Raw genomic sequence first — 72,089 nt, 5'->3', positions numbered from 1 at the left:
ATTGTTTAATTTTTTGAGTTCTTTGTATATTTGAAAGGAAACTGTACAAGACCCCTTACCCCTTGAATCATGTGAGGCCACAGACAACCATCTCTGAACCAGGAAATAGGCCATCAACAGATATCAAACCTTGAGAAATAAATTTCTGTTCTTTAAAAGCCCATGTGGACAAAGACAGGAACTGGTTGAAAGAAAGGAGTTACTGAAGAGAAAACAAAAGGAGACTTTGATTGGAAGCTGGCAATAAAGAGAAAACCAGCTTCACCCTAGTTCCCAACATATAACAATTATAGGTTTAATTCAAATTGTTATTAGGCTCAATATTTACATCTGTAAACTTCAAATTGTTGCTAGGATTAAATGAAGCTTTGTAAACTGAAAAGAATTATTTCAGTTTGTGTTCTCTACAACATCATACACATGCATTGAATATATTATGTTTTCAAATGCTTTGCATTCAATAATAAAAACTTTAGACTCTAATTATCTTAGAACTTAAGTTTTCTGGCTTAAAACTCCTGACCTAAAGTTCATGTCTTAAAGCAAACACAGAATTTTAAAGTGATACAAATTTAATGAATTGAGAAGTTCATTTTCCTAACTGTAAATAGACACCATTGGATTTTAGATATGAGCTCTTAGCCCCAGAAGATCCAGGATCATATCTGTCTCACTCAAAATGTAACCTAATGCCTAATGTAGTTTTTTCCACATAGCCAGGGCAAGACAAATATTTATTGAATGGTGTTTGAATTAACAATAGCTGGTTATAGTTATAAATAAAAAAATGTCAATCTATTATTAGTCAAAATTCTTGAAAAGTAGACTAAGTGTATTAAGTCTCTTGAAATAAAACTCTGAGTGTCTAGGTATTTCAAAACCAGCCCCTGGTACCCAATAGTAACAGAAGCAAAAATAACCTATGTCATGAAGTAATAGAGAAATTCTAAAAAAAATTAGACTTTATGCCCAGAATTTCTGTGTATATATGTATTATTCACAGAGTTACTCTTTCTATTCTAATTTAATTTGTCCTGCACTGTACTCAATACCTAAAAAACACAGATTCTTATTCATTGAATTAAAATGACAACTGCATAAGCCCAACCATAACAATTGCTGCAAGCTGCAATTTGCCAACCCTGTAATGTCAATGAGGCATCTGGTTCCTACTCTGTCACTTTCCCCCTAAGGCTTCAAAATGAAAGCTATAGAGGTAAAAGTGGGTCATTATATACATATGGCTAGAACAAGAAGTACACTGTGTAAGTTCTAAAACATATTTCTGCAATTTCATAAATGGCCTTGATTCAATAATAGCTATCAAAACTTTATTAGTTTCATTATAGCTTGGCTATAAATAATTTTGTTTCCTACTAAATCACTCATATCCATATTTTAACTATTTTAGTGGTAGTAATTAACATAATGATGATGGTCTTTCCCTATAACAATTATATTAGAAAAGTTTAGACTATTCATATAACTAATTAATATTTTCAGTAGGAGACAAATTTTTATTTTTTCAAACAAGATTTTTTTTTAATTATCTTGTATTGTTTTGGTTTTGTTTGCCTCTAAGATTAGTAAATCCATTATTCATGGTTTCATTATCAAAGAAGAATTGTCAGCACATACTTCCTACAGAATGCATCCCCTTCCCCAGAACACAAAGTTTTATGTCCCCAATGATTGCATTTCAAAAGACAATACTGGGTAATACTGGAGAAAAGAGCTTAATATATTAGCAATGTAACTTGCTTAATTGACTTAAAAATTTTAAAAACGTAAAATCTAATGTTGAGATTAGTGCTACATTTAAAGTTTGTATCTATTCCTGGTTTACTGAGTTTGTTTACTTAAATAGTATCTATGTCCAGAACTGTGCATATTTGTGATTTGTAGTACATAGAAAATCATTTCCAGTGGAAAAATTGTTTTCTTCTTTAAAGACAAGATGAACATATGTCCCTTTGGTACAATTGTATAATAATATATAACAATCTAGGAAATGCTATTAGATTTTTAATAATGATATCATATAAGTATCCTAAATTGATCAAAATGCCCTCATATATTTCCTTTCCTGTCAGCATATCCAAATGACCATAAAAAATCTAAAAGAAAAGATATTTTAAATAAGTCCCCAAGTCCCTGAACAATAAGTAAAAACTTATTCTGACATGTAATTTATCAAACTGTGAGACACCAGCTATTGTAAACTAAGCAAGACAAAAAATAAAGAAAACATAAAAATAAATGAATACTGTAACTGTAATTTTGGGGAAATTCTTTTGAACAAAACATAACTGAGTATTTCTGCTATTACTCTTGTTATGAATTATAAACCTAGCACATATGTATTAGACTTTGCTTTTTGCTGGTGGAATAAGTAATTTAAAAGCAGTAGTTGGAAACAGTTGCAGTATTTTCAATAAGTGTAAAGAATCAGCTTTTAACCACATATTTATTTAGCTAAATTTTATAAAAAATAATGTTATTTCCAAAAACTTTACAATAAAGCATTAGTACTCCAGTCTTCTGGATATGGACTGACATTGGATTTGAAGTGGAAGGAAATTTGATGATTTTGAGAGGATTATTTTTCTACTATATATGTTTATATTCAGCATGTCAAATATTTCCCTGTTGGTATTTAACCCTTTCTACTGCATAGTCTCTGTTTTAGCTAGATAATCATAGATTAACAGCAACAAAAAAAAAATTCCCCATTTCAATAAATTTGTTATGCAAACCAATAATAACAGACTATTCATGATCAAAGTTTGATCGTGTTTCTGCAGTGTGTGACAAGTGTGAAATTTCAATCTTGGTTTTTGTTTCTTTTAAAACAACTTTTAAATAGTCTTAGCTCTAACTTTAATATCAAAATTTTGCCCTTTCTTCTTGAATTTCCTTGTGATTCCAAATAATAGCATGGAAAGCTGTTATCCATGATAGAGTGTCAGTTGGTTACTACCAACCATGGGGAATTGGCTCCTCACTTCTCAATAATTTAATCTGTTCTCTCCTTCACAAAAAGCACAAATGGGCTAGCAATGAAAGAAAGAAAGAGAGAGAAAGAGAGAAAGAGAGAGAGGAAGGAAGGAAGGAAGGAAGGAAGGAAGGAAGGAAGGAAGGAAGGAAGGAAGGAAGGAAGGAAGGAAGGAAAAAACTTGTAGTAGAGGATTTTTACTAAATGTGTTAGCCTTTTGGTTGAATTGCATTCTGATTATTGAAGTTTCTATAATGTTCAAAGGTCTCCTTGTGGTCATTTAAAATGTTTTGATGAGGCTGCTAATTTTGAGAATGTAAGGGTTCATGATATTTTCCTTGCCTCCATTAGGATCTATTTCATAATGCTTGGGAAAGACTATTATTGACCTTCCATAGTTCAGAATCAGTCCAATGAATATATATGTCACAAAAATTTGAATACTTTACAACCTTTTAATCTGATAAAATAATACTACTGGTTGTACAGATTTCATATTCAGGTTTGGAGAAGAGGTATTAGACGCAGAAATACTTCAGGACTCTCTCCTGCTGTGGCCTATTTTGCACAAAGTCCTAGGTTATAAAGCACAACCTAATTGGTGCAGATGTTTGGAAAAGCTTAAAGAGCCCTCCAGGCTGCGACCCAGGCAAATATTACCAATCTTTTTTTCTCAAGATTTGTAAAACTCACTCTGCATTATATATATTCATGGTTAGAGAGAGAGAGAGAGAAAACAATCAACAGACCACCAAAACCAGTTTCCCATGATGTATTTTTTGTATGAAATGTGCATGTCACATGAATGAGTTGACATTTATTTTTTTTAAAGTTGTTTAATTGTATCAGTTTAGTGAATATGTGCATCCTTATGCAAATACACAAGCAGCTCTTCTTTTAAATGAACAGAATCAGTCCAGCTAACACACATGCCTGAGTCTTATTTTTGAGAGAATCTCATTTCATTGCAAGTTATTCTAAGTAAGCATCAGGCATTGTGGCATGGTGTCTGGCATTACAAAATTCCTTACTTAATAGTAGAACAAGAGAGCATTTGCAGTAAAATATTCATACATTGTCAGCACATCTGTTATTACTGCCCCCAGGGCCACATTTGTTTAAGCCTCCTATTTTCCAGACATTTTTCTATTTTCAAATATACACCATACTTTGATCTGGCACATAACCAATCAAGCTGCCTTTTATAACCTGGCTACACCTGTTTCTGCAGGTGTAGTAACTGAGAGAGGGCACTTTCAGGATAGAGGGAAAGAGCTACCTGGGATTCATTTTGAGCCAGTCATTTCCTCACAGCAGCTCAGCAGGCAGCTTTGGGGAATTTTTCATGAAGCACATCAGTAGGATTTTCCTCTTTTGTATCAGCATGGCTTCACTTAGAGTGAGTGGCTCATCTAATATGTTTTTCAAATGAGTAGCAGTATGAAAATAGCAATTTTGAAAGAATTTTCTAAATTATCTTTTCTTATTTGTAATATTTTGACTTTATTTATACTTTTGACTTAACTTTATTATGTGAATGATATGTATGTAAATGACTTCCACACTATAATACTACTTTATTTTGTAATCCTTCAGTTTTCTATTTGTTTATTTGGTTTTTCTAAGGGTATGTATTCAAGAGTAATAATCATAGTAGAGCAGGGCTGGTTTTACTACATCTCCAATTAATCCATTATCAGGCATTTCTTTCCTACTAGAGAAAATCCTTACAGAAGCTCACCGCACTGACTATCTGTAGTCCTGGCACTTCCTCTACTTTGTGCACCTCTGATTGCATCAGTAGAATTGCAAGAGTCAGAAACATTGTTTCATAAACTTTTATGGTATTGGAATTTCCTATAGCAATTAAGCAGACATACTAATTATTGCATAAGCTGCCCCCCAAAAAACAGGTTGGTATTTTTGACTGTAAAAAATTCAAATGCTTTGGAATAGCCTAATATGTCACAGAACTCTCCAACGCATTATTGAATTTAGATGTGAAGCATGAAATGGTAAATTATTTGTGGGGGAGGATGAGGTGAGTTGGGAATGCAGAGCTGCATTGTTTAATAGCCACTCATCACACTCAGCTCTTGTCAAATTCAGATTAATTAGCATGAAAAATTAAAACTTAAGTTCCTCTGTGATCAATAACCATATGCAGCTCATGGTTACCAAATTTAACAGCACAAATATAAGATATGTCTATACTCATAGAAAGTTCTATTGGACAACCAACGAGAAATTCTACACACAGAGAGCTCTGCAATTGTCTAACTCCTTGTTTCAAGTTAAAGAAATAAAAACTAAAAATTATTGATGAATAAAATATTAGTTATAGAAAATGATTCAAAATTCATATCTATAAATTGGCAAAAGTACACATATATATGTTTTAACTTTGAATATATTTTTATGATTCCCATTGTAACCCATGTTTTAATTAATTTACTTTTGACTGTTCTTGCTTCTATGGGATGAAGAAGTCTTACTCTGATGTGTAGGATAATAATTACACACATCTTCTCCAGAAAGAAATATGATTGTACCATAGCTCATCGTCAATGAACTGTGAAACTTTGAGTAAGTAACTTGAGCTCTCTGAATGTTTGTTTTTTATCTGTAAAATGAAAATATAATAAGAACTTAGCTTTCAGGTTGTTTTAATATGTTAATAATGTTAAAATTAGCCTGTCTGGCCTGAACACATTTGAAGAAAAAAAAGCTTGTTAAATAGTAATAAAATTTGTTATAACAGTGATCAAATAGTTGTGAGACAATTTGCATAATACCATCATGTATATTGTTTCAATCAATTCCTAATAAATTTTCTTATTTTACATAAAAATATAAGTCAGAAAATTATAATGTGAACAGTTTATATGATGAGAGACATTCTCTTGACTTCAAAACTTAATTTTATATCCTTCCTGCATTAACACTTTCCTTCATAAACTATTCAAAAAAACAAATGTGCAATGAAATTAATTTCTTGTAATTTTTTGATGGGTTATTGCTAACTCACAGATTTTATCAGTAATAAAAACCATGGCAAAATGTCCTGATTTGAAAAACTGGTGCCTAACAGAACTCTCTCACTTCATAACTCCAGTCAATTGAGCATCTCATTGTGGCTTGGATAAAAAAAATGGACCAAAATCATTTTCTTCCAAGTGAAAATTCATCAATGAGTTCATATAAACCTATTTCAGATAAATACAAAACAAAAGGAGCTGAATCCATGCATTTTCTTTTTGTCTTTTTTTTTTTTTAATTTTTGGTCTTCATTTTAAACCATATGCTGGTTTTCCACACCAAATCACAGACAGTGAGAGAATAAACAAGATGATAGGAAACTACTATCATGCAAGAATATATTAAATACAATAAGAGATGTGCATGGCACTGTATGCAGTTTGAAAAATATTGAATTTGCTTTGTATTAGGGATATGGCACTTGATTTCTTCTTTGCATACTTTGAAGAAGTATGCAAAAAAAGAAGAAATAGATATAAATGGAAGAGATACGAAAACAATATATCCTCTATCTTTTGGGTAAAGCAAGTTTTTCTTTGGTTGTTTAACATCATTTTTTACATCGCCTAAACTCATCTATTTTCTAAGCTAGAGTCTGAGAAATTAAATTTGTCAGACCCCTATGTCATCAGAATTTGGTTTTGGTTTTGTCAATGAAACACTTATATGAAATTAAAAGGCAGAAGTTAACTTGTTTTGCTTCCAATACCACAGATTGCAGAACAAGGGGGTAAAAAAAGAGTTTGGACTCTCAAAATGACAAGAGCTGACAAATATGGACTCCTGAGCTGTTAATGCAGACTCCACCTGTTAGCAACATAGTAGATCCTATTGCTTCTGCACTGAATAATGCCACCTCATATTTTGGCCCTCTCAACCATTTTGTATCCTAATTTTCTCTTTGCTTGAAATACCCAAGCACATTTATATTTTGTTGATTGAAGAAATATGACTGATTTGCATTTCAAGAAGATCAATCTGCTGCAGTGTAAAATCTCATATAACACAATTCTAACTTATAAAAGCTATACAAGATTTTCTCAGAATTGTTTACATAAAATAGGTTAAAAATTTAAAATAATACCTACCACTTAGCTCAGTGAGCTTATGTCTGAAGGAAAAGACACAATGTGTCATGATCTGATTTTTATGCTTCCCAAAATTCTTATGTTAATATTCTAATTCCCAAGGTTATATTATTAGGTATGAGGTACCTAATATGAGATATCATAAAAGCAAATCCCTGAAGAATGGGACTAGCTTTCTTAGAAAAGAGCAAGGGATTTGTTTCTTACTTTCTCTATATAAAACACATCAAGAAGTCACTATTAATAACCCAGGCCATTGGTCCTTACCAGACTCTGAATCTACCACCTCAGACTTCCCAGTTCCTCAAACTGTGAGAAATAAATTTCTGTTGTTTATAAGCTAAGCTATCTATAGTGTTTTGTTATAGGGACCTGAATGTACTAAGATACAATGCTATTAACAAAGGTTACCATAAAAAAGAAAAAAAGAAAGAAACAATAAAAAGTATGCTTTCTTAATTTTCTTCTAAGAATTATATGGTCACAATATTTTAAATAAAGAAAGACAGAAACTGATAAAAATGTCTATAATGTTGTATATATAAACAGGCTTTCCTAGAGAAAATAAAGATTGAAAGATACCTCCAATAAAAGTTATTTGAAAGGCTTAGAAAACCAAAAATTCACAGTCATCAGAAGAAAGTTGTACTTTTAAACATGGATGTCATTATAGAATTGTTAAATTATGAAACAGCGTATTTAATGCTTTACATAAGACAATAAAACCATAATTTGGGGGATTATATTTTTCTACTGGATAATAATTCAAGCTGTAACTTCACAGTATGTGAGTTCCAATCTACTGGTTAAATAGGAAAACCAAATTTAGATACATTCTCTTGGATAATTAAGCAATCCCAGGATGTGCTGGTAGAATAGTATACAAGAATAATATTAAAAGTATATGCTACACACCCTTTCTGGTTATTTCCAAGTTATGATGTAATTTTTTTATGAAGTAAAGAAAAACCAAAGGGGTAGACCCCCACTGTTAAAAACCCTGGTTGAAGCAGACATTATTTTAATCATGTTTTAGAAAAATGTGATTCATTTCAGAAAAAGCTGTAATACAATTGTCCAAATACAGCTGGTGGAGATGTAACAATATGAAAAACATTAATTTCAGAAAGAGAAAATCAAAATTCTGTGCAGTTGGCACCTAAGTCTTGATATTGGAGAATATCCATTCAAATGATGACAAGACCATAACACAGAAAAAAAGAAAAATTACTGGATGAGGCCAGGAGAGATACTGTCATTAAGTACATATGGATGAGTTGAGCTTTCCTAGGGAATGAGGATTGTTGTTATTAGAGAATCTATTCTGCTTACTATTTTTGTGTACATATTTTCATGCTAAAACTAATTACATAGAAAATTTCTACAGATCATTTGATAATTTATGTATGTGTATTTTTAACATGATTTTCTGTTATAATCAGAACATTAAAAAATTCTCTAGCTACAGTTACAGGCAACATAGTCTTATTCCCCATTACAGATTAGATTCAAATGACCACTATGATACTGTGTAAGACACCGTTCTCAATGTGCCATGTCATATAAATATAAAACATTTGTTTACAAAATGTGTTCTCCCTTAATTTATATAAACTACTATTTGAAATATTGTTTAGATACAAATTAGAATTTGCCTAGTGAGGTACTTCCTTGCATATTTTATTGAACTCATTTTGTCTTAATGCAAAAACATTTTAATAGACAAAAAAGATTTTATTTAATATACTAATAAAGATTGATTCTACGAAATGGAAAAGAACTCTAGACCTCTCAAATAAGAAGAAAATAAAAGTATCTTTACACTTTGCATGTGAACTTCCTTATATCTTTATCCTGCCTGTTGGAAATCTGGCAAGGAACATGATCAAAGCCAGTTAAAATGGAGAAAATAAAGATTGAAAGATACCTCCTATAAAAGTTATTTGAAAGGCTTAGAATTCATTGTTATAGGGCCACTTAAATGTATTAAGGTGATTTTATCCCCAATACTATTGAATAACAAGTCAACAGTTCCTCTAAAATAACATATATACATACATACATACATACATATACATGTGTGTGTATGTGTGTGTGTGTGTGTATTTCATTTAAATGAACCTAGGGCCTACATATTTGTATTACTTTACATAAAAAAAAGAATACTGATTTGCATAAATTTGCATCCACTACCTAAGTATGTAAAATTAATTAATACAACTGAAAACCATGTATTCAGGATTCACATTTAAGGTCATTCAAAGAACTGAGTTCAACTGAGGTTTGCAAACAAAGAAATCTGACTTCACCAGGGTATTTTTCCCAATTAGGAATCATTTTCTAAGTGCTTTGCCTAAAGACAAAAGACTTACTTCCAAGCTGATGACTCTGTAAAAGCAAATTGTAAAAACCAATGTTAAGGTGGGAGTGCCTGAATTCATTTAGACTGCTGTGGACTGCTGTTATATTGACTGCCTTGTGCTCAGATGGTGCATTGTACCAACCATTCTGCTTCCTATAGCTGAGCAGGCCATCAAGTGAGCTGCTTAGGCTGATCAGGCTCCTGATAGGAAGCATTCAGTGCGCTAAAAATGGCAAACAAACTCTGAAAGAATCTTTAAAAACTGTCAGCTCTACTTTAAACTTTAGTAGCTTAAGCAGTTTATAAAAGAGCCTAAAATAAGAAAGTTTTCTGTTTTAAATAAGATAACCTATGAAGTTTTAAAAGGTGCAACATTTGGGGGCATTATATTTTCTTTCCCTGAGTTATGAGGGAACTTTAATAAAAACTGTCAGTAATCTCAAATCCATTTAAACTTGCTTTCTGGGATGTACTGATTTATAGAGCCATGATCTGCCTGTGATGGATCATAGCTGATCAGGTCATTCGCTGATAAACCTATTTCAGAGGATTTTCCTTTCCATTTTCTATTGAAATTTTTATACTGTAATGTTATGTCCTTATAGAGTGTAGTCTGAGTCTCAACTTCTTTTTTCAAGAAAAGTCGATTTTCTGGAAATATAGCTCATCCCTTCAAACTAAACTTGATATTTAAAGTCCTGGGTCCTGTCAAATATAGTACTAAATAGTGAGATAAAAAGTAAGTTTAATCAAGCAAGCAACTTTTTGAGCTCATGGATTTTAAGCTTGGTTGAATGGGAAGGCCATCAACATATTTGTCAGGAACTTTCTTTTGGTGGTGGAAAAGTTTTTGTTGTTGTTGTTGTTGTTGCTTTTTAATTAGTTTTTTTTAAATATTTTTGAACTGTGATTTAAGAGCATATTTTCTGATTTTCTTATGCTTTTGTTTTTAAATGGCCCTTACTCAGCTCATTTTTGGCATTACTGCCAAAGCATTGCATTTATTTTGGTAATAAACAGCTAAATTCTTTAAGAAGGGACTTACTACTCAGTTTATCCAAAGTCCACATTCTGGCACTAGAGGTCCTTTATCTACTGGTCCTATTTAGTCTTTGTGACTTGGCTTTGGTGTTTCCACTATCTAAAACACCTCTACTAATTCTCTCCCTTATCTAACTTTAACCCAAATTTTTAGTATACAGGTCACTTCCCACATTTTTTATAAAAGATTCCCATGACTGCTTTATTTCATTTTCATCCTAACCCATGTCACAAAGCCCAGCTCACATTCCATCTCTTTAATAAAAGATATCTATCTTCCTTTTAACATAATCATCACTGTTAATCAGAAAATCTCTTATTTACTAAATACATATTATACCATTTTACAGATGAAAAACTGATATATCAGGAGATTAAAAAGACATCCAAATCACAAAGTTAGGTTTTTCTGTCTTTTTTTTTCTCTCCAGTACAAAGCCCTTGCCCATGACTTCCTACATTTTATTCAACCATTTTATCTTTACTAAAGTCCTATTTTTATCATTTAATAAATGCCTTATTTAATAATGTAACTTTTGTGCATTTATTATGTGCTTCCTATATTTTCTTTCTCTTTCCTGAAGCTTTGACAAAAAGTGACCCATAAAATTATAATATCTTTATTAAAATTGTGACAAACTAATGATAAGAACAAGAAGAAAAATAAATTGAAGAGTGTTTGAGCCAAATTATAAATTACTAATTGTTACTGTGATACAGTTGTAATTTTTATGTAATTAAAATTAACCAAAAATTTAATAATGCTACCAGAGCAAAATTTCTGACACGACATAACAATGCTTTGATCTTAAAATAAATGTGTTTCCAATTTTTAAGAATATTTCCTACTTAAAAAGTTTTTGAAAAAATAAAGAGATAGTAATTAAGGACAAAATTTACTAATGTTGTGCCTTTTATTTTGACATGTTAGATTTTTTTTGGAAAATAAATTGCACAAAAATATTTCCCCAAAATTGGATGTTATTCACTTACATTTCAAATTCAAAGTTCCCTGATTATCCCTGGTTCTGAGCAGTAACATATCAGCTCATCAAGTGTTTCAAAATAACCTTGAAGAAGAACCTAGTGAAGAAAAATAGCTTAACTCAGCTAACATTTCATTTCATGTAGATAATGACTTCACATGCCTCTGATGCTTATAAAGATGTTAATTTCTTACCAAAATGGACACTACTGAAATACAGATAATCAGAACGTATTTTGAATTTTATACTCTACAAAACAAAAAATCTTGAAGACATCACCAAATTTCTTGAGATATATGACCTACCCAAATTGAATCAGAAGGACATAGAAAACTTTAACAGATTAATTTCAAACAATGAAATAGAAAATGTCATCAACAGCCTACAAATCAAGAAACGCCCATGATCGGATGAATTCTCAGTTGAGTTCTACCATACCTTCACAGAAGGACTAACACCAATTCTCCTCAAATGATTCCATGAAATAGAGAAAAAGGGAACCCTTCCAAACTCATTCTATGAAACTAGTATCACCGAAATACCAAAACCAGACAAAGACTCATCAAGGAAAGAAAATTTCAGACTGATATCTCTGATGAACATAGATGCAAAAATTCTTAATAAAACACTGACAACTCACAAAAACATATTAAAAACACAGTGCACATGATCAAGTGGAGTACATCCCAGGGATGCAAGGTTGGCTCAACATATGGAAATCAATAAACGTAATTCATAGCATCAATAGACTTGAAGACAAGAATCAGATGATTAACTCAATAGGTGCAGAGAAAGCATTTGTCAAAATACAACATCTGTTCATGTTCAAAACCATAGAAAAACTACTGGTAGTAGAAACATATTTCAACATTGTAAAAGCTACATATGCAAACCTCAAGGCCAACGTCATTCTAAATGGAGAAAAATTGAAAGCAATTCCTCTAAAAATTGAACAAGACAGGGACACCCTCTTTTACCAATTCTATTCAACATACTCCTGGAAATTCTAACCAGAGCAAGTAGACAGAAGAAATAAATTAAATGGATACAAATAGGGAAAAAAAAGAGCTCAAATGATCCCTGTTTGCTGATGATCTCATTCTATATTTGAAGAAAAAAAATACCAGAAAACTTCTAGAATGAATATATTAATTCATCAAAGTAGCAGGATATAAAATTAATACCCATAAATCAATTGCATTTCTATACATCAGTGATGGATAAATAGCCTCAAAGAAAATAAAGTATTTGGAAATAAGTCTAACAAAAGAGATGAAAATCCTCTACAATGAAAACTACAGAATACTAAAGAAAGAAATTAAAGACCTCAGAAGATAGAAAGATCGCCCATGTTCTTGGATAGAAAGAATTAATATTTTCAAAATGGCCACGTTATCAAAAGTGCTATACAGATTTATCAAAATTTCTTTTAAGGTTCCATTGATGTTCTTCATAGAAATAGAAAAAGTGGTCACAAAATCCATTTGGAAAAATAAGAGGCCCAGAATAGCCAAAGCAATCTTCAGCAAGAAAAAGGAAGCAGGAGGCATCACAATACCAGACCTTAAATTATACTGCAGAGCTATAGTAACAAAAACAGCATGATATTGTTACCAAAACAGACATGAAGACGGATAGTACAGAATAGAAGATATAGAGACAAAAAACACATAAATAGTAGACAAAGGTGCCATAAACCTCCATTGGAGAAAAGATAGCCTGTTCAACAAATGCTGCTTGAAAATTGGAAATACGTATGTAATAAAATGAAATTAGACCCCTATCTCTCACTCTGCACACAACTCAAGGTGGATCAAGGACCTACGCATTAAACCAAAGATCCTGCACCTACTAGAAGAAAAAGTAGGCCCGAATCTCCATCATGCTAGCTTAGAAACAGAATTCCTCAACAAGGCTTCTAAAGCATAAGAAGTAACATCAAAAATCAATAAATGGAATTGTATCAAACTAAAAAGCTTCTTCACAGCAAAGGAAATAATCGAGAACATGAAGAGAGAGCCTACAGAATGAGATAAAATCTCATGTGTAACTACAAAGAACAAATAAGAAAAGAAGAAAAAAATTATGTTAATTTCTGGGTTCTATATTACTAAACTGTAAAAATAAATTTTACCTTTCCCCTTCAGTGCATAAAATAAAAAAAATTATATAAAAGGGCAAGTGCAGAATATGTATGGCAAACAGAAGCCTAGAACTGGAATTTACACAATGAGACTTGCACTACATTTTATTGGTTAGAGCAAGTTACAAGTCCACAGAAGATGCAGGAGGTAGCAAATGGAAACTAATGTTCTCTCCTAGTAATCTACTGATTCTCATAGTAACTTGCTAATTTTGATACATAAAATCAACCAAATGTCCTTGTGCTTTGTACCAACTGACAGAATATTGTTGAAATGCTATGTTCTTCCAATTTTCTCTAATTCTTTAAATTTTATACCTCCAGCTGGATCTTTGATTTGAGGTATCTGAAAACGCTTCAATTGTGCCTCATTATCTATCAAAACTTTTTCTTTTCTTTTTTTTTTACTTTGATGCCTCCCAAAATATGTTTACTTAAGACTCACGTTCTTGCACTAAGACATATGTTAAATGGCAGTGAGATTTTCCTCCTTTGAAATTAATAAAAAATAAATAAAGTTTTAAAAGCTTTTCATATATGCTCACAGATTTTTCGCTCATCCCTTGAGTCTACTATATTATATTATTCATTATCTTTCCCAATAAACTAGTTCTCATGTTAAGTGGGTATATTTTTCTGGGTAATTGTCTAACTATGGACAACACTAACTCTAGAAATGTCAGCAAATAGCACAATAAATTTTTTTCCCTAATTTGTATGAAAGACTGATGGTTGGTGGGTAGTGTAGAGAATAATTCCAAAATCCTTCTTACTGCTTCATTATATTCTAGGTTTTCTGAGCTCTTTCCATTTATCCAGATAATGAATTAAAGAAAAAAAAAACACAAAGAAAAATGATTACAAACAAGTGAGATGGTCTAGGTCTGGAAATAGCACAAATTCCTTGTCCTTGTTATACTATTGGCAAGAATTAACTTACCCAGCCCCGTCTAGACGAAAGGGTGACTGAAAACTGTGGCCCAGCTATGCACCAAGAGGAAAAGGACAAGGCACTATTTGCCACAGTAGAAAATTAATAACGTGTAATGTGACTGCTCTGTCCTTGTGTTTTTTGTCTGCCTGTTCACCTCAGTGAGAACTTGGTAGACATGAGACTGGATATAATTCTGGCCACAAAGAATTCCCCTTCATCTGTTTCATAGGACTTGTTAAAACAGACACCAGGGGCTGGGATTGTGGTTCAGTGGTAAAAAGCTGGCCCAGCCTAGGATTCGCGGGGCCCTGGGTTCGATCCTCCTCAGCACCACATAAAAATAAAAAAGGAATGGAATAAGGTTAAGAAAAATCAGACTCCAGCTGCTATTCTTTAGCTATAAAGTAAATTTCTCATTAATTCTGCCCCTTTAGCTGCTGACAGGCAATTTGACTGCTTAGAAAACACACTGGGTTTTTATGACCCACACATAGTAATCATAACCAGCCATATGTAAAACCACCAAGCATAAATTGATGGAACTAATACAATTTTAACCAACAATATTAGAGGTTATATTTTAAAACTACAAAATCCCATTTGACACTTAAAGGTGTCCTGTAGAGGTGCACTGGGTTTTACCTTCCTATTGGAAATACATAAACTTTTACTAAATTTTTCCTATTTATTGTTTTCTGTTCAAATTTTATCTTCTCCTTGCAAATATTGTTTTATTTTTAGATAATGTCACTATATATTGGAAGTCTATGTTAATAATATAATATTAAACTTACATATAAATATTTTATATTACTTCAGAAAGCAATATATTAATATACAAATTCATTTTCATGTGCTCATCCAAGGACTATATCTTTATCTATTCTTAGAACAAATAGGAAAATATTTTATAGACATTCATCATTTTAAAAAAGTTGTTCTGAATTAAAGGCATTATTATTAATAGAACACTGCTTTATGCAAATGGTAGTGTATATGTTTCAGAAATACAGTCCATTTTTGAGAAATGAAGTAATATTACATTTGTTAGGTGAAGATCAATTCATTTAAATATTAATATTTACAAGTTATATTGAAGTTTATTATCTAATAGGTGAACTTAGTAAAACATTAGTCATATCTCAAGGAAATTTAATGAAATGTCCAAAATTATCAGATGTATATAAAACTAGGGAATGGCTGATATTTTTTTCAGAACAAATTATTGCTAATTAGCTCTACATTCAGTACAGCTAACAAAAAAAATTCAAAATGTAACAGGGTTTATGTTTCTAATTCAGTTCTAAGATCTGAACAGTATTTACAACTCCTTCATAGACATAATAGGAAATAATGCTATAAAAACAGATACATTAATGAGAAGGGATAAACCACTCAGATCTCTAGAGGCTTGTGATCCTCACAATCAAGCAACTTCATTGGTTTCCTGCTCAAATATCATCAACTCAGAGAGACTTTGCCTTTTCATTATATCAAAATTCCATATATTTACTCTCTATCTCCTCATTGTGTTTATTTCCATAGTAAAGAATAGATTAATGACTGAATTAATAGTTGTTTATTGATGCTTATGTTGATTTAGTTCAGTATATTTATAACAATCAAGAAAGTTTCATATTAAGCTCCACCTAAACCTAAGAAGATCACAATCTGGTTGGAAAAATGAGAGGGTGAATGAAACAGGACAATTCAATTTTTATATATCCAAACCTTGGGTCTCAAAAAGAGAATTGTATACCCATACTCAAAGCAGTACTATTCACAAGATCTGAAAGGCAAAAGCAATACAGATGTCAATACACAAATGAACTTTTACAATGTGGTATCAAGATATTATGGAATATTGTTTGTGCTTAAAATGAAGAAAATTCTGACACATGTTATACCGTGAAGACAATTTGAGGACATTATTAAACAAAAATAAGTTACATAAAGATAAATACTATATGATTCCACTTCTATGAGGTATCTAGAGTAGTCAAGTTTGAAGAAAACAGAAGGATGTGTGCCATGGGTGAAGAGAGGGGAGTGGGGAATGTTCAATAGGATGTTGTTCAGTTTTGTAAGATAAATAATTTCTAGAGATTGGTTGTATGCCAAAATTGAATTTGTCTAAGACAACTGAAAAATATATGATTAAAAATAGCTAAGAAAATAAATTTATTTTATCTTACCACAATTTTTAAAAATGTAGGGTATCAAAAATAAATCTCTATAGATCTTAAAAGAACAGAAATTCCCTTACAGCATTTGCTCTTAGGGAAAAGAGTAGGATTACTGATTATGCAAGCATAATATATCACTCCATGATAGTGTCTATATTAATATCTAAGAAAACCAAAAATTTTCATATCACTTCTAGTGGATTATGCTTATAGTAAAAAAGGAATAATGGAGTTGTATAACTCAGAAACAAATACATTATATGTCCTTAAAATAACCATATTTTATAAAATATTAATGACTATTAAGTTCCCTTCATATTTTTTTAAAAAATCATAGATGAGTAAAATAAAGACCAAGTTGATAAAATTTTTTGAGATTGATCTTAAAAAGTGGATCTCCAGACTCTTGGGTTCTTTCTACTAAACATTACCTTTTCTTAACACTAAAATAAAAGATGAATTAGAAGCTCATGGGCTGGGGATGTGGCTCAAGTGGTAGCGCGCTCGCCTGGCATGCGTGCGGCCCGGGTTCGATCCTCAGCACCACATACAAAACAAAGATGTTGTGTCCGCCAATAACTAAAAAATAAATATTAAAAAATTCTCTCTCTCTCTCTCTCTCTCTCCTCTCTCACTCTCTCTTTAAAAAAAAAAAAAAGAAGTTCATGCCAACAATTGGATCAGTATTTGATATTTGGGATACACAGCTTGCTTATTCATATTTCTGCAGTCACTATTTTGTTTTCCAAACAGACTACTAACATAATATTTTGTGAGAGTTTTTTTTTTTTTTTTTTTTGCTTTATTTATCTTTGTGCTTCAGTTTAAACCAGAGGATCTTTACCACTAAGCTACATTCTCAGTCCTTTTAATTTAATTTATTTAATTTATTTAATTTGCAGGGCTGTACAGGGATTGAACTCCATGTCCTTGACCACTGAGCCACATCCCCAGCCCTATTTTGTATTTTTATTTAGAGACAAGTTCTCACTGAGTTGCTTAGTGCCTTGTTTTTGCTGATGTTGGCTTTGAACCCATGATTCTCCTGCCTCAGCCTCTGGAGCCACTGGCATTACAGGCCTGTGCCACAGTGTCAGGCTCTTTTTTTTTTTGGACACAGGATCTTCCTAAGTTTCCCAGGCTGGCCAGGAGCATGTGATCCTCCTGCCTCAGCCTCCCAACTAGCTGGGATCTCAGCCTTGGACCACTGCACTTGGCATCATATTGTCTTAATTAGACTTAAGACAAACTCTAATAAAACACTTCCAGATATAGTTTTATCTTAGAGACTTTGAAATTGATAAGAATTAAACATAATTGCCTTTATAAAATAATAGTAATAAATAAGAAAATCTAGAGTAAAATGTTTTCCATTGTTATTAGAATTCTAACTAATAGCGTTTAAATCATATCCATACCCAATTATGTATGATTTGCCCGTTGGGTTAATAAAAATATTATCATCTCATAATAAAAGTTTATCTTACAGATTATACATTTTCCTAGTCTCTTCCTTTTGTGTGATTTTTTTTTTCTGTGTTCATTATTTTAAGTCTCCATGAAGAAAAAAGCTAATTGGATGTTCCCCAGAGTACAAATAAGTATAAACATAGACTCATCATGAATATGCAGTAACACTGCATATGAAAGGGGCTGGGCTACAGACCCAGTGCTCCAGCCTCAAGTCTGTCCCCTGAGATTATGGTTATCTCTAACCTATGTTCCACCCACAGAATAAGGTCTTTGCCTTTGTATCAGGAGACAGAAAGCAGCTTAATTCAGAAACTCTATAAGGCTTTCTCTGGTTTTATCTCTACTCTTGAGAAAATCCCATAGGGGAGCAGTCCAGTCAAGAGAGGGATGAATCTAATAAAGATATGTATATTCTCTAGGGAGAAGAGCTTGGTTTGGGCTAGGTTTATTTTACCATAATCAAATGTTACAAAGATTATCTAACGTAAAATTTTTATGAGCCCTTGAAAACTGTTAGGTAAATGCTAAATAAAATTGTCCTTCAATAAATTTCAACTATTCCAAGCACATTTAGGAAGTAGAAATTTTTCTGTTATTTTCTGATCTTCAATAAAATCTGGATTAATCAAGATTGTGTTTTCTGATGATTACAGAAGTTATATCAAATGACTCAGGCCATCATGATTACAGGAGAGAAAAAATCAGGTTGGGAAATGAGAATTTCAAAATCTCATTTACCCAGTCTGGAAAGACTTCAATATTTCTGTTGTCTCATGTTTTCTCTTTTATTTATTTTATAGATGGATAAAACTACTACAAAAACAACAGAAACTGTTTAGAGAATGCAGAAGCAGAGAATTAAAAGCTGAGAGCAGCCCAGGCACAGTGGTACACACCTGTAATCCCTGCAGTTTGGGAGGCTGACGTAGAAGGATTGTGAGTGCAAAGTCAGCCTCACTAGTTTAGCAAAATTCTAAGCAACCTAAGAAGACCCTGTCTCTAAAAGAAAATATAAAATGGGCTGGGATGTGGCTCAGGGATTCTCACCCCTGTGTTTAATCCTTGGTCCCAAAAAGAAAAAAGAGAGAGAGTGAGGTGCAGGCAGATCTTCAGAAATAATGATTTAGTCAACAGTCTTATTATGGTCTCAAATTAAGTACCTGGAATGATAAACAGCAATACTCTAAAATAATATTGCCCCACCTTGCTATAGCATAGCAACACAAAATTACAAAGTTAAGACAGTGAAATTTGCTGTTGTTGAGGTGTCTTAATGAAAGTATTCTGCACTCTACATTTTCGAATTTATATATTGATTTTAATATCAATACAGATCATCACATATACATACAGTATACATTTATATACATACAATGTACATATAGAATAAGCCTTTCAAACACAGCAGTAAGGAGCACTTTACAAGGTGACTTATTATATACAAACATAATTGTGTGCATATGCACACACACACACGTCAATGAAACAAACACTTCATGAATTTGTATGCTACATATAGGCAATGCACATTAACTTCTACTTTATTCTTCTCTTTAAATATCATTTAATGTTGATGGAAATATGCTAAATGATTTCAGTTTACTAATGGACTGTCACAGTAGTTTAAAAGAAGAATGCAAGTATATTCACATGAACCAAATATGCTTTCCCCTCCTAAATCATAGTTAAATCACTTGCAATTTATTATGATATTATGAGGAATAATGATATTGATATTAATGTCATGTAAAATAATTTATTGTTATTATTTTTATTTTACAAATTCTAAGTCAAATTTCATCTTGTCTCTATCTACAATTGCAAGTGTACTTTACCTCACTTAAATTTAAAGTACAATGGGATACCTCTTTACTTAGCACTTAACCAATAAACTTTTAATAGATTAACAGCTGTATTTGCTTCTTTCAGTAGATTATAAGCTCCTTGGAGCTTTACGCACTTTGTATAACTCAATTATATATTACTTAGGAAACTAACATGATGATTCTGTGCAAGCACTTAACAGATGTTTAGTAAATTTAATTTAGGAAGCAAGATGAGCAAACAGTCAGTAGTTACATGGATATTTCTGAACGTTGTGATTGTATGAAATGTAAAAGATCAGAATTAGGATTTATGTATGGGCTCACAAAATGTCAATCAACATGGAAATCCTTTACAAGCCTTTTCTATCTGTCTCTGATGGACATCTGGCACTTATCCTCTTGTTACTAAATAATTATTGATAAGACAACAAATAACTAGTTAGATTGAGTTGAAGAAATAGATCTCTACCTGCTAAAATGTCTACATACAATCAACTCCTTATTTCAAAAATAATTGACTCTTTCAATTACCCAATATTTTGACACAAACTTTAAAATAGAATAATTTAAGCTGTCAAATATCTTCTAAATTTACCTTGTTTTACTGACCTGTATTTATAGATAAAATCCATGACAGTTTTGACTGAGAACTTGATTGGTAATAACTGATTCATTTTGTCAGACAAGCCAAGTCAGAACCTTAAGGTTTAATGGAGATAGTGTACATAGGGAAGTTACTAGGCACTCCAAGGATGGCAGCAAATTATAAAAGAATTACGTTGGCATCGTAAATAATTTTAAAATAAAAGATATGGTAGAGTTTGTTAAGGTCTGTAAACAAGTCAGGATGGCACCTGGCAAATGTTAGAGTCTGTAAACAAGTCTGGATGGCGCCTGGCATTTTGCCAGAGGGAGTGGTTTGTGAAGTAATGCCAGGGAGCCATTAAGTGTGGAGATTCCTTATTGGTTGACTGCTGTATCGAGAGTTTATGTTAATTAAGATAAGCTGTGTGAAATGTATATACACTGCTCCGGTCCTACAATAAACGGCTCCCACTCCTGCTGTATCAAGGTATACAAGTTGCTCGTCACCCCCCAGCTATTTTGCTGCAGCTGGACTGTGGCAAGAGTTCAGTATCAAAAAATACAATTTGAACCCTTAACATTAGGGTCAAAACAAGAGTAAGACATGTAGCCAAGCACAATATCTACATAGCAAGGAATGTACTGATTTCCTAATTGGAGACACAAAGTCAGGAAAATAAGCAAAGGATGTGAATGCAGTTTATAACAGCATGATTCTGAAGATTTAGAAGTAATATATTTAAGTCACATATACTTCTTATATAATAATACTGTCAAAAGTAATAGAAACCTCAATCTTTTACTGCACCAAATAATGGGATTTGGGCTCAGGATAAAGTGAGTATAGAATTTGAGGTGAAAGTCAATAGCAACATGTTAACCCATCTAAGGCATAGAAAAGGTTGGTTTCATGAAAACTTGAAACTTTCCAACAATCAAATAATTCAACTTTGGTATATATAATACTATATATACTTGGTATATATAGTATTATATACTACTTAATACTTAAGTATATAATACTTAAAGTATAATACTTAAACCCTAGAAACCTCAGTTAAATCAGTCAGGAGGCTGGTACTCAAATAGTCATGATTTCAGGTAATTTATAGAAGGTGACAGTAATGAGTATTTCATGGCTAGAAACACTGACATTGCTTTGTCAAAAAATCTACAAGGGCTCAGTGTGATGGTGCATGCCTGTAATTCTAGTGGTTCTGGAGACTTAAGTAGGAAGATTGCAAGTTCAAAGCCAGCCTCAGCAACATAGCGAGCCTAGGCAACTTAGTGAGACCCTGGCTCAAAATTAATAAAAGAATAAAAAAAAGGGCTGGTTGCTCAGTGATTAAGTACCCCTGGGTTCAATCCTTGGTAAAAAGAAAAAACAAAAAAGGACTGTAAAGAAAAGAAGATAATTCTAATTTAAGAATACATTCTTGGTACAAACTGAAAAGTTGTGTAGAATCAAAGCAATTAGCCCAGATAATGTGTGTGATTATAAAAGAAGATTTTGAGATAAACAAAGAAATAGTGTTTGGGATTTCAAAAAAAGCATAAATCATGAGTTTCTGGCACATGTTAAAATGCCAAATTCACATCAATATTGTCTTAATAAACAACATGATAAATTTGCAAACCTATAAACATTTAACCATAATTTGAGTGATCATTTAAAGACTATACTCTATTGAAAGTGTTATAGGTTCTGTATAACATGGAATTCAGCAAATTCTTTTTTTAGTTTGAAGTGATGGTACATTGCCAACAGTTTTTGAGTCCACCTGAATAGAACATTTTAGCAGTCTGTGTCATTTTACATATAATTAGTAAAAGAAATACTTGCTCTTGATGTGTGGAGCCTTGTAGAAATAATTTACACGGTGTTGTCTCCTAAAATATTTTTAATTGGAAAGATAATATACAAATTTAGTGTCTTCATATCTTTTTCATAATTAACTTGAAAATGGAAGTCCATATGGCAGATGAGCAACGTTTAATAAAAATAGCTTGACTAGCTTGCCAGAAACGGTGATGTTGTGGTGGAGAGATTTGCACATTACATAATTCATGATTTTTATGGAAGACATAGGGTTAGTGGTAAGAACTGTTTTGAGTGTAGAGTCTCTCCAAGACATACCACTGTTTCAATAATGAATAATGCAGATATAACATATACCCTCTATGAACTACAGAACACAGATAGTGGCTATCTGAAACATCCTACCAGGAAAAAAAAAAAGTAATAAAAGTGAGCAGCATTCAGGATCTAGATAAAGAAATCTGAAAGACAGGTTCCCTGGGCCCTCTTAGTTTTGTTGTTTTTGATTAATTTGTAAAAAACAAACTTGCATATTTTCTTGTTCCTAAAGTCTTTGGAAAACTGAAGTAATTATACAAAGTGATCCTATTTTTTTAAACTTCTTTTCAAATGAACCAGAAAATATTTTATGGTGAGGATTTATATAATGAAAAAGATGCAGACTGTCAATATAAGATTCATACAATAAGTAAACAAAACACCCAGGCCAGGGAAAGACACCATAGCCCCACTCATTATAATGCCTCCTCAGCACGGAGTGCTTTTGCATAGTCTCAGCACTCCACAGCTACTATTTCTGTTATTACAGGGATGAAATTATACAGTCGTTTCCGATACCAACTCAGACTTAAGTAAAGTGTACTTTTTATGACTGACCCTTTGAAAAAAAATTGAAAATGTAAAGTGTTCTTCTTTTACAATAAACTTGAGAAAATATGATCCCTCAGACCATAAAAAGAAAGGGTTTCTTTTCCCACTTATGATTTCAGGAAGCCAAATTTATTTTTCCTCTGCTTCTTTTATTTGTTTTGTAAACATTTTTATTGTATAAAAATAATTGCATTTGTATGAAGGAGAATTTTAAAAGGCCCCTTTAGTCTCTGTTGACTTTGCTTGGACATGGTTAAAAATTCAGACATTACAGAGAGATATAAAAAGATAATAAAAATGTCTTCCCCAACCCATCTCTTACCAAAAAACAACTTCTGTTAACAATTTGTCTCTGATTCTTTCAGAACAATCATTTTGTATACACAATTATAATCATTCTATATATACTAAGCCACATCTTTTCATTTATATTTAAATTATTTTCACACTTCTATACCAACATACATATGTCTATAAAATTCTTTTCAATGGCTGCCCAATAACTTTTGGAGTGAATATTTCAAAATCCAATTAAGAAATGCACTATTTAAGGACCATGTTTCTATTCCATGCTTCTTTTGCTAGTATAAATAATAATTAAATAGCCTTCCTTACACAGGCATTACACTACCTTCTAATTCAGGAGTGAAATCTTTATCTAAATACACTTGTGTTCAAGGGCCTTATTTTCCTTTAAAATCTCTCTCATCCACCCTAAGAATATTTCCTTTTCTCAGGGAATTCCTTATGTTGTTGGTAAAAGCACATGGAGTTTGTGTGAATAAGAGTAGAAGAAATTTCTAGCAATGAGATCTATGTGAGTTGGTAAATTTAATTTTGATGGATATTGCCAATTTTCTTCCAAATAGTTGGCAGAGTAGCACTTGAAATTGTATTTCTCCAATTTTTCACAAGCTCTAAATATTATCAAACATTCTAATGTTTCTCTATCTGGTAATGTTTTAAAAAAATATCGTAGTTTTTATTTGCATTCCTTAAATTATATGAGAGATGAAAATTTTTTTAAATGTTTGCTGAATATTTGTAACTCTTTTTTATTCAACTTGTCTACTTCTCTGCCAGGCTGTGTTTTTATTACTTCTTATGAATACAATGTGAATTAAAGAAATTAGTTTTGTCATCTGTTTTTAATAGTGCGCAGTGATTTTTCTGTCTTCTCATTACAATACTTTGTACATATTTTTCCTTTTACATAGCAGTATGTTATGTAAATCCTATTTTTTTCTCTTACAGATGTTAAGGTTTTTTGTTTCTGTGAATCATTTACTTGTTAAGTATTTTTTGTTTCAAAAAAATTGACTGAATTATTATCACTAGTTAAAATAGCCCTTTCTATCACAAATTATCTGTATTATGAACTCCTTATAACTCTATATCTCAATTCCCTCTTTGGTGATAAGAAATCTAGAAGATACAAAACACAATTTCATATAGATATATAGTCTTATCTAACTATAAATCTTATTTTTCAATATTTTCTTCCTATATTAAAAAATATATCATGTTTTCATCCATCATCATATAAAATTTATTTGGTATTTTTCTTATTATGAATCCAATTTGTTTCTGTTTCTAATTATAACTTCATGACCAAATCCCATTTATAACTTTCTAATTATACAAGTGTCATATAATTTTTTTTAGTCGTAGTTTTTATGTGGTACTAAGGATCAAACCCAGTGCCTCACATGTGCTAGGCAAGTGCTCTACCACTGAGCCACAACCCCAGCCCCACAGTGTCATATAGTTTTAACAATAGAATTTTCAAGTTTGCTTATTTACTAGATGTATCTAAGTAACATTAATTCTTAATTAAGTTAATTACAGCTGTTTCTCAGTGTCTGAGTGGGATAGGTTTCAGGAACCCCAAGAATATAAAGTCCTTGGATGCTCATATGTGTTATGCAAAATTGTATAGTATATTCACATTATCTATGCAATCGTTGTGTATACTTTAAATCATCTCAAGATTACTTAAAATACTTAGCACAATGCAAATGTTATATAAAGAGTTGTTATACACTATACTGGAAAATAATTACACACAAAAAATCTAGATATATTTGGTACAGATGCAGTTTTTAAATAAATATTTTAAATGTGTAGTTGGTTGCATCTAAAATCCATGGATATGCAGGGCTAACTGTACCTGAAATTGAACTTCAAACTTTTATGTTGGTATCAATTTGTTCTCCTGCCTTATATTTTCTACTTTTTTATGTATTTATGTAGAAAAATCACTGTTTTTTTTTTATTTTACCTTATAACCATATGTATTTTCCTAGGGTCTCAAGCAAATTACCAAAATTTAGTAGCTTACAACAAAGAAATATATTCTCTCATAAATCAAACAGGGGTAGGTGCAAAAGTAATGGCAGAGTTGATTCCTTCCGAAGGCTAAAGGAAAGATCTGTTCCTTGTCTTCTTACTACCTTAAGGGTATGTCCACAATATTCAGCACCATTTGACCTCTAACTCCATCTCTCCCATCTCTACTTTGATCATCATCACATAGCCTTCTTCCCTGCACCTGTGTCTTCATGAAACCTTCTTATGGTTTTTGGATTTAAGATTCATTCTAATCCAGTAAAAACTCAACAAATTATATCTACAGGGATCCTAGTTCAAGATAACATCACATTCTAAGTTCTGTGGGGTCCTGAACTTGGGGTGGACACCATTTAACCCAATGCACCAGACATTTTATTGAAGTTTCCCCATTATTGTTCATAGTTGTCTCATTTCTTGTATTTTCTTCACAATCAATCATATAAGCATGTGTTATTCAGTTTTCTTTCACTATAACAAATAAATACCTGATGCTGGTCCATTAATTCAGAAAAGCAGCAAGGGACAATGTGGGATGGAGAAAAGACAAACAGACACACAAAGAGAGAAGGGGGCCTGGTTGTTCTTCATCTCCTGATGAGGGATGAATGATCCAGAGCTCACTCAGCACGTATATTAAAAGGTTTTAACATCAAAAGGGTTTATTTTGAGAAAGTTTCTTCAAAGCATGCAGGATGAAGGACGGACTTCTGGACAGTTCCAATTATAATTACCAACTTGCACTCATAATTCTTTACCTCCAGCAGCTGGTGTCTGAACTCAGGGTCAAGACTGATAGTTCCATGGCAATCTCGGAACCTCCTTTGAACAGGGTATCACCGTAGTAACTGGAAAGTTATAACTTGTGCCTTTGCACAAGAAGTTCACAACACAGGCATGATCCTGTCACCAGACATCAGCTAGCATAATTCAAATAACTGCTCCCAACCACCTGAGATAAATCAAGTTATAAATTGAAAATGTTTATTTTGATTCACAGTTTGGGAAGTTTCAGTCCATGAACATTTGACCTCATTGTTTTGAGCATGTGCCAAGAAATTAGTTTTGTCATCCTTTTTTAATAGTGAGCTATGATTTTTCTGTCTTCTCATTACAATACTTTGTACATATTTTTTCATCATGGTAGGAGAATGCGGCAAAGTAAAACCATCCAACTAATAGATGAGAAAAGACAGAAAAAAGAGGGGGCCAAGGTCGTGCTCTTTTCTTTCTGGGCACACCTCTAATGATCCAAAGACCTCCCATTAGACCCCACATTACCAAAGTTCTACCATATCCCAATAGCTAACTCTGGGGACCCCAAGCATTTAACATATGGGCCTTTGGGGAACATTTAAAACGGAACCATTGAATTCCACACTTGGTCCACAAAAGCTCCTATCTGTCTTACATTGAAAACTGCATTTAGTCTCTACCAAATCTTCTCACATTCTTACCTGTTTCAACATTGCTTATAAGTCTAGTTCCAATGTCTCCTTTGATACTTAAAGCAAACCATCTCTGAACCCCTATTCAAAATCAAAAAACAAGATACACTGGTGGGAAAAGTATAGGGTACTCCATAGGGAAGAGACATGGGAAAAGAAAGGAGAATTCAGACCAAAACAAGATCAAAAGACAGAAGGGCAAACGTTAAATCCTATAGCTCCATGTTTGGCATCTGAGACACACTGTGTGACAGATATAGGCTCCCAAGACCTTATGCAGTACCAACATTATTACTTTGTTTGTTTCAGTCTGCATTGCCAAGCTCTTGGGCTGACTTTTTATGCTTTCTGCATCTTTCCTTAGCAGGTATTACAGGTTGTTGTACCTCTTCCTTCCTGGGGTCTCTGTTGCCGCTTCAGCCTCGCTCTCTAGACTTCAATTAATATGTTCACACATAACCTTATCAAGAGCTGTTTTCAGGGACTTTGACCCAGCAACATACTACCTGACCTCTCAGGCTTTACTTTGAAATCCCAGTGGAAGATTTCCTGACCCTATAGGTGCTGCGTTTTTTTGCACTCCTGCAAAATCAACATCACATGTATGATTCCCACTTTTGCATACAATGTGGATACAAACCTATGGTTGCAGTGGCCTTGTCAGGTAATCATGAGGAAGTAGATCCATAGGGGTCTTTATGCATGCAGGGTACCTCTGGCTCTGATCAATTGAATGTCTTTGAAATAAATTTGCATTCCTATACTTTGAGTCTATGAGAGATGCTTCCTGAGGTGATCTTAAGTATCCTTCCTGTTGGTCTGAGGCAAAACATTTTTATTGGTGGCAACAACCACACCTCCTTTCCATGTTCTGCATTTCGAGCTAAGCTGTGAATTTTAAATATTTTTTTCTGTTTTGCTCCTCTTTGCTCTCAATTCTTACTGTAAACCTTGCTAAAAGTAGCCCATAATACCTATGCCACCGCCTGAATGCTATGATGCCTTAAGATCCTCTGCTAGATAAACTAGTCCATCATCCATAAGCTCAGCCTTGAGATAAGTCTCAGAATACTGACAAAATGCACCCAAATGATTTTCCATAGAACACCAAAGATATTATTTAGTTTGATTCCCAACAGTTTCCTATTGAAACCTGTCTTGAAAATTGTAAGGTTCTTGTCCTGGAAGATAGCGGCGAGGGGAGTGCATTGCCCCCGTGTGCAGCGTCATGGTGTGGGAGAATGACAAGTCAGGACGGCTAAAGGCTATCTTGTTAGGAATTTCCAGCAATAGTGGGGTGCTCCGGAACCTGGAGGAAGGATTTCCATCCCACGAGGATCGGCTACGGGGACTCAAACGCGAGAGATTTGTCGCAAGGAGAGTAACAATGCTTATTGAGCAATCACTCCGCGGCTAGAGTCTGAAGCACGCGCTGGGAAACGAGGAGATAGCGACGCAGGGATACAGCGCTGCAGTTTCTGCCAGCCGTGCAAGCACCGTACTCAGTGCTGAATTCTGGGTTCGAGACGGGGGAAGGAAGCGGTCCAATTCGGTTCTCCACACCGGTCAGACCACAGAGGAGGCCAGCGGCCACCATCTTGGAGAGCTGATGTCACCATCCCTGTTTTCGACTGACCGCAGCTCATTCAGCCATAGAACAGGTAATTTCAGGCTGCCATTCGCCTGCGGCTTGCAGACAGATTACTCAGGCTCAGTGCTAAATAACCCGCAGAAACTGCTTCTCGGAGCCTGCTCTTATGAGAGCATACACCGAGCACAGAGCGGCCGAGTTCCGGCTCCCTGAACTGCTCTGGCCCAGGGCTAAGGAGCCCGCGGAAACTGCTTCTCGGTCCGGGTCCTGCTGAGTACTGTGGAGGTAAATACCAACCGAGGCTTCGTGGGCAGTGGCAAAAGGACTGAGACGGGGCCTGTGAGGGCCAGTCAGGAATCACCCATTGCTTTGGTCACCCTGCAAAAGGAACGAAATGCTGCCATTCGCATAGGATACCAACATGGCAGAGATTTGATGTCATCAGAAAGCGGCAGAGGAGAGAACTTCATCAATACCAGCGGCGACAGAAACAGTTGGTCTCCTGGTAGGGAGGGTGAGTCACAGACACCCGAGTCTCTCTCGCTTTGTCGTCGAGCCAGAGGGGAGGAGCCGGGCCGCTGCCCGCGCCCAGAGCAGGCCCAGCGGCTCGCCAGCGAGGTGGTCGCGTGACCCCAATTGGAGAGGGGGCGGAACGGAGCCGCCACCCGCGCACGCAAGGTGGGCAGACCTGCGACAGACTGGCGGGTCGCCTTTGCCCGCGCCCAGATCAGGCCCCGCCAGTGTGGTGGTCATGTGACCCCAACTGGAGTGGGGGCGGAGTGGAACCGCCACCCGTGCCCGCAGGGTGGGCAGACCTGCTACCAACCCGCAGAACAGGCCCAGCGGTCCGCGGGCATAGTAGGAGGGGCAGGGAAGAGCCGCCGCCCACGCCTGCAAGGTAGGCAGACCTGCCGCAGACCAGCGGATCAGGCGCAGCGGCCTGCCGGCGTGGTACACACGTCACCCAAATTGGAGTAGGGGCAGAGCAGAGCCGCCACCCGCGCCAGGAACAGGCCCAGCGACCTGCCGGCGTGGTAGTCACGACACCCCAATTGGAGTAGGGGTAGAGCAGAGCCGCCGCCTGTGCCCGCAAGGTAGGCAGACTTGTGACTGACCGGTGGAACAGGCCCAGCGGCCGGCCAGGGTGGTAGGCACGTCACCCCAATTGGAGTAGGAGCAGAGCAGAGCCTCCTCCCACACCTGGGACAGGCCCAGCGGTCTGCGCGTGTGGTAGACAAGTCACACCAATTGGAGGGGGGGCAGAGCAGAGCCACCTCCCGTGCCCGGAATAAGCACAGCGACCTGCCGGCATGGTAGACACGTCACCCCAATTGGAGTAAGGGTAGAGCAGAGCCGCCGCCCGCGCCTGCAAGGTAGGCAGACGGCCGCCCGACCCTGCAAGGGAGACTTTTCAACTATACAAGAGCAATATACATATATAGGGGAAAAAACATTTCAAAAACACAACAGTTTCACCAAGCAGAAAGAAACGCAAGCAGTATGAAAAGACAAGGAAAGAAAGGACCACAAGCAATGCAGGTCAACTCAACTTTAGAAGAGGTAACAGCTGCAGCAGATGGAATGTCAGATAAAGAATTCAGGATATACATGCTTCAGATGATATGAAGTATCAAGGAAGACATTAGACAGCAAAATCAGACAATGAAAGATCACTTTGACAATGAATTACACAAACAAATCCAGGAAGCAAAGGATCAACTATACAGGGAGATAGAGGTTATAAAAAACAAACAAACAGAAATCCTAGAAATGCAGGAAGCAATAAACCAACTTAAAAACTCAATGGAGAATACTACCAGCAGAGTAGAACACTTAGAAGATAGAACATCAGACAATGAAGACAAAGTATTTCAACTGGAAAAGAACATAGACAGCTCAGCAAGACTGTTAAGAAACCATGAGCAGAACATAAAGAAATGTGGGATAACATTAAGAGACCAAACTTAAGAGTCATTGGGATACAGGAAGGTACAGAAATCCAAACCAAAGGAATGAGCAATCTATTCAATGAAATAATACGAGAAAACTTCCCAGACTTGAAGAATGAGACAGAATCCCAAATCCTAGAAGCGAACAGGATGCCGAATGTGCAAAATCATAAGAGATCCACACCTAGACACATTATAATGAAGATGCCCAACATACAGAATAAGGAGAGAATTTTAAAAGCTACAAGAGAAAGGAAGCAGATTACATTTAGGGGTAAGCCAATCAGGATAACAGCTGATCTTTCAACACAGACTCTGAAAGCTAGAAGATCCTGGAATAACATATTTCAAACACTGAAAGAAAATGGGTTCCAACCAAGAATTGTGTATCCAGTGAAATTAAGCTTCAGGTTGGAAGATGAAATTAAAACCTTCCACGATAAACAAAAGTTTAAAGAATTCGCAGCTAGAAAACCATCTCTTCAAAACATCCTCGCCAAAGCATTACAGGAAGAGGAAATGGTAAATAACAATGAAAACCAACAGTGGGAGGTAGGACAGTAAAGGGAGGGAAAATAATCAAAGAGGAAAACAAACCATGTTTAGTAACAGAAATAAACAAATATGGCTGGAAGAACAACCCATATCTCAATAATAACCCTAAATGTTAATGGCTTAAACTCACCAATTAAGAGACACAGGCTAGTAGAATGGATCACAAAACAAGACCCAACAATATGCTGCCTACAGGAGACGCATTTGATAGGAAAAGACATACATAGGCTGAAGGTGAAAGGTTGGGAAAAATCATATCACTCATATGGACTTCGGAAACAAGCAGGTGTGTCCATACTCATATCAAATAAAATAGATTTCAAGCCAAAGTTAATCAAAAGGGATAAAGAGGGACACTACATACTGCTCAAGGGAACCATACACCAACAAGACATAACAATCATAAATATATATGCCCCAAACAATGGTGCAGCTATGTTCATCAAACAAACTCTTCTCCAGTTCAAGAGTCTAATAGACCACCATACAATAATCATTGGAGACTTCAACACACCTCTCTTGCCACTGGACAGATCTTCCAAACAAAAGTTGAATAAGGAAACTATAGAACTCAATAACACAATTAATAACCTAGACTTAATTGACATATATAGAATATACCACCCAACATCAAGCAGTTACACTTTTTTCTCAGCAGCACATGGATCCTTCTCAAAAATAGATCATATATTATGTCACAGGGCAACTCTTAGACAATATAAAGGAGTAGAGATAATACCATGCATCTTATCTGATCATAATGGAATGAAACTGAAAATCAACGATAAAAGAAGGAAGGAAAAAGCATACATCACTTGGAGAATGAACAATAGGTTACTGAATGATCAATGGGTTATAGAAGACATCAAGGAGGAAATTAAAAAATTCTTAGAGATAAATGAAAACACAGACACAACATATCGGAATCTATGGGACACATTGAAAGCAGTTCTAAGAGGAAAATTCATTGCTTGGAGTTCATTCCTTAAAAAAGAAAAAACCAACAAATAAATGATCTCATACTTCATCTCAAAATCCTTGAAAAAGAAGAGCAAAACAACAGCAAAAGAAGTAGAAGGCAAGAAATAATTAAAATCAGAGCTGAAATTAATGAAATCGAAACAAAAGAAACAATTGAAAAAATTGACAAAACTAAAAGTTGGTTCTCTGAAAAAATAAACAAAATCGACAGACCCTTAGCCATGCTAGCGAAGAGAAGAAGAGAGAGAACTCAAATTACTAGCATGTGGGATGAAAAAGGCAATATCACAACAGACACTTCAGAAATACAGAAGATAATCAAAAATTATTTTGAATCCTTATACTCCAATAAATTAGAAGATAGTGAGGGCATCGATAAATTTCTGAAGTCATATGATCTGCCCAGATTGAGTCAGGAGGATATAGACAACCTAAACAGACCAATATCAATTGAGGAAATAGAAGAAACCATCAAAAGACTACCAACTAAGAAAAGCCCAGGACCGGATGGGTATACAGCAGAGTTTTACAAAACCTTTAAAGAGGAACTAATACCAATACTTTTCAAGCTACTTCAGGAAATAGAAAATGAGGGAGAACTTTCAATTTCATTCTACGAGGCCAACAACACCCTGATACCTAAACCAGACAAAGACACTTCAAAGAAAGAAAACTACAGACCAATATCTCTAATGAACCTAGATGCAAAAATCCTCAATAAAATTCTGGCCACTCGGATACAAAAACATATCAAAAAAATTGTGCACCATGAACAAGTAGGATTCATCCCTGGGATGCAAGGTTGGTTCAATATACGGAAATCAATAAATGTTATTCACCACATCAATAGACTTAAAAATAAGAACCATATGATCATCTCGATAGATGCGGAAAAAGCATTCGACAAAGTACAGCATCCCTTTATGTTCAAAACTCTAGAAACACTAGGGATAACAGGAACATACCTCAATATTGTAAAAGCAATCTATGCTAAGCCTCAGGCTGGCATCATTCTGAATGGAGAAAAATTGAAGGTATTCCCTCTAAAACCTGGAACAAGACAGGGATGCCCTCTCTCTCCACTTCTGTTCAACATAGTTCTCGAAACACTGGCCAGAGCAATTAGACAGAAGAAAGAAATTAAAGGCATCAAAATAGGAAAAGAAGAACTTAAATTATCACTATTTGCAGTTGACATGATTCTATACCTAGCAGACCCAAAAGGGTCTATAAAGAAACTATTAGAGCTAATAAATGAATTCAGCAAAGTGGCAGGATATAAAATCAACATGCATAAGTCAAAGGCATTCCTGTATATCAGCGACAAATCCTCTGAAATGGAAATGAGGACCACCACTCCATTCACAATATCCTCAAAAAAAATGAAATACTTGGGAATCAACCTAACAAAAGAGGTGAAAGACATACAATGAAAACTACAGAACCCTAAAGAGAGAAATAGAAGAAGATCTTAGAAGATGGAAAAATATACCCTGTTCATGGATAGGCAGAACTAACATCATCAAAATGGCGATAATACCAAAAGTTCTCTATAGGTTTAATGCAATGCCAATCAAAATCCCAATGGCATTTCTTGTAGAAATAGAGAAAGCAATCACGAAATTCATATGGAAAAATAAAAGACCCAGAATAGCAAAAACAATTCTAAGCAGGAAGAGTGAATCAGGCGGTATAGCGATACCAGACTTCAAACTATACTACAGAGCAATAGTAACAAAAACAGCATGGTACTGGTACCAAAACAGGCGGGTGGACCAATGGTACAGAATAGAGGACACAGAAACCAATCCACAAAACTACAACTATCTTATATTTGATAAAGGGGCTAAAAGCATGCAATGGAGGAAGGATAGCATCTTCAACAAATGGTGCTGGGAAAACTGGAAATCCATATGCAACAAAATGAAACTGAATCCCTTTCTCTCGCCATGCACAAAAGTGAATTCAAAATGGATCAAGGAGCTTGATATCAAATCAGAGACACGCCATCTGATAGAAGAAAAAGTTGTCTACAATCTACATACGGTGGGGTCGGTCTCCAAATTCCTCAATAGGACACCCATAGCACAAAAGTTAATAACTAGAATCAACAAATGGGACTTACTCAAACTAAAAAGTTTTTTCTCAGCAAAAGAAACAATAAGAGAGGTAAATAGGGAGCCTAGATCCTGGGAACAAATCTTTACTCCTCACACTTCAGATAGAGCCCTAATATCCAGAGTATTCAAAGAACTCAAAACATTAGACAATAAGATAACAAACAACCCAATCAACAAATGGGCCAAGGACCTGAACAGACACTTCTCAGAGGAGGACATACAGTCAATCAACAAGTACATGAAAAAATGCTCACCATCTCTAGCAGTCAGAGAAATGCAAATCAAAACCACCCTAAGATACCATCTCACTCCAGTAAGATTGGCAGCCATTATGAAGTCAAACAACAACAAGTGCTGGTGAGGATGTGGGGAAAAGGGTACACTTGTACATTGCTGGTGGGACTGCAAATTGGTGCAGCCAATTTGGAAAGCAGTATGGAGATTTCTTGGAAAGCTGGGAATGGAACCACCATTTGACCCAGCTATTCCCCTTCTTGGTCTATTCCCTAAACACCTAAAAAGAGCATGCTACAGGGACACTGCTACATCGATGTTCATAGCAGCACAATTCACCATAGCAAGACTGTGGAACCAACCTAGATGCCCTTCAATAGATGAATGGATAAAAAAATGTGGCATTTATACACAATGGAGTATTACTCTGCATTAAAAAATGACAAAATCATAGAATTTGCAGGGAAATGGATGGCATTAGAGCAGATTATGCTAAGTGAAGCTAGCCAATCCCTAAAAAACAAATGCCAAATGTCTTCTTTGATATAAGGAGAGTAACTAAGAACAGAGTAGGGACAAAGAGCATGAGAAGAAGATTAACATTTAACAGGGATGAGAGGTGGGAGGGAAAGGGAGAGAGAAGGGAAATTGCATGGAAATGGAAGGAGACCCTCAGGGTTATACAAAAGTACATACAAGAGGAAGTGAGGGGAAAGGGAAAAATAATACAAGGGGGAGAAATGAATGACAGTAGAGGGGGTAGAGAGAGAAGAGGGGAGAGGAGGGGAGGGGAGGGGCGATAGTAGAGGAAAGGAAAGGCAGCAGAACACAACAGACACTAGTATGGCAATATGTAAATCAATGGATGTGTAACTGATGTGATTCTGCAATCTGTATATGGGGTAAAAATGGGAGTTCATAACCCACTTGAATCAAAGTGTGAAATATGATATATCAAGAAATATGTAATGTTTTGAACAACCAACAATAAAAAATTAAAAAAAATAATAAAATAAAATACTAAATATTTTGTTTACTAAGGATGAAAATGAAATACCAATGTTTAAAATATTGCAATATGGCAGAAATTTAAATGTCTATTACAATTATCTCTTAATATCTTAAGGATATAAGGGTTATTTCCTGGTATATTTGACATTTTTCTCAGGATGCTTAAAATTGGTGAAACAAATATTATGACACAGATAGTTTGATTCAGTAAATATCTTAAAATCCTAAATTTTTACTTCTGATAATATATTCATATATTCAGAAATAAAAAATACCTTGCATATCTAGAAATGAAATAAATGCATTTTTCTGCATGTAGTTATAAAATAATAATGTATTTTCCATTTAAAAAAAAGAAAGAAAATTGTAAGGTTCTTGCTTAGTATTTGGGCGGCCATCTTAAGTGACAGCAGCCATTTTCCTGCCCAAGAATCTTTGGGACAGGGTAAGGCTCACCACTCCCTCATAGGAACCCTACCCTTAAACACCCACATCAGGACCCAATGGCTCTGATCCCTGAGCCTGCCTCATAAAAGCCCCCAAATCCAAGCCTGTCCTGCCTCTCTCCAGCTGTGGAGGATGTTCCTTTATTTGTCAGCTGTGACAAATGAACTCTCCTGTGTATCTCTGTCTGGTCTTCATCTTTCATTTCTCACTCACCCGACTCCTGCTTTCTCACTTTCCTTTCAAAAACCAGGATCTGGTCCTGTTCCAAATGGTGTTGAAGATTGAAACCTGAGAAATGCTGAGAAAAGAGCAAAAAGTTTCATTTAAAGATGGGGGGGGGAGAGAGAGAGAGAGAGACTCCTCAGTCCTTGGGAAAGGAGGATGTTCAGAGCTGGTGCCCTAAGAGAATGGAGGTATTCTGCCCCTTTCTTCTCGTGTCCCTTCTTCCTCTTTTGTACTTGACCAGAAGGGCAGGAAGATAGCCAACCAGGGGGTACCTCTCCCTATTTTCCATATCTGCCCAGAAATGCAGTAAGGGTGTACTGATTAATAACTCCTTGTTGGAAGGAACAATTCCCTGGAGGCAGGTAACCTTGGCAACAGGTTGGAGGAGGGGAAGGTGCTCTGGAGCTATAAGCATTTATTTCCTTTTGAATCAGCCCCCATCTTCCTGACCCAATCATTCATTACCTACATTGACTGTCCTTTTGCCCTTGTGGTCTCACTATTGCAGCCTCATCAGTGAGGCCTTGATGGACTGTGTTACTACAATTCTGGTCTTCTGAGCCCTCATGAGACAAGATATTTCTAGTTTTGAAAATAAGTAAAGCTTTGATATACCTTACAGAAGTTTTAGAAATACATGGTTTAGGATGGTTTTTAAAACTTGATAATTTAAGGCACAAATTATAGTGGAAAGGGGTAGGAAACACATATGTTTAAGAAAGAAAAGAAGAAGCATCCAGCACCAAGGAATACATCTGAAAGAAATGATAGAATATGTTCAGATGTAAATGGAAAGTACAGTTTTTCTAAAACATAATCACAGGACAGTGGTGAGAAGCAATGTGAGGAAAGTAGGTTGACGCCATACTGTATACTTTACTGATTGATAAGAGAAGCCCATCATAACTTTTTTGTGTAGAGTCCATTTAGTCTAAAATTAAAATATACTAGACTTACTCCACCATAAATAGGTGGCCCCATTATCAAAAAGACAGAAGACAAATATTATATGATTTCTCTTTATGTGGAAACTAAAAAACTCCAACTCATTGAAGTAGAGATTAGAGCGTGGCAAGGGGAAAAGGGAGATATTGGTCAAAGGGTATAAATTTTAGATAGACTTCAGAAGCAAGCTTTGAGATGTATTGCATAGTGAATATGGTTAATAATAGTTAATAAGAATGCAATACATATCTATTTAAAGAATAGATTTTCAGTGTTTATGCATCAGTATTTATGCCATAAAAATGTAATTATGTGAGATGTTAGATATGTTAACTAACTCGATTTAATTATTTCATAATGTGTGTATATGTTTATTCACACATGAAAATATACACACATATAAAAACATGTACATACATATAAACACATATTTACACATGAACATAATACATATGAAAACATCACACTGTACTTCATATGTAGACAATATTACTATTTTTCAATTAAAATATTTTTTTAAAAGACATAAAAACACAAGAACACAAGAGTCTTTATAAGTCAGTTAACCACCCTGTGGATAAAAATATAATAAATTAGCAAAGTCTCATTTGGGTTTTTATTTATTTTATGAGGAAAATTCTACTTTTATTATGTTACAAACAGTGCTAAATTTCAAAACATGTCTGCTCTAAAAATTATTGGGATTAAAATGAGTAATATTATGGATGCCACTTCCTCATTAGTCTTGTATTTTTTTAATATCAAACGTCCAAATTGTGTTATAAGAGCTCAGAGATTACCACCTATTATCTGTACTGCAGCATGGCACACAGAGTGTTCAGGAAAGGTCTGTTGCAGAATGAGTATAGTAAAAAAGATTCTTTTCTTTCCCATTTTTTTCCATGTCTAACAATAGTCAAATTAATATCCTCCAAGAATTTTCAGGTGCATAAATTAGCCATAGACAATATGTGGCACACAGGGTCTACTGTTTTACATAATGATTTCTTAACAAATGTAGAGGATAGTTTTCACATTGCTATACTACGTTTATAAATATTTTTAAAAAATTAAACTAATTACGAGACAGGAGTCTATAAACAACTGAAAGTCCTAAAGTTAATCAAGAATTCAAACTCTAAAAATATATGAAAAATACTTGGTAGACACCTAGTTCATCCCAAACAAATATCCATTAGGTAGAGATGGTTCTGACCTTACTCTCCCTTTCTGACCAAATTTGCTTGCAGATACAGCACAATTTTGAACATAGCACAAATGCCTGATGTAACACTTGTTTGTTTCTCTAACCTCATCTAACCTCAGTCTCCCCATTGGTTTCTGAATTTCAGCTGCAATTTTCTTTCAGTCCCCGAAACTTTGTCTACTCACAGTCATGAAGCCCAGGCCGGCACTGTGTTCTCCACCTAGAACAGCCTCTCTCTGCCTCCTCTTACTGTTGTGCTTTTATTTTCTTCTTCTTTTCTTTATTAAGATTTTTTTTAAATTTCATTCTCAAGTTCTTTTATTTCTTTTTCTTTATGATATAACACCAAGAATACACTTTGTCATAATCACAAAGACATGGAACCCAACCCACTCCAATTGTGTCCCCAGCCACCCACCTCCCCTTATACACTGTTTCATTTCATTTATTTTCCGTTAAAAAGTTCTTTTTACGAAAGACAACTCTGACTTTCCAAGTAAGGCATGACTCCCGTTTCACCAACTTCATGTTCTCATACATATTAAAAATAGACTTTATTGAAATATAATTAATATTCAATAAAATCCCTTTGAGGGCACAGTTCATTGAGTTTTCTCAGATTTATTCACCTGTATAACCATTAGTGAATCAATATATAGACCACTTCCATTACCCCCAAAAATATTCTTGTGCCTCTTTTCAGTGAATGTAACTATTCTTGCCCTATTTCAAGGCTGGTTTTCAGGCACTGTAGATTAAAACTTTTCTGGAATTTCATGTGTTCTATTTGGTATCTGCTTCTTCTACATTTTTTTTCCAATTCATCCATGTTTGTGTGTATCAGCAGTTTGTTCTCTACTAGTGCTGTAAAGTATCACATTTTATTGACATGCCAAAACTGTTTTTTTCATTCACAAATTGAAGAATATTTATGATGCTTGCAAATTTTGCCTTTTATTAATAAAGTTGGTAGGAAGTTTATGCCTATATATTTTGTGAAAATAATTCATTTTATTTGAATAAATTGGGATGAATGGCCATAGGTTATGTGTATTTTTAACTTCATCAAAAACTGACAAACATTTCCCCAAAGTTGTTGCACTATTTTACTATCCATTAGAACTACAGTTGATACTGTGTGTTTCTTCCTTATGGGAATTAGCACAATCTATAATTATATAACTTACTTCATAAAGGAAGAGCACTGGTCTATTTTTTACTTTTCTAACACAATAACAGATATGTAACAGACATAAGTATTTTTGTTAGCATAAAATGAATTAATTGTATATATCCAGTTTGCAGCTGATGCAAGAATATGTTTCCAGATTTAAAAAATAATAACTTCATCTGTTAGGTCTTATGCTTTGTATATACAGCTGGTAATCAAACAAGCAAGAAGATCTTGTCTACATGCCATTTCCAAGCCAAGCCTCTGGCTATATGAGCCAATCTAAGCATACTTGGTTGTATATTCAGTGCTGGAGTGTTTTTTATGCTCTAGCCTTCTTGTTTTCTTCCTAACTCCAAACACAAAGATTAGCAAAATCAACAGAGGTGTTGGTTTTAAAGTTGTAAAGTGTTTATGGATATTTAGAGATAATGAATTCAATACATAAATCTTTCAGCTAAACTATATTATAATGCTGTTACTATGTGATTTCTAGGGAAATTTTTTACTAGGGACAATAATAAATTTACTAATTGAACTATATCTATTGTATAAAAAAATAAAAGATGTATATAAAAGAGCTAGATAGTAATTTTGGAATACTTACTCCACTGGAAACCCCTTTAGTTAAACTGTCTTTTTTTCTATAAACCAGCTTTTCTTCTAGGGGAAAAAGAGCAAATGTTTATTGAAGAGAATTGTGTTTTACATGATTTTTTTTATACCCATGGCAATACAGAACAATTCAAGAAGTGACTGACTGAATAAAAATGGCCATGATTATCTGCTTAGTCACAGGACAGAAACAGAATTAGACATTATAAAAAAATGTGTTTGAAAAGATGAAGCACTCTAAGAATGCTTAAATCGTTAATAATGCTATCAGGAGCTACTTTATTAAGTGTGTAGCATGACACTGGTATTACTCACATTATTTCTTTAAGTACCATGAGATCTTTAACATCTGCCCAGAGAATAAACTATCATCAATTTACTGACATCTATAAAGGCCAGTTCTTGAAATAATGCAGAACTTTTCCCTGTTCTCTTACTCGGAAATTGCTAACAAACGTGAATTCATGACTTAATCTGAACCCCAAACAAGGAAAATAAAGCATTCTTTGTAATTCACAATTCATTTTACATGTGCATGTGTGTCTATGGGTGTGACTTTTGTCATAATACTAGCTGCCTTTCTAATAAGTGATTTTGAGAGGCAAACTGTTATTCTAATACTTTTATACTATTAGCCCAAAGGATGTTCAATAACCTGAATAATTTTAGTATATGCATTAAACAGATGACACTGATTGATTAAATGATATCATTTTACAAAATATAGAAATATCCTAAGAATTTAAGGATCAATAGTAAATTTGTATGCTTTAGGTTCTTTATATAATGCCAAAAGATTGTATATTTATTGATTAGATTTAATACTATACTTCTACAGAGAGAAAGGGGCATATTTACGTACTATTTTTTATTTGCTTTTATCTCCCATTAAATTCTTTTTGTATCTTTAAGAATGTGAAGCCAGATAAAAACCAATCATAGAGTCTAATCTGAACACCTAACTTTCTGAGTATTTCAATTTAGGCACAATCTTCATAGAATATTGTAAATTCATGATAAAAATTGTGAAAAGTAAACACATTCACCAAAGAGATATTTTTATTAGAAGTTGAATTATTTCTTAATTTCTATGCTTCACCAACTAGTTGTCCACAACTACAGAAGAAAACTATTTTGTAGATATTAGACCTTTAAGGAAAAATTATTAAAAAAGACTAAAGGACAGTGAAAAATATTGTTAAAAGTTGGGGGTAGTTTGAATTAGACTGAAGAATAGCTGAGATGAGCCAATTTCAAGTTATGATAAAGGAAATCTTCCAGTGAAATTCTAATAACATACAAATTGTTGGGAGTTTTCTTTTTTTTTTTAATATTTATTTTTTAGTTTTCGGCAGACACAACATCTTTGTTTGTATGTGGTGCTGAGGATCGAACCCAGGCCGCACGCATGCCAGGCGAGCGCACTACCGCTTGAGCCACATCCCCAGCCCCTGTTGGGAGTTTTCTACCTATGATAATGTCTGCATCCTGAGACAATTATGATGCATTTAACTATATTTTTGCATTTTCTCCAATTTTGCAACATGATTGAGAAATAAAAGTTGTATGTATTTAAGGTACACAGCATGATGTTTATATATAACAAGTGTGTATATGTGTGTGTGTGTGTGTAAAATAACTACTACAATCAAGAAGAATAGAACATAGAGATCAAAAACAAACTCATCTGTATGATCAGCAAATCTTTGACAAAGACTTTCAAGAATACACAATGGAGAAATATAGTTTCTTTAATAAATGATATCAGGAAAACTGAATATCTACATGTAAAAGAATGAAACTGTCTTTTTTGTCTTAGCAAAAAATCAATTTAAATAGAATTTTAAAAAATCTGAAGACATAAAACTATACAAGAAATTATAGGGAAAATACTACTTGAGATTGTCCTTCTTTTGTTTACTCAGTACTCACTGATTGAACTCAAGGCTTTGTGCACACAAGACAAATCCTCTACTACTGAGCTAATTCACTCAATCTTGATATTGGCCTTGGCAATGATTTTTGGATAGGACGTCAATAACAAAAGAGAAGCAAGGTAGACAGCACCATTGAAAACACTGACAAAATGTAAAGACAACCTATGGGATGAGAGAGCATATTTGTAAACTGTATGTCTAGCAAAGAGTAATGCCCAAAGCATATAAGGAACTCATAGAACTCAATAATAAATTTTAAAAAAAAGCAACTAGAATAAAAATGGGCAATGTACCTTATTTGATATTTAACTGTATATTTTTTAAAACAATGCATTAACTTTCTCAGATGTTTCTACTTCTGAAATGTAGCTAAATAGAACTTTTGTACTGTTTTGTTTTCTGAAAATATTACTAAATAAAATCTAACCCAGTTTTTCACATTTAGGAGATCAACTTAACAAATAATATTATTTCCCTTTAAGTACATCTAAAAATTGTGTTGAAGATTTTTAACACTAACTTCTACATAAATGGCAATTCCTTTTCTGGTTCAGACTTAGTTTTTCTCTTTCCTTTTTATGAATGTGGGTTAGTCAGGGTTTTCCACAGAAACAGAAGTAACAAGATGTGTGCATGGAATTACATCATGCTAATGTGGAGGCTGACAAGGGCCAAGGTCTGAAGTTGGCATACTAGGGATTGGGAGAGCCAGTGGTATAGCTTGTGTCCAAAATGTACTGAGTCCAGTTTGAGACTCAAGAATAGCCAATTGTTAGGGTCTGTAAACAAGTCAAGATGGCACCTGGCATTTTGCCAGAGGGAGTGGTTTGTGAAGTAACGCCAGGGAGCTATTAAGTGTGGAGATTCCTTATTGGTTGACTGCTGTATCTAGTTTATATTAATTAAGATAAGCTGTGTGTTATGTATATATATACCCCTCCGGTCCTACAATAAAGGGCTCCCACTCCTGCTGTATCAATGTACACAAGTTGCTCTGTCACTCCCCGGTTATTTTGCTGCAGCCGGACTGTGGCAGCCAATGTTTTAGTTCAGGTCAGAAGGTTGGAAAACACAAAATAGATGTCACAGTTCAAGCAGTCAGATAAGTAGAGTGCCCTTACTTGAAGAAGGGTAACATTTTTGTTTGATTCAGGCCTGCAAATGATTAAGTGAAGGCCATCCACAGGAGGGCAATCTGCTTTTACTAATTCTGTCTACTACAAATTCAAATGTTATTCTCATCCAAAAACATCTTCACAAGGAATAAGTGAGAACAAAAGTCTGAATAACCTGAGATCAAACCAGTTGATGAAAAAAGTCATCACAGAGGAACATCCTAGTAAATTGTAAAATATGGTCTTTGACTGTAAAAGATGTAAATTTTACATCTGACCCAATGGTGATGTTGAGAGCCACAGCAGAGTTGGAATGGCCCCTGACATTTAGCCAGAAGAAATGGTTGAGAGGCGAGCCATTAAGATGATGCTAGATTGATTCAATTGTAATTAGACCCCTGCTGTCCACCTCCAGCCCCCAGATACTTTGGAGTTCTCCCAAGGATTTCCTGGGGAGTTCGCGTTGGTTGGTGTGTGGTGTGTTCCTGGAGGAGCCGCATGGGTGGCGTTCGGGAGAGTTCCAGGGGAGTGTGCTGGTGGAGTTTGGAAATAAAGTTTGCTCCTGCTTGAGTGGCTCGTGATTTGTGCCCAGCCAGACTGCGGCAGGTGTATCAGGGAAAACACAGCAGCATTTGTAATTTTGAGTCAAGAAAAGTGTTAAGAACTATTAAGTGAGTTTTTTGAGGGCCAGTATGAATCAAATGGTTAGAAAATTAAGATACTAAACACATGCTCAGAGGACCATTGATGAGACTGATAACATAAAAAATAAATAAATGCACCTGTTTATAATTTAAGTTCTCTCAAATATTTCTCAGTGCACTTTTTTATATGGCAGGGAGTTTCTCTCATTCATTCATTTACTAAACTGAACTATGCAACTGCATTATAAATATTCTCATTTTCAGGTCATTGAATACATTCTTTATATTGTTTATCCATAAGTCATGATGAATTCCTAAATATGTGACTATTTTTTTTTCTATTTCTGATGGTGCATTTCCTATATGCATGAATGGTACTTTTCAATAAGTGCAGGTATAACAAATTTGTCTTGATCATAAATGCCAGTATCTGGTTTTTAGAAAAATTAGAAAAATAGTCCCATAATGCCTCCTGTTTTCAAATAGGTGAAATTAATGTATTTTTGACTTGGCATCCCACCATTTATTATCCAAAATAGATTTTGGATTTGAAAAACCAGCCTCTATCTCAGAGCAAAGCTGTCCAAGGAAGGGACATGGCCTTTGTCCTTGGAAAAACCCACAGAGCACTCCTAGGCACATTCCCACCCTGCTAAGTTGTTTATCTACAGGAGAGATCTGCTGCGCCAGGTGTCCCTGACTCAGTCAGGCTAGGTGGGGATCCATAGCAGCCCCCTAGCAGCCACCAATCAGCATGAGACAGGGAAATACCTGGGATGCCAGATAACCCTCCCAGCAGTTTATGGTGGTTGATAACAAGTTGGGAAACCATGTAGTTCAGCATGTATACCCCTCTTGGCTTAAACCAATCAGTTCAAATGAATACCCCTTTTGTACTGACCAATCACCCCTACCTAACTTGTTCCCGCCAGTGAATGTGCTAATCATGTTTTAGAGTTGTTGTTTGATTTTCCCGCGGCGTGAGGTGATTTGTTATGCTGTATGTGAAGTCCCTGCCCTTTTCAAAGAATGTATATAAGCTCTGCTCAAGCTGTTCTCGGGGCTCTTTGCTCTTTACCTCTTTGAGGTAGGCTTGGAGCCCCACCATGCTGGACCCCCAATAAACCCTTTGCTGTTGCATGAGACAGTCTCTTGGTGGTCTATTCCTCTGACGTTCGCCTGACCTTTACAGACTGTTTTTCTTTTAGCACTGAAATTCATTCAATTCAATAATAAGAACTGGTTGAATTATTCCTTTTGTCTTTTCGTATATTGTGGGAATTCAGGTACATTATGAAGGTATGATGCCTGCTTTTAAAGACATTACAATCTAGCTATAGAAAAAGAGGCTGTCTATATAAAAATAAAGGTTTATCAGAGGTTTCCTTACTTATGTCCTCAATCTTTTCTGACTTTCATATTCATCATCACCAGATAACATTTCTTGAAACAAAGTTCCAAGCCCATTAACCCCCTGCTCCAAGATTGTCAAGATTTCATTATAAATATAACTCAGAATACCTGTGTTGTGAATTAAAACCTTCAAAAAATCATCAAACATATTTTGTTTTGTAGGTGTAGCTGGACAGAATGCCTGTTTCTATTTGTTCATTTTTATGTGGTGCTGAGATCAAACCTAGTGTACCCCATGTATGCTAGGCAGGCTCTCTGCCACTGAGTTACAGCCCTGGTGTGACCAAATATATTTTGTATGTAATTTCTCTCTCATACTTAGTATATAAAATAGATAAAATAGAATTTGTCTTGTCCCAAAAAAATTTCATTAAATTCCCAGTCTCTGCTTGGTTTTTAAGTTTCTTTTTGTTTCTTATGTCATCCATGTCTCTTATGATAAATGTTCTTATCCTGTCTGTTCAAATACCATGCCTTTCTAAAGCCTTTGCTTCTTCAAAATGAAAATACTCATTCTTTAATCCAAACTCCAATATCACTTTTCAGTTTTCTTGTGACATTATTTGTCTTTTTGTGAAATTATTTATCACCTATGTTAAACATTATTCTTTTTTGTGCATGAAACATCAAAATATTAATTTATTTACTTAATATCAAATTAAAAGTGCCTTCAGTAAGAGATACTATTATTACCATAAAAGCAAAAATTGTCTTCAAGTCAAAATTTTTGTATAAAATAATCCTTTTACATGATTTTTCAACAATTTGTAGAATTCTAATTGTTGGAATGGTAGAAAGAATATATTATTAGTTATCTATATAAACCACATAATGAGTATGTAGCTCAGTGGTAAAGTACTTACCTAGCATATGTGACATTCTGGGTTCATTCTCTAGCACTACAAAAAAAAAAGCAAAACATACATGGATAGAATTGTGAGGAAAAACAGAAGACATGTTGGAGTGAGAATGTTAACATTGATTTCACTTGAAAGGAGAAGAAACATATCAACTATTTGTGTGAGATTTATTATTTATTTTATTGAATTTCATGTCTTTTTGATAAAAACATCTTAATAAGGAATTGAGATTTGATGAAGCCATAATCAAAAGATTGGTTCAGAAGAGGATGCCGTCATAGCGCCCCATAATGTGCCATTAAAATTTGTGTGATGGGCAAGTTTCAATCTCATGTAAAAGAAATTTGAAGATAATGCTTCTGGGTCAGGGTGGTTACATGAAGTTGTGAAGGATGGATGCTGCTTGTATTAGGTGGCTATACATTCTATAGCTTACCACTCATGATCCACTGTGGTAACAGAACTCCAATTATTACAAACACATTAAGAAAGCAAGGATGAAGTGGGCTACCACCCTTCCTTTGGGAGAAGCATCTTATAAGCTTCTCCTGATTAAGATACTTCTGATTAAGCCCCATTAGCCAGAATGAGTGTTTTGTCTTTTCTGATTAAAAGGAATTAGGGTACGACTCTGTTCTAGATTGTCATGGACATTGCTATGGAAGAAAGGTAAGTTTGAAAGGACATATGCACAGACTAAAGCACATCAAATGAGAGGATGATTGATTGGAAGATTCTATCAGGTATCCAGTACCTTCTTAGTTTGACAGCAAGACAAGTCATGCACTATAACTGAGAGAAATGGAAAGTGAAATAGCCCAGGTGGTAAATGGATAATATTTGAAATACAGCTATGACGACTGGTTTAAGTATCTCTCTAAATAAAATCAAATGATGGGACATGCTTCTGAATATCCCTGACTCTGCTGGGCATGAATGGCTCCATCCAGTCTTTGAAGGGAATTCATATATCCATTAGTAAAATGCTTTATTGAAGATTTTACCTGACTTAGGTTGCCCAGATATTACATAGCTAAAAAGAAATACACTCTCTTAGTAGTCATAGTAAAAACATTTATTTTACAAAATTGCAATTGACTTTGTACCAGCTTGGTTATTGTTTAATTATGGATTTCTCAAAAAGTGTTTTTTCTCTCCTTTAAAATCTTGCTGTCAGAGATAAATTCTTAGCTGGTTTTGGAATATAATGTTGGCTTCCCAAGCAGAAAGCTAGTTACATGAAGTGCTGAAAATTCACCAATAGCTTTTTCAGTGAAACTATAAATAACAACTATGTTGTGCCTTGGGAAAACAAGTACAGGCTCAAAACTTTATTAAAAGTTATTTTTTTCCCTTGAACTGCTGTGTAAGTCACCTATAGGCTAAACCTCATAACTTATGTTTTATCCTTAGCCGACAGAGAGGAAGGTAATGGGTTTGTCTGACTGTGTATTAGGGAAAGAAAACTTCTAGTACAGAGAAAAGGATAGGTAACACAATGTCAATTGAATTAACTTTTAAGTGATGAGGTAAAAGATCCACTTCCTAAATAAAACGTTCTTGATTTTCTTTGTTTTATGACTACTCTCTAATTGTTTATAACCCGGGAACCTGATGTCTTATGATATATACTATTCTTCTGCAGGTATAAGAGAAGTATGTCCTTTAGGAAATTCCCTTCAAACAGGATGAATATATTATTTAATAAAATGACATATTCTATTTTATAATTAACTGGTCAAAAACTCTTGAGAAATATCTGTTACATTTTGAAAGGTATCTGAGTGAATAAATTACTCATTCACATGAAATTCAACTTATCACCAGAAAGACTCATTTATTTGATTCAAAGTTTGTCATTATTTTTTTTTTTTATCAACTCAGAAATTGGTGTGAAAGGAATGGAAGAGAAAGACACGGAATGACTTCACAGTGAAAGAAAGCCAACCAACTCAGCTTTTTTCTTTGCATGATCTTTCACTTAACTGCTTCTCCTCAGAGCCAAACAATCTCTTTTTTTATGTCCCTGATTCTCTTAGTATGGTTTTCTTCTGTATTTAATGAAATTAAATTCACTCGGTATATTTCTTCCCCAAATCCCAGCAAATCTAATACAAAAAATACTTTCTCCTAAAGGGATGGGAGCAAATATCTGGCTTTTTTAGGGAATCATATTTTTAAAAAATCATAGCACAATACATCATATACCCACCGAAGGCCCACTTAAAGTGAATTTGGAGGAACTGACCTAAAGGAAAAATGCAGCTGTGTACAAGAGAATGGAATCTTAGCTCTATTGAAAGAGAAAGAAGAGATTAAAAAAAAAAAGGAAAAAAATTCAGAGACTTTTGTTTGGAGTGTATTCTGTGGTCTTTGAAATGCCATCACCTTATTATAGAACTAGCTATTCTATTTCTAATTTCCTTTATTGCCATAGAAATTTATGTTAGGAAATGATAGAAAGAATTGTGTCTGGTTTTTAGATAGGCAGCAAAATTTCAGCATGGCAAATATTGAGAATAAAAAAAGAAATCATGAAAATGATTTTTTTACATTATTTTGGAACTCTGCAGGGAACTGGATTTGAGGATATGAATTAGTTCATTAAAAATCAAGTAACAACATAAGAAGGTATTATTATTCCTTTTTAGAAAATATACAAGGAGTTCAAATGTTTTGCATACAATTCATTCTAATTTAAACACTAAACTGTTGAGGGAAAAAATGTGTTTTGTTCATATTTTTTGAACTCCTAGCTGATATATAAATGCTTGATGAATTTAAACTAACCTACCATTGTTTGTGATGTTGCCTTCCTTTTGTTGTTGTTTTGGCTTTCCCCAATATAATTCACCATTCCTAATCATACTTTTAGTTACAATGACTTTAACTATATATAACACTTCTGAGGACACTTAACAAACACAGAATATATATTACACAGGTAAATAAGTAAAGATGGATATAACAGTGCATCTTATATGGCATATAAATGAGTCCAGAGCAATGAAGTGAAAGAACTTGAGAATAGTCTCCAAGTCCTGTAATGGTTATACTATAGAGAAGCTGAATTTACCTTTGGGCCAAAGACATGAACACAGAGTTTAGATCAATATCAGAACTTAGTTGTCCAAATATAGAAATGTTTTCTTTTTAAGGTATGAGATTTCTGTTCCTGGAGGGGTAAGAAGGACACAGGATGGTCCTCTTAAAGGGTATTCCAAAAGCATCCCTTTCTGTAATGAGAACATTTGTTGATTGCCATACCTATCCCTCTGAGGTACACAAAGTTGCCTTGCCGCTTGCCAGATGCTAGCTACACCTAATAATGTTTATGAACACAGCATGGGCACAAAGTATAACAAGCTCATACTCAGTTTGTTTTGTTTTGTGTTGTTTAGTTTTTAATATATTTTAGTTGTAGATGCACAAAATACCTTTATTGATTTATTTTTGTGGTGCTGAGAATCGAACCCAGAGCATCACACATGCTAGGCGAGAGCTCTACCACTGAGCCACAACCCCAGTCCCTCATTATGTATTTTTGAAGATTTTATTCTAAATAAAGGTACTTTTCCTTCTGGATATTCCTGGTTTGCAGAATAAACAAAGGAAATGACATACATTTATGATCGAATAAGCACAATATAGATCCAGTCCTCAATTTTTCCTTCTGAATAATGTATATGTCAAAAATAATGTTTTGTGAGTAAAACAAAGACCAGAAAACGTACCCATACATTATGTGCAGAAATTTTGGGGTTTTTGCATGTTATATTTCCAAGAAACAAAACTTTTGTTAGAATCTTGCTGTAAAGAAAGATTCTGATTTATCAGACAATGTGTGCATCTTTATTAGAGAAATAATGGTCCACTTCCCTAAGCCCATACTGGGATATATGGAATCTGAATTTGACATATAGCAACAGAAGGTTAAAAAAAATAATGGCAGGGGGAGATTTGGCAAAATTGAGGTAATAAAAACACCCATTTATTTGATCAATAATATCTTATTTATTTAGAGATATAAAAGTTTTTTTTCCTAGCTGTAATTGTTAGTTCATTATTTCACACAGAGTATTTTTATATATTCTTCAAGGTGAAAACTTTTCTCACAACTTCCAAGTTTGCACAGGTAAGTTTCTGTTTATAAGCTGCCACACTTCCCTTTCTTTGCTGATAAAATGCACTCAAATCTTTTTTCCCTGCCCCCCATAAATGAAGCCAGTCCTTACCAGTTGTACTATTTCATAGCTGCAGATATTGCTTATTATAATCATTTCCAAATATGTACATGTATTTGTAGGTATTTACAACTTACTGTAGTCACTTATTAAGTTATTAACTAATGTTTTTCTGTTCCATTATGATGTAGACATTTTTAGTTTAGAGGCCCACACTTTTGTGTACTTTTGTAGTCCAAATGCTCAGGAGAACACTTGGCACATAGTTTTATAAAATTAAGAAGTTCTTAAGCTTACCAAGGATGGTCTCATTAACATAGAATAAAACTTACAAGTTGAAAGTACAAGATAAATTACAAAATTCCTCCAACACTAGCCAATTTTCATTTATTAGTTTTTCCTCTAAAAGTCAAATAATTTTCTTAACCTCCTCTAACAAAATATTTCTACTTCCTTCCAAAACACTGTTAAACACAAGAGTTTCATGAATGGGTAAATTCCGCAGTCTGGCTGGGCACAAAATAACCAAGCCACCACAAAAACTTGTAGATTCAAACAGCAATTCTTTATTCCCGAGCTCTCACTGGCACTCTACAAGCACGTTCTGGGAAAATCCACACACTCCACCGGGCTCTGCATACCAAATTACCCTCTGAATCCTGTGAGAACTCAAGGAGTGGGCGCCTGAGGCAGCAGGATATGCCCTGTTCCCAGCAGGATCCACCTTAAACCGGGATCCCCCTAAACCCGGATCCACCCTAAACCCAGATCCGCCCTAATCCCTGAGCAAGGTCACCTTTCATGCAATGTCACTGCAAATGACCTGGGTCCAAGGCAAGCCCATTTCCACAATGGAGAGTCCTCCCTCTAAGCAACATTGGGTAGGCTGACAAGGAAATTGCCATGCGTCATTCCTACTTGGCTATGGCTCTCAGCAGGTAAATAAGCAGATCATTTCTAAAAAGTTTCTGCACTTATTTATGCATTTATTTAGATTGCAAATATGACCAAGTATCTTAGTGTTATTTGTTTAGATGGACTGAATGCTTACATATTGTATTGTTTTAGGGGTATTTTAAACATATAATAAATTGAATTAGCTATCACTACATAATGAATACAAGAAAAGGAGCTTCTGCCAGTCACACTGATTTCTACTTTGAATGAAAAATTATTCAATTATATGTTTAACAAATTAATAATGTAATAACGGGCAGAAAGATGTCTCTGTTTTTAGTTTTATCTTGCAACTTCATTACATTAGCAAGTAATTTATATTCCATTTGATAGCTAAATAAAAACAAATTCATTACAGGTAAACCAATTTACTCTCATAAACACTGTTAGCATTATTCATTTTGGGTAGAGACTATATTTTCTCATCTGTAAAAAAATAGTTGCTTCAACTAATGAGCTTGTTTCTTGCCTGTTTTGCCATTCCATGATACTGCAAATTTTAGTAAGCTAATTTTTGTTTCATCTACATGCAAAGAGGATTGGAAGAGATAAATAACACCCTAAGTCACAGTATTTGGCTATTTAAGGTTCTCAGTGGAAGAGGATGAAGATAGATGATGAAGAAATCAACTCACACACATTCTATGTGTTACCAATTAGAAAAAGAAGTCCTAAATTCTTGATTAAATGTTAAACATTGACATTTTATTAGAAACCTGACCCTTTTGCATATGGGTTCTCTGTACATCCTTTGAATAGCTTTTATAACGTTTCGTAAATTACATTCGCAGGATCCATGTGTTTCTATTCACTGAGTATCACATCTTGTCCTCCTTAACTGCGTAGTACCTGAGAATCCTCTGCCTTACTAACCAAAAGACAATTCTAGAAGGGGAAACTGAATTTTAATAAAGTTTAAAAAGCTAATGATGTCTTTGTATTACATGTATGGACTGTTGAGATCATCCAGCATCCTGTTTATATCTTTTTTCTTGAGTTGAAGCTGTTAATATACAACCTGACTTTTTGCCTGTTAACATCCTGTGATACTACAAATTTTAGTGAGCTAATTTTTGTTTCATCTACATGCAAATAGGATTGTAAGAGAAATGACACCATAGATCATGGTATATGGCTATTTAGACGGTTTTTAAAAATCTAGACTCTGGTCTTATTTACTATTATATGCCCTAATTGTCTTATATTTTACTTCAATTCATAAAAATACATTGATTGGGCCAGGTATTAAGCCTAATGAAAGTATGAACTGATTTATAAGACCATTGTAAATTATGGTGTTATTATTTCATAACCTTGTGCTTTGAACACTTTGTGACTTGGTAGAGTAATGGGCCACTGTAATAATTCTTTCTTATATACGTTATGAAATCAAGAGTAGTGAACAGTGATATCGCTTCTTCAAAAATCTAGGCAAGATGAACTATTTCTCTTTTTTTCCAGGTCCCACATGCTACATTCCTCCCAACTAAGTGTTCTCAACATAACCATTAAATTTGGGAACATAATTATAGTGTTTAGAAGTGGAACGATTTTGATCACTTTGACATTTTACTTGCAAAGCATTAGAAAAAATATGAAATGCTGGATTATCCATAATCTTGATAATGTTGGAATCCTACTAAGATATTCTAATGCTATAGGCTGGTTTTAATTTTTTAAAACCTGTCTTGTTTTTAATTTTTTTTCAAGAGATTTTCTTCGGCAAAACAGCAAAGAAATTCAGAGCATTTGTATTGCTGGTATTGTCTAAGTTACTGAGTTGAGAAAAATTAACATCTTCCAATCAGATATGGATAATTTATACATACTTATCACCTAGAAGTCACTCTTTTTCAGCGACAGTGATTATTAACAGCAAAGAAAGATATTGAAAATCTTATTTAATTTGGCTTCATTTTAATTGCCCAACACACTTGAATCATTTGTCTCCTAAATAATTTTATATTTTTTGCACTAAAGGTTCATTTTAGTCTATTACTCACTTAAAGGGAGTAATTATATTAATTATATTTTCATTATTTTATGGTATCATTAATGATCAGAGATATTTGTATAGCAATGATGTATTCTTCAAAATTATAGCTTACATAAGTTTTAGATACATATTATAGTATTTCATATAATATGCAACAATCTATTTAAAATTCAATTACAATATATAGCAATCTAATAGAGAACACTACAGAATATTATATCTATGAGTTTATTCATAGCATGTTGAGGTCTGTAAAGGGTAAAGGATATTTGTTTGTAAGTGTGCTATACTTTTAACCCAAGTTATTGATTAAAGTGAAATCAAGAAATGACAGTAATCTCTTACATAATACACTTCCCAGAATAAGAAAGAAGATCAGCAAATTAGTCTTCCTAACCCCCAGTAAATTTTAGACAAGATTGATTTCATCTAAAATTTTCAGGGGCAAGATTTTTCATAGAAGTTCAATTACAATATTGTCATTTTCTTGTACTGCATATTATATTTACAAAATGAATATTATTAATATTTCAAGTACAACATAAGCAGTAATATAATTTATATTCAATATTATATTTTACTTGCAAACTGTCAGGCATTTTCAGTACAGCTATGAAATATATCTTATGAATATCTTTGTATTATTTAAAGTTTATGGTGAAAATGAATGATGTTTATTTGATTATATTTTAGTGCTAAGATGAATGAATATTAAACCAAAAATTTTATGCATGAGAGAATCAAATCCAGAAAAACTTCAGTTCTTACACCTAACTGCCTGTAAAAGCAGAAACTGTTGACTTCAGATCAAACCATGGATTTTTAAGTACCACATTTATTTTACATTGATTCATTTATTTTAACTTTAATAGTTCTAAAAGCTGCTACAGTCTAGATGTAACATACTTTCATTAGCCAAATTTCCTTGTTTTATTGTGGGTACAAAAAGAATGAGAATGAAAACTGAGATGAAAAAACAATAACATTCATCTTATAAGATTCATAAGGTCAAATTCAGAAGCATTTTTTATGTTGTGTTTTTTATTTGTTAAAATAATTCATGCACATGGTAGAAAACTTGGAATTATAGAAGAAAAAAATGGAGGTAAAAAATAAATAAATAAAACAAAACAAAAAAAACCCATGATCTTTCAATTTAAACCAGCAATAAATCTGAATTATGTACTTACCTTGGAGTATCAGGATGTCATATGGCCTTTTCAAACTTAGAATTTTTGGTAATATGTTGATGAATATAAACAATTATATCAATCAATTAAAAATGTTATGTAAACAATGCTCCATGCATAAATAACTTCAAGGATCTAAGGAATCTGGGTGACAAATTATAGGATTTGTGTATGGCACATTGATAAGCAAAGATGCATAGATGGAGAAAGGACAATTTCATATTATCCAAGGCAGTAAGCTCAAAGAAAGAGAGATGCTGTACAAAAAGGCAAAGTGAAGTGAAAATCTAATTTGCTGTGGATCTGAGAATTAGGCTTGCCTCAGTGAAACCTTGTAACTGGTGGCCTTCCTACCCACAGCTTCCAGGCCAGGACCTTAGCCCTAGTCTTCAGGCCAGTCTCTGCAACCCCATGTTCCAGCAGAACCAGGGATTAGGCCTAACCAGCAGACACTAGAGGTGAGCTGTTGTCCATGGACCCAGCCTCCAGTCCCACCATAGTGCCAGGGCAAACCTCAGCGTGCGTTAGTCTATTCTCAATAGACCCAGGCTCAAAGCCAGATCAAGGCTCCAAGTTCCAAGCCAGCCCCTATAGACCACTTTTTCAAGAGATAAATAAAATTGACAAAACTTTAGTGAGATTAAGGAAAATATAGATAAGATTAATTACATAAAAATACAAAAGAAAGAGAAGAAATTATAATTGACACTTCAGAAATACAAAGTATGAAAAAACTACAAATAAGTATACCAAGAAATTTGATAATATAAAAGAAACATAAATCTTTAAAAACATACAACTTAGAAAACCAATTTATGAAGAAATGGAAAATCTGACCAGACCAGATATTGAGTAAACAAATTGTATCAGGAATAAAAAACCTCCCAAGAAAGAAAAGATAAGAATCGAATAGCTTTACTGATCAATCCTACCAACTACTTAAGGAATTAACCTAAATCCTTTTCAAATTTTTCTGAAAATTTGAAGCAGAGGGAATATTACTTAACTAATTAAAATTGCAGGATATAAAATCAACACACAAACAATGAACAATATTTCCATACTCTGATAATGAAATATTCAAAAAAGAAATACAGAACATTACTTTTATAATATCATAAATAAAAAATACTATATATATATATATATATAGAGATAGATAGATAGATAGATATAGTATATATATATATATAACAAAGAGCTGAAAGATCCTCAACATGGGAAAAATAAATAAATAGAAAATGAAGAAAAAAACAGAAAAAGAAAACAATAAAATTTTAATGAAAATAAATACAAAAATTGAGAAGTCACACATAAATGGGAAGGTATTCTGAGTTCAAGAATTAGAAGAATCAATATTATTAAAGTGTCCATATATTCAACCCAACTACAGATTCAATGAAATCACAATCATAATTTGAAAGGCATTTTTTTTTCTCCGAAAGAGGAAACCATCCTAAAGTTCATATAGAACCACAAAAGACTCTGAGTCACACAAGGTGATTTCAAAATATCCTACAAAGCTCTCACAATCAATAGAACCTGACACTGACATTAAAATACACATGTTGCCCAATGGAACAGAATTTAACATCCAGAAATAAATTTATTCATTTATGGTGAATTAATTTTCAAAAGGAGTGCCAAGAACATACAGAGAGAAAAAAATAGATTTTTCAATAAATAATGCAGGGAAAACTGCATCAACATGCAGAGGAATAAAATTGGACCCTTATCTCACAGTATATAGAAAACAAGTTCACAATGGATTGAAGACTGATCTGAAGCTGTAAAGGTAAAAAACAAAAACAAAAACCTAAGAAGGAGATTTATATGTGACATAGATGAATATGTGGGAAATTATGCTAAAGTGAAATGAATGCAGAGAGCCAAATATTACATAATCTTGTTTCCATGTGGACTCTGAAAGGAGTTGAATATAGAAGCAAAGAGAATGATGATTACCATGAGCTAGAATGGAGGTGGGGATGGAGAGATACTTCTCAGATGGTACAAGTTTAGCACATTTCAGTTAGGATGAATATGTGCTGGAGATCTATTCCACATCATAGTGACTATAGTTGATAATTTTTGTATACTTAAAAAAATTGCTATAATCTTAGTCTTAAATGTTCTCACCACAAAAAAATACATGTCTGAGGTGATGTATATGTTAATCTCCCCTATTTATTCATTTCAAAGTGCATATGTGCTTGTATATATATATATATATATATATATATATATATATATATAAAAACATCACAGTGCACACTGCAAATATCCACTGTCTTTATTTGTCCATTCAACTTTAGCAAAGCTGGTGGGAAACAAAAATATATTGAACCAAATGCCAAAAGAGCAGAGCAGAGATCGAAAGTCAAATCCACCAATCCAAAAGCATTTTTTGAGATGTTACTACATGCTATAGAGAATGCATGAGATGGGTGCATGTGTCTAATAGCAACATGAATACATACCAGAGCCTCATTTAATCCATTTATCTAGGAACTTTGTTCAACAAATATGTATTATCAGGAACTGAGCTACCAAATGGCCTAATGTAGATAAGATTAGGTGCAAAAACAGATACTTTCTCCACATAACATTAATTTACAGTTGCTGTGGTGACATATATTTATCAACAAATCACACAGAGGTAACTGTATACTGAGAGAAAAAGACAGTAAGAAGACATTGTGTAGCCAGATGTGGTGCTGCATGCCTATAATCCCAATGGCTCTGGAGGCTTAGGCAGGAGGATCTTGAGTTCAAAGCCAGCCTTACAATTTAGAGAGGTCCTAAGCAACTAAGAGAGACACTGCCTCAAAACAAAATAAAATTAAATTAATAAAATTAATTTAAACAAAATTTAATTTAAAAAGGGCTGGTGAAGCCAGATGAAAAGATAGGTAGTTAGTGTAGTAAGGTAAATAGGGTCTAATATCAAGTAAAATGAAGATGAATAAAATGGAGGCCATTATTGAGAATGGAATTCAGGAAACCAGAGCAGCACTTGGGGAAATTAAAATTGTCCAGGAGGCCCCAAGCCCATCCCAAGGAAATGTTAATGAAGCAGCTCAAGATGCTAATCCAAAAGCCCTCCCTGACCAGATTACTCCCTTGGCCCACCTGTCCTCCACCCTTTGGGCCTTCCCATCTACATTCCATAACTGCAAGATAACAGAGAACAAAGGACAGGAATGTGGGAAAGCTGAAAGTAGACTTTAGCTATAAAAGAGGGAAGACCTCCCCTTTCTATGGATTCCACCTTTTGGGTCCCCTTCTTCCTCCAAGGAGAAGTCTTTTCCACTGTCCTTTAATAAAGCTTCTACTTTCCACTCTAAACTTGCCTAGGCGTGCTTCTCTGGTGTTATACTTCAGCATTCAGGGAAGCAAGGACTTGTCACAGGTAAACAGCTGTAACACTGGGATGTGGCCTAGAGGTTAGGCACCCCTGGGTTCAATCCTCAGTACCAAAAAAATAAAATAAATAAAGACATTGTACTAGAAAAGTTAAATTAGAAAAACTAGTGTGTTTAAGGTGGCTAGGGAATATTTTTTAAAAGATAGTATTGCTTTGGGTTTGGGAAGGAAATGAGCAAGAGTTAATAAAATGGATAGAGATTAGGAGGTAAGAGAAGAAATGAAAACAGAAAATTTGTAAGGATCTGGCAGGAAATATCTTAGAAATTCTTCCCAAATGAGTAATCTGAACCTGCCTAACCTAATACCAAAAAAAGAAAACAAAACAAAACAAAAAAGAAAAGACCTTATTAGATAAAACTAGCAGAACTTTTGAGTAGTTTTAGCTCTTAAGTTTTCCTTTTTGTTAAAAGCACATTATGGTCTTTTCACCTTCCAATAACACTAAAAGGTTTTAAGTTCAAGCCATATAACCAGCATGGGAAATCACTTCTGATGTTATCCAAGTGCAGTACTACTGGCATTGTGATCTTGGGTCTCATCACCCAGTCATGTCTAGAAATTGCTGATTAAGAATCATATTCCTAAAATATAGATGAATTTATAATAGAACTAAACTATTAATATCTTTTTTTGCATATCATTACCAACTACTCATGCCTTTAAATAATTCTATTTAAGAAAATTGTCACTAAGATATTTAATGGAAAAGATGGGTCATGACTTTAAAATTCATAAAATTACCATTAAGAATAGCAAACTATCAATGCTTCACTTAAAGAATGCTGACAGTGAAAAACCAGCCTCTACCTCAGAGCAAAGCCTGTCCAAGGAAGGGACATGACCTTTGTCCTTGGAAAAACCCACAGAGCACTCCTAGGCACATTCCTACCCTGCTAAGTTGTTTATCTACAGGAGAGATCTGCTGCGCCAGGTGTCCCTGACTCAGTCAAGCTAGGTGGGGATCCATAGCAGCCCCCTAGCAGCCACCAATCAGCATGAGACAGGGAAATACCTGGGATGCCAGATAACCCTCCCAGCAGTTTATGGTGGTTGATAACAAGTTGGGAAACCATGTAGTTCAGCATGTACACCCCTCTTGGCTTAAACCAATCAGTTCAAATGAATACCCCTTTTGTACTGACCAATCACCCCTACCCAACTTGTTCCCGCCAGTGAATGTGCTAATCATGTTTTAGAGTTGTTATTTGATTTTACTGCGGTGTGTTATGATTTGCTATGATGTATGTGAAGTCCCTGCCCTCTCCAAAGAATGTATAAAACTGCTGCAAACCCTGGGCTCGGGGCCTCTCAGCGTCACCAGTTGCTGTGTGTGTGCGCGCGGAGGACCGAGCTAGCTCGCAATAAACACCTCTTCGCTGCTTACATTGATCTTGGGTCTCTGGTGGTCTTTGGGGGTCCCAAATTCGAGCATAAGAACAGTATCTTGAAAATGTTGCTGGTTGTTGCTCCCTGCTGAGACTGGGTCCAAATGCAAGCCTCTGTGTCAGATATAGTTAGGAGTTCTGTGAAGGTCTACCAATAGAGTCCCTGGGCCTGGAACTCCAAGCATAGGCTCCATTTTTTCCCCTTCAGCTGTGGCAGAAATGATCCACTGCCATCAACCAGGCATTTCTGATTTCAAGTGGCTCTAGGAAGGACAGTAGTCAAGATGCTTCAGGTCAGGCTACCTTTTGTCACCCTAACCAGCAAATTCCATAGGTGCCTGTTGCACCATATAGTGAAATGCATATTTCTGCTTACCACACTCCCCATCACCTCTGCCAGTTCTTCCCTTTGCTTTTATCAAAAGTCTGGAAGAAGAAGTTCTTGTATTGGAGAGAAGTGTCCCTCCCTCCTGTGCATCACAGAAGATGATGAAGCACACTGGTCTTTCATCTGCCTCTCTGTGCTGTCCTTGAAAGTCATCATTTTTTCTTTCCCAAGATTTTTGTTCAGTCAACAGTCCTCCAGAATAACTTCTATCATCAACCTTTTGAAGACTACAAAGACTGGAGTGTTTCTGATATTGGGATGTGGGGAGTAAGAACATTAAGAGTCATATTATTTATGCTTTAAACTTTAGACAAATGGTAAATTTTACATTAACACCGAAGTACCAGAAGTCAATTGGAGTGTCTCATGATTTTAGTGAATCTCCTGGCTATTACTTATAGTGCCTTTTTCTCAGTGACAAAAAGGTGTCCCTCCTGTGAGTTGAATCAGTCCAATAATAAGGTCCAGTGCCTTAGAAATGGAAGCATTGCTTAATCGTGGGCTGTTTTCTCATTGCCCAGATGCCTTCTTCTAAAGAGAATAAGGGGAACAGCAAAAAGCACAGACTTGACAAATGATCACAGGGTCCCCAAGGTTTCCTTGATAAAAATCTCTGTATTGCTTTCCTTTTTAATTTTCAAATGTGTTTTGTGTTTTTTTTTTTTTGTAAGCATCTAGATATTTTATTATTACTCTTACATTCAATCTGGAAGTGTTTATCTTTTAGTTAGATAACTTATAAATCCATATTATTATTGTAAGCAGAGCTTAATGGCCAATTCTGGTGGGAGCTCAGAAAACTAGAATACCAATAGGCCCATGGACAGTGAAGACAGCTTAAGAGGGTCTATAGGAAAAGGAAGACACTCTTGGTATTTGGCCTAGTGGCCATTCATGTTATGTTCTGGCTGAGAAGTTGTCTGAATTTTGCCCCTGTCCTTAGATTTTCTGTGAAGCTGATTTTAAAAGCAATGGATTTCTTAATCTGCTAGAAGAAACTTCTAGGCAGCATAGCATTCAGGCAGTGGCATGGATATTGCTGGTGGTTTTTAGCCAAATTTATTGTGACAATCAGAAGGAGAAAGCAGAAGCAGAAAGAGTTGGAAAACATGAACTTGAAAGGCCCAGTAAAACTAGGACTAAGAAAGTTGCAGTTGTTAAAGACATTACTGCCATACTTGAACAACCAACAATAAAAAAAAAAAAGACATTACTGCCACTAAAGAAATGCTAAAGATTTTTTTTCAGAGACAATAAGAGGCCATCTCAGGCCATCTCAGTTAGGAGTTCATCGAGGCTCCCACCAAGATTTCAAAGGAAGGCCTGAGGGGCCAGGCAAAGTGCAATAGGGTTGGAGTCCCTGCAAACACCCCCTGAGAAGTCAAAGTGTGCAGATGTGAGGAGAGAGCTGAAGCTGCAGTGGATTCTCCTAAGATTAAGAAATGTCAGTAAAGCGGGACATCATCCCAGGAAAACTGTAGAAATTGAGCAAGCCAACAGAAAGGCCTCGTGGTGGGCTGCAACAAACAAAGCCACTATGGGGCAGAGCTACAAAAGTTCTTTGGAGAGAACATCAGCATGTCATGTGCTCCAGATGCTGGACATACAGCTATAGGACTTGTTTGTCCAGATGGATTTTGGTCTTGCTTCTGTCCCATCCGTTCTTTCTATGCCCTTAATTTTGTGAATGGATATGTTTACTCTGTACCTTTATATATTGGACTTATAAATTGCTTTTAATTTTACCAGAAGTCACAATATATGAGATTTCCTTGAACTTTATGGAAGACTTTTGACTTGAACTTTGAGTGAACTCAGAACTGTTGAGACACGGGGACTCCTGGGAATGGACTAAATGTGTTTTGCATTCTCAGATGAGTGTGAGCTTTGGGGGGCCAGGAGTGGAATATTATGGCTTAGATGTGGTATCCCTCAAAAACTCATCTGTGAGATAATCCAAGAAGGTTTGGAGGAGATATGATTGGATTATAACTTTATCCTAATCAGATAATTAATCCCTGATGGGATTAACTGGGTGGTAACCAGAGACAGGTAGGGTGTGGCTGGAGGAAGTTGTTCATTAGGGGCATGGATATGGGGTATATATTTTGTATATGGAGAGTGGAGTCTCTCTTTCTGTTCTCTGAACATCATATGATCTGCTTTCCTCTGCCACACTCTTCTACCATGATGTTCAACCTCACCTTGAGCCCTGAGGCTTTTTTCATCTTGTTTGCTTTCTGATTTTTGGATTTCCTTTTATTTTCCTATGTTTTAAGGATTATATTGTGGGGTTTTGTGGGAAGCTTTAATTTCAGGCAGAATCCTGGCTGGACCAGTTGGTCATTCTAAAATTCATTCTAAAATTATTTTGCTATAAGCAATAAGGAACCCAATTTAAGCTGACTTACACATTAGGGGTTTTTTATGTTCTATAACTGAAAAGTTTAGAGCAAGAGATAGGCCAGACTCGAGCATTTTCCAAGGTGCCCCTGGCTTCTGTTGTCCAAGATTCTCTCAGCTATCTTCGTCTATGTTTAGGTCCCATCTTCATACTGGCTTTTTATCATAGCCATGAAAGACTTTCAGGAGCAATCAAATTGTCATGTTTTCTTTTACATAGAGGATGATGGAAAGTGTCTTTTCCAATAATAATGGAACAAAACTCATAAATTTTGTACTAATTGGGCCATCATTTTCTGTGTTCAAGGTGAAGGTAACTTATTAGTTTAGGCAAGGAGGGTCACGTGAATCAATCATGGTTGTAAAATAGGTCAGAATATACTAATTAGTTTTAAATGAATTAGAGCCCAGACTGAATTAAAGGTGGAATTAATTTCAGCCAAACTATGGCTTCCACTTAATAAGAAAGGGAAACATTGTAAAAAAGAAACAACAAGGGCTGGGTCCTGGTTCAGTGTCTGAGCACTTGCCTGGCCTGTGTGAGGCACTGGGTTTGATTCTTAGCACTATATATAAATAAATAAACAAATGTTCATTGATGACAAAAAAAAATTAAAAAAATAAAAATAAAAAAGCAACAAAGCTATCCACTCTAGGTAGGTGACTTTCAGTCTTAGGTTAATGAATCATTTTTAAAGTGAAAATAATCATAAGACCCTATTTTATTTGGTTGTTGTGGGAGGTATGTAATATATATAAAGCTCTTAAAATGATCTGATAATGTACCATTTTCAGAAGTGTTATGGGGATAATGATTATCAATAACTTTTTTTTCCAAAAATCTTTACCAGTGATTCTATCAATATTTTTATATTGTAGTACCAGTCTTTTGGTTTGACTTTTTAAACATTATTTAATAACTATGCATTTATCTAAATAAATGTGAAATGTTATCATACTATTTTTATGAAATAGGAGAGTGAATAACTTGTTTTCTTCAGCCTACCATAGCTTTCCAAGCTACATAATTTATTCTGTCTTTATCATAATCCAGACTTGAAATCTAGAATTTGGAGATAAATTTTCATTACTTACATGATGTAACTTGTCTTTATTTTTATTTTTTATTTTTTTATCAATGCACATTAATTGTACACAGACTCACTGTGATATTTCTGTATATGCAGAAGCATGCATTGATAATATCCATCCACATTTCTTTCAAACTTTCACCTCCTCTTCCCAACAAGCATGATTTCTTGTCTTTAATAATCATTATTTTATTTCCAGGTTGACTTCATTTATTTATGATTTATTTATTTTAGTTTCCACATATGGGAGGAAATGTGATACTTACCATACTGTGTCAGGATTATTTCTTTTAACATGGTGCTCTCCAATGATGTCCATTTTTCTATAAATTATAGTTTCATTTTTATTACTAAATAGTATTCCATCATGTGTATAGAATATTTTTTATCCATTCAATCTGTTTATGGACACCTAGTCTGATCTCATACCTTAGCTATAGTGAATTATATTGTAATAAAAATGAACATGCAGGTGTTTTTGCATGCTTGCTTCATATATATGTGTGTGTATATATATATATATATATACATACATACATATGTGTGTGTGTATTCTGCTTATATATTTATTTTTTATCAGTTGCTCAGGACAATACAATGATCTTGACATATCATACATTTGAATCAAATGGGGTATAATTTTCCATTTTTTCAAGTGTACAGGTTACAGAATCACATTGGTTATACAGTCACTTATATACATACAGCAATACTAGTATCTATTTTATTCTAGTGTCCTTCCTATCGCTCCTTCCCCTCTCCTCCACTCCCATCACCTCTCTCTAGCCAATCTAATGTGACACATTTTTTTTTTATTTTCTCTCACATCATCATACATGTATTTTTTATAACGATGAGGGTCTCCTTCAATATATATATATATATATATATATATATATATATATATATATATATATATATATATATTGAAGTGGAATAGCTAGATCATAGAGTAGTCCTATTCTTATTTTTTGAGGAAATTCCATGCCTTTTTCTAGAGTGGCTGTTCTAATTTACATCACACAACAGTATGTGAGTACTTATTTCTATACATGATCACCAGCATTTGTCATTCTTTTTGTTTTTATTTTTGTTTATGATAATAGCCATTCTAAATGAGGTGAGATGGCATCTCATTGTAGTTTTGATTTGCATGTGACTGATGCTAATGCTATCAAACAATTTTTCTCACGTTTATCAGCCATTCACATTTCTTCTTCTGAGAAGAGTCTAATCAGATCTTTTGCCCATTTTTAAATTTTTTATTTGATTTATTTTTGTTGTGGCCAAGTGCTTTGAGTTATTTCTATATTCTGAATAGTAATCCTCTGTAAAATATTTGCAAACATTTTCTTCCATTCTGTTGATTAGAATATGTGCTCTGCTGTAAGTAAAAAAAATTATTACTGGGGAGTGATATTAGACAAATAATATTGTTATATACATGTATGAATATGTAACAGCAAATCTCATCATTATGTACAACTATAATTTGCCAATTAAAAATATAGAGGAGGAAAAAGAAGCCTTTTAGCATGGTGTGATCCCAGCTTTTGCTATCATTTCCTGTGCTTTTAGAGTCTTATCCAGAATGTTATTTTCTGTATCGTCATATTAATATGTTTCCTACTTTTCTCTGGTAGTTTCAGAAATTTAAATTTTTAATTTAGTTTATTTTGACTTGGTTTTTGTATACAGTGAGAGATAGGGGTCAAATTTTAATCTTATGCATGTGGATATCTAGTTTTCCCAGTACCATTTATTGAAGAGATCAACCTTTCTTCAGTGTATATTGTTACGTTTTAGATATGAATGTACCCAAAGGCTCATGTGTGAGACAATGCAAGAAAGTTTAGAGGTGAATTGATTGGGTTATGAGAATTTTAACCTAACCAATGCATTTATGCCTTGATAGGGATTAACTGGGTGATAAATATAGGCAGGTAAGGCAAGGCTGGACCATGTAGGTCACTGGACACATGCCTTTGGGGGATACACATGAGAGGAGCGCTCTCTCATGTTCTCTCTTTCTCTCTCTCCCTCTCTCTCCTTCCTGTTTACTAGGTCATGAGCTGCTTTCAACTACCACACCTTTCTTCCATAATGTTCTGTATCTCCTCAGGCCCAGACCTCTGAAATAGTGAGCACGAAGTCATTAGCCTTCCGATAAAATTATTATTGTCAGGTCTTTTTGTCAAGCAACAATAAAATTGACTAAAACATATGTTTTTGGCACCTTTGTTAAGAATCAGTTGGCTCTATGTATGCAGGTTTATTTCTGGGTTCTTTATTCATTGGTCTATGAATCTGTCTTTATGCCAACACCATGCTGTTTTTGTTACTATGGAATTGCAATATGTCTTGAAATCAAGTGTTGTTATGCCTCCAGCTTTGTTCTTTCTGCTCAAGATTGCTCTGGATATTGGAGGTCTTTTGTGCTACCGTATGCATTAGTAGTTTTGGCAAGTGTTGTGTAGACAGCAGAGTGTGTGGGTTGTATTTTGTGTAGTTACTTCTACAAAGAGAATGGTGGACCCTATCTGGTGATGGGAGTTTCTTCAGACACAAGTGATATTGGCTTTATTGTTTGTCAGGATCTCTGGCACTGGCTGCACCAGCAGTGGTGAGGGACTTGAAGCTCTTATCCCCTTAACAATGGTGGTCCAAGCCCAGGAGCTTCACGAGGAGAGGCAAGGGCATACTCACAACAGCCCGCTATGTCTCTCACTCCTAATCTTGTCAGCAGTGTGATCATTACTTTGTTTCCAATGTTGGGACTCACATAGTTGTGGTGGCAGTAGTAGTTGTGTTCCTCTCTGCTGCTATTTTGGATGTACCTAACGGTAGTAGGACCTCAGACCATAACCACTCATGTCTGTGGAATCAGAACATTCCAGAGCTTCTCCCCACCACTTCCTTGGGTCTTTCAGATGTAGTGCCCAGAATTCAAGCAGGAGTGGGTTCCAGTTGGAACTGGGCAAACTTCCTCTCAGCACAGGAACCTCATGGGAACAAATAAAAGTAGAACATCACTGGGGTTGGCCAAGTGTCTCTCTAAAACTCTAAGGCTGTGTACTCTAGGGCAGAGCAACAGCTAGAGCCACAGTGTTGCTGGAAACCACCCTAGCACAGCCTTGTGGGTAACATATCAGTGAAACTACAGAGGATTTTTTTTCTTTTCTCCACATTGTTAGTGACAGACACCTGGGTTCAGCACCAGGGATAAGGATGTGGGCAACTGGCTTCAGGTCAGGCGTTTGGCCATACCCCGAGTTTCAGAGGGCAGACTATCAATCCCCTGGTTCTTGAGAGTGGCACATCTCCCTCCCCCTCCTTTTCCCTCTGCCCCCCTCCAGATGGCAACATCTGTTCGCTATAGTAAAAGGCTTTCAGAGACTGTATGTCGGTCATTCTACTGAGCCCAGTTTGTTTCATGAGACAGCCAACTGCTGAACTAGTGCAGTGTGGTGTCTGTGGGGTCCAGGAAATGGGAATATGGAGAGGTTCCTGACCCTTACAGTAGTCCTGGTAGGTCCCTTCAAGAGGTGGCTCCTGGGTATAGCACCTTGGGGGTTCTCTGAGAGATGAAATGAATTCCTTTTTGTATGCCAGACTGACAAATTTGAGGTTACTTCTGTAGTTAAACTGCAAGCCCCTAAGAGTTACCGAACTTTCCAATATCTAGGGTTGCCAGAATTCATGTTGAAAGAGGTCACTGGCTCTCTTGCCTTCTTCCCCTTCCCTTCTATAGAGCTGCAGCAGCAGGGGATAGGATCTTTTTTGTTCCTCTCACTATGCTGCTGTCCCAAGTCTCTAAATATTAGAGGCTTTTTTTTTGCTCCTGCTGATTTCCAAGTTTCTCCCTTGATCATTTACCTTGAAATGCAGATAAACTTCTGTTTCTTTGGTTGTTCTTTGTGGAAGGGTAGCTGACTGCTGATGTCTATGTTGGGCCATCTTGCCATTTCCTATAACTTCTCTTTAAAGAATGTCATTTCTTTTAATGTGCATTCAGGTTTGCCACACAATTTTAAAAATGCAACATTTTGACTTTTGTCAAGGGTTAAGCTCCAATTTCTTTTTTTTTTTCTGATATCTTTTGCACTGAATTCAATTTGAAACTCTTTCCAAGCCATATTTCTTTCAAAGACTGCTCCAAATATTTACTTTTGTCCCCATATATCTCTATAGTAAGAACAACTTTACAATTGCAATGCCTGACAAACACTACCTCTGACATGATAGCTTAACATTAGCTGTGATAAGTCATGTGAGAGTCTATACCCTTGATATCATGGGCTAATATGACACTTTAGTTTGGGGGTGTTCTTGCCAACATGGTAACTGTAGACTACTCATGAGAATACTACCAGAGAAGTCCCAATTGAAGGACAGTCTAAAGAAAAATCTCACTAGTGGAACTATAAATTGTCAAATTTATAGAAAACCAGAACACTTAAGAAAATGTCACAGCCAAGAGAAGCCTGAGGAAACACAATGAAAAAGTGTAATATATTCTGGATAGGATTCTGGAACAGAATTAGCACATTACATTGAAATGTAAACTATGGACCTTATTTACTGATAATAAATTGACATTGTTTCATTAATTGTAACTAATGCATCACACTAAAATTATTGTTAATAAAATGGGAAGCTGGTGTTAGATATGAGAACTCTCTTCTCTTTGCATAATTTTTATGTGAATCTAAAGCTAGTCTAGTATAAAAAGTTGATTTTAATATGATGCTGTATAAATATCATTTTATGTAGGTTTCCTCCTACAAGGCTGAATGTAATAATGCATCTAAATTACCACTGCAAATATTTGAGCCAAAAGTCCACAGATTGAAGCAGACTCTCCAAGATTGCAGTTATTATATATTTTCAAATAATGTTCTCCATTCAAAATAAATGAATATATAAACTTAAAGCAACCATTTATAATTTGGGGTCCTCAGAAAATTAGAGCATTATAATTCCTCAGTCAGAGTGATGACTTCAAGAAAGACAACCAAAGTGACTACTAAAATTGATATGGGAGCTACAAGAAATGGATTCTTCCTTCCTGCTAGAATTGAATTTGTGATGCTCTGACTAGGGCTGATACACTGATATTTCCACCATAAGAAGAGAGGCACAAGCACAGATGATACAAAAGAAGCTCATCAACTGAGACAGAAGAAAACAGTATCAGTGATATTTTTGTGCTGCTGAGGTCAAATCATATTTGCAGGCTATCCTTGAACTTGTCATTTATATGGGTCAATAAATTCCTTTTGTTTAGCAAAAAAAAAAAAAAAAAAATCAGATGGTGCACATGCCTGCAAATGTCCTAACTGGTACAGAAGGTTTTATAGATGAGCAAGAGAAACAAGGAATCTTGCTATATTTCTCACTTCTCTTGCTTATTTTATTTTTCTCTTCTTTCAACTTCCCATATTCATATTAATTTCTAATGTAGATCTTCTGATCATCTATTTCTCTACATTTGCATTTCATCTTTAACCTTAAGAAGGGCACTTAGTTTTTTCTCAGAACAAAAGCAGGAATACTTGAAATTAATTGTGGTGCCATACTGCATTTTCACTGTTTCTTGCTATACATAAATTCTTTTTTCTTTTTTTTTTGAGAGAGAGAGTGAGAAAGAGAGCGAGAGAGAGATATAATTTTTAATATTTATTTTTTAGTTTTCGGTGGACACAACATCTTTATTTTATTTTTATGTGGTGCTGAGGATCGAAGCTAGCACCTCGTGCATGCCAGGCAAGCGCATTACCGCTTGAGCCACATCCCCAGCCCTATAAATTCTTGATTTAGGTGGTTATGTGCCACAATAAACTCTAAAGACCCTGAGAGCAGAGACCCTGACACATGTGTTTGACAGGGCATACCACATTGCCTGCCAAAGCAGACACAATACTCGTTTAATGAAAAGATATTCACACAGATGAGGATTCACTGTGATTTTGTTCTCCTTTATTTCTCTAAAATAAAATTTTAAAATCAATTTTCTTGTTATAAAATATAGTATTCAAGCTAATTTTTCCACAATTCCAAAAAGTCTAAACTCTATGAATCTAAAAGCCTTTGAGCCAGCTTTGTCCCTTTAACTGTGGTTGATGACTACAATTTTACCCAAGCAGAGGGAGTCCATTTCTTCTCTATTCACCGTTGTACTGACAATGCAAAAAGGCTGGGGATTCCAGGGATATTCTTAGAACAGCATATGCAGTACTATTTCCTTGTTAGCTCTAATCCTTCTGAGCCAACATGGAAAATGGAAACTCAATCAGTGTCCTTCTTCATAGTTTCCATAAGATAAAAATAAAAATGATTATTCAGGAAAAGCATAACTCTTACTGTTATTGAAACCAAAGTTAATTTTATTCCATTCCTCCTGAGAGATGAGTAGAGAGACATGAGGTAATTTAATGATCATACCTGTTAACACTCCTAGACTATTTAAAAATGTAACAACACAAAATAGGCTGATAGCATCAAACTAAACAGCAACCAGATAAATTTAGCCATATTACTACATTTGATTTTCCAAGATTTGAATTTTGTCACCCTTTATTCAGCTGTACATCTCTGGAAAAATCAATTAATGCATATATTAATTTCTTTTCCTATAATAAGAAAAAATGAAATTATGCCTTCTTTTAAATGTTATTGACAACAATAAACAAAAATCAAATCAAAGTGCTAAGAATAGGGCCCAATTAACAGTGGGTGTTCAGTAAACTTCAACTAGTACTTAGTATCACTTAGAACAAGTGATCAGATTCCTAGTGATCTGACTTGATACCATAATACTTTTGTAAATAAATGCCTGGAACAGTATTTACAGTAACTAGAAAAAATTTTGTTTTGTTTTGATTTTTTTGTTGTTGTTTCATTTTGCTGCTTGCTAAATTCTTTGTGCCTTTACTGTGCTAATGCTCTTACATATCTTTTAGAGAAGCTTTGCTATATACACAAATATCCTACTTGTGTCTACTCCAAAGTCCATTTTAATTCAGAGAATTTCAGATAGCAGAGTTCCTTAGAATACATTTGACAATGACAAAGGTCATTGTCACTTAGAGGAATAAATAGATAACCTTATTTTTCATAAAATTCTTCAGAGATTATTTTAGTCAAATTTTAAAAATTGAATTGCAATAAATTCAAGTTCACACTTTATTTAAGTAGTGTAGCCCATCTGGTGTTTAACCATATGATGATGTACTTCATCAATCAGTACAATTTTAGGTAGGATTGCAATTCTGTTGTGAAAAAGTAATAAGTCCAGTAAGTTCTCTTAATTATTGTAAAACAAGAAATAAAGAGTTTTGATAAATGGTCCCACTATCTGCCTGATAATATTATTTAGGTTTTACTCCAACATCACAGCAAAGAAGAAAAATCAAAATACAAAAAAGAAATTCCAAACCAAAACCCAACAAACACATGCATGCAAAATGTACACCTCAAAGAAAGGAAAAAAAATAGGGTGGTAGGAAGAACAAAAACATGAGATAACATTTGAAGTACTGTGTAAAGAGTGGATAGGAAAATTACCTTGAGAAAATGTGTGAATTAAAGCCTGACTTTTAATTGTAAAACTGCCATTTTTTTTTCATACTACTTGTCATTAGTTTCTACAAATTTAGTTCCATGTTTGGGTGACTTCCTTTTCAGGGTTCCATGATTTATTGATTTTGCTGTTGGCATTTCTACTCAGCTTTAATTTACAGAGTCCCCTGTTTTTAGTTCAATTCCTCCTTCCTGGGCTAATCATTCATTAAGTAATTCAAGTTTGAAAGAGACAATGGCATAAAGTCGGGGATCTCAAACTCCTGGGCTTTGCTAATCATAGTACAGGCCCAGAAACATCAGCCTCAGCTGGGAATCAAGTAGATGTACTGAATCTCTGTGTCATCCCAGAAATATTGAATCACAGTCAACATTTAACAATATCTCTATAAGATTCATACGTACATTAAAGTCTGAGAAGCACAGCTTATTAAAATTCAATAACTGAAATTCATAGGCAGAGATTCTAATTCAGTAAGTTCCCAATAGTATCCAGAAATTTGCAACTGATCTTCCTAGCTGATAACAATGTTAGTTGTCCAGAAACAACACTTAGAGAAACACAAGGTTTTGAGAGGGTCATCCTAGATAAATATAAAGGAGGAAATAAATATAAAGGAGGTTCTGGAGACAGCTTTTAAAATTGAACTACAGTTACATTTACAGTACTACCAGAATCAAGGATATTGTTTTAGCCAAAACTTCTTTTTGATGTGTTCACACTTCCTGCTTTGATGCAAAAAGCCTACAATGGAGTGATGAGGATTATAAGTCCAGCCTTAGTCTCAGCAAAAGCACAACCTACCTTGATAAAATCTCTTACATGGATTTTAGTTAGTGAAAAGGAAGGATCATGAAGAAAATCAGAATCTTAACAAAACAAAATGATACCATTTTTAGGTACACCTCTGAATCTAATCTGTTATCTTGGCTTTTATTCTATTCTTTCACATTCAGCCAATCTATGGGAGACCTAGACAAGCCCACTACTATTTTGAATTAGAGGCACCAGTTTCAATACTTCCCATAATATTTTTTTTTAAATGTGCTCATGACAGTGACACAGAGATGAGGGAGTAAAATTCCCCCAGAAGTGCTATAAAAATATGATACTATTAATTCATAAACCTAACCCCACCCCAAAGCATATTAAAACAGCAATGCTCATTCACTGCTGGCAAGAACATAAATTGGTACAACATTTCTGGAAAGCAATTTGGCATTATATTTCAAAATACTTTAAAATGTTCACACTCTTTAACCCAGTAATTCCCACAACAATTTTTCTAAAGTGATGTAAGAAAAAAAAAAAAAAGGAGAT

This window comes from Marmota monax, unplaced genomic scaffold, assembly GCF_021218885.2.
Source record: "Marmota monax isolate L192 unplaced genomic scaffold, Marmota_monax_Labrador192_F-V1.1 WCK01_AAM20220418_F8-fsc00046, whole genome shotgun sequence".
NCBI lineage: Eukaryota > Metazoa > Chordata > Mammalia > Rodentia > Sciuridae > Marmota > Marmota monax.
This window is presented reverse-complemented; position numbering follows the sequence as displayed.